Raw genomic sequence first — 72,089 nt, 5'->3', positions numbered from 1 at the left:
GTTATCAAATGCCATTGAAAATATTTTATTTTCTAGTTTATAAGTTTTTATAACATAATCTAAAATTTCAAACAAATTATCTCCCGTATGTGAATACTCAAAGAGTTCGAAAGCAATGGTGCGTTTCATCATTTCCCACGATGACGGGTCTACCCAATGAGCGGTGACACAAAGATAAGATTCGGGTAGACCATGTGGAGCCGACCAAACATCACCAGTTAAGTTTATTCCTGTATTTATATTTTCAAAATATGCAATTAGTACCTCTTTGGCCTTCTTCCACAATTTTAAACAATAACGTTTAAGAGTATGACGACTTACGTGAGTGTATTGTGGTTGAACCGTATCTCGAATCATGACAGTTAAGCGAGGGTTGTCGAAGTGGCTAAACGACAAAGCTTCTTGAATCACAAACTTCGCCATACGATCTTGAACTCGATCAATTTGGTATGTAAATATTCCGCCTTCACTATCCATTTGCGTTTATTGCGAATCGACGTTCTTTTTCAACGCCTCGCAATACGGTTTTTTGATGTGTTTCTTCAAATTTGAATTCGAAAGTGGGTTTAAATAAATCCCACAAAACTTGCACCGAGCCTTCAGTGAATGGTCACTCAATTCAACCAAATCCCAATTGCACCAAATCTCTTGATTACGATTATGAGGTACAATACGAACGAAACTTGGTTCGGCGTTGGAACCTTGACCAACCGATGATTGTGAGGCAGCCATAACAACAAATATGAATATAGAAGAAGAGAAAACAAGAGATTAGAGAACTCAAAACGTTGTAATAGCGTTTTTTTCTATTTTTTTGCGTTCGGGTTTACGTTTTGAGTGTTGTGATGAACCCATGACACCAAATACAGTGGGGTGCTTGGGGGAGCCAAAAAACGGCTATTTTTGACCCCAACGGTCAAAAAACGGCCAAAAAAACGATTTCCAACGGCTATATTCGATCCAACGGCTAGAGCCGGCTAGGAACCGGTTCCGGATGGTTCGGTTCCAGAACCGGTTCCGGTTCCTACCCGCCCCCACTCAGAAATGCAAGAACCGGTCACGGATCATCGGGTTGAATCAGATAGGGTCCGGTTCCTACAAAAAACGGGTAGGAACCGGTTCGGGTCCACCGGTTCGGTTCCAGGAACCGGTTTCGTTGAACATCTCTACCCCCAAGGAGTTTCACACTCAACTCCGACCTCCAAATCCCGCAATGAAATAAACCTACTTTTGTCTTTACCCCATTTCAAAACTGCCAAAAGAGTTTTAAGTTACATTATGAAGGAACATAATATATGGAAGTTACAACATATAATAAATTCAGTTTGTCTATAAAGCAAATTAATTTATGTGAGTTAGTTTGTGTGGCTCAATAAGTCATATTGTATTGGATTAGGAAAAAAACAGTTTTAACGTTGTTCAAAAAGACAATGTTGATCACTAGCATCTCCTTTACATGGTGTAACAATATTATATAATCCTCATTTAAGCTATTTGTCAAACACTTGGTTGCCTTATGTTTTCCTTTAATTTTATGCTTCTTTCATTATCTAATAAATCCAAAAACAATATATCGCACTCTTTTTTAAATACTAACTATCCAAACAAATAAAACTTCAAAAAGCGAAAGATTGAGATACATACCTATAGTAAATTATTGCAGAAAAAGCTTCTTCCATAATCAGCAAGTTTATGCTATCCGAATGAAGAAAATTGCCGAATGGATATGTAACTACGTAACTAAATCAAAGAAATCAAACAATCAACAAGCTCATCATAACGATGACCCTAGACAGATGCAATATTCCGATCGGTAAACATAGCACATAATAAACAAATCCTTACTAAAATTACATAAAGTAAACTAAGATCTATTGCTTTAACATAACAAAATCAAGCCTCATAAACCTACCTAATATTATAAACACAATCAACGAAGATAAAATTTAACAAAGCCATATTTAGAAGTTAAAAAGGGAAGATAAAACTTATGAAATGTTTCAAATGAGGAAAATGAAAGCACTATACATTGGTGGAATTGAACCACAAAATCTTAAACAACTCTGGTTTTCAATAAACAACGCTACTTACAATAAGTTCAATAAACAACATTGTTAATCTCTTATTTACAAAGGTATTCAATGGTGGGAGGGAACCTCAAAACTTTAAACAACGCTAGCTTTCAATAAACAACGCGACCTTACAATAAGTTTAATAAACAACACTAGTTTTCTTCTTATTTACAACTATGGCTTGTTGGAGGGAACCTAAAAACTTTAAACAACGCTACTTTTCTATAAGTTCACTAAAAACCAATGTTGCAAAAGTCGCTAGGCGGACCCTAGATGACCGACTGGGCGGACACGGTAAATATAAAGAAAATTAATATTTGGATATTATATACATGTTAAATATCATAAATTTACTAATATTTATAACAAAGTAGGTAAAGATCAATATAAATAAGAAAAATACATTTTTAAATAATAAATTATTCTAAAAATTGTTAGTCATTAAGTAAAAAAAATGATATTTATTCTTTAATATTAAAGAAATACGAGTTATGTTTTTATTTTTTTAAGACAAAATCGGCCCAACTTTACCGACTAGATGTGATTCTGACTGAGGTTGACCACCTTTAATCAATTCTTAGTAACTAGGCGGAATTAAAGAAATTCGCATCGGCGACATACCTTGTAGCGAGTACTCGGGGAGTACTCGGCTTTGGAAACCTACTTTTACGAGGAAACCTGAACCTTTTAAACAACGCTAGTTATCAATAAACAACGCCACTTTTCAATAAGTTCACTAAACAACGCTAGTTTCTTCTTATTTACAACATGTTTCGAAAATTGTTTTTTTTAAATCGGTGGATTACATCTTATTCAACTGTTGACCCTTATACCATTGTAAAACATTTTTACAACCGATGTTAATAGACGTTTTTGTAGTAGTGATTTTACATGCTTCTTCGCACTCCTTTATTGATATCTTTATTATATCAACATCTAAGCTTTTATTAGTACCACGATGACCCTATATATTTTAGGAATAAAAGTTAATAACTCAAAACAAATTTTCTAAAAATTAATAACCCAGAAATAAATTAATACAAATTCTACAGATTGGATGTAGATCGTTAAACCTACTCATCAAATTTTAAAATTTCCATATTACGTATATTGGGTAGACATTACGGTTGCTCTCACGCATTTTAAGATGTTCAAGAACTCGAGCTACAAAACGAGTCAATCTATTGTTTATTTCCGATTATAGGGTCTTTGGAAATATAAATCCAAGCCTTGGCGAAAGCTACTTCTTGATGGTTATTCCAAGCCTTGCGAGTCGCTCGTTTAGAAGACATTCCTTTAGTTTTAACGGGGGCTTCATTATCAACTTCTTTTTATTCTTCTTCCTAATATGCATCATCTTGTTATTTTTCTTCTTCATCATCTTGTTGTTTTTTCTCATTTATCACATTCTTCTTCCTAATATGCATCATCTTGTTATTCCTGATATGTAAAATGGTCAAAGAGTGGTGAATTGACCCGATGAATTTGAATATGCATGTTTTCTGTATGTGTATATTATGTGTAGTATTGTGGACGTCAAAAGACTTAAAAGTGGCTGAGGGTGAAAGTGGTTCACTTTGGCTTGAGCCGCCTTTTGATTAAGATGATTTTTAGGTGGGCTTTGATTACTTGAATCAATTTGAGTACGGTAAAAGTGTCACCGTTAAAGAGACGTTTTCTTGTAATGGTAAAAGATAAAAATTTCGGATGGAGATGGTTAAATTTAATCTTCGGGTTCACGGACCCAATTTTGTTACCATTTCAGTATCAAATGGGTTTGCAGCGATGTACCCGGGTTACCCGATTTGGTTTGTCGAAGATGCCCGTGCACCATAAAAAAGTAGGTTTAGAGAGCGTGTGATCTATGCATGGCCTGCCCTTAGGGGGGCTGGGTCGTCGATGGCCCCCGACCCGACACCTCGCTAGGCCCGAATTTAAAAAAAAATTTATATGTATTTTATGAAAAATACAATTTGTATATTCATTGTTTAAAGTCAATTACATGACAACTAGCTTGGCTTATTGAGGAATGGGTATGACTCTCAACCAAAAGGTTATGGGTTATAGTCTTATTTGAGGCATTTTAAGCGTATTTTTAGACAATTTTTTACATAACCAAAATCATAACCAAGTATGCTTATTTAAAAATATTTCTCATTTTACTTGAGGCCTAAAATAATTTTCGTCTTCAGCCCAAAACTATTTTTGTCTTCTCGGAGCCAGCCCTGAATGGCCGGGATCTATGCTCTAAAAAATTAAAAATAGAAATATCATGTAATAAACAGTTCATTATTTTGTATTAAATAACCTTGTTTTTTCAATGCACCATGATGCACTATGATAACTATTTGTTGATATTCGAACTAAAGGATGAACGACTGTGATGTACTTAAAGGGGAATAACTATGATGCATATTGATGATGCAAGATTAATATGATGAACAAGTATGACGAACAAAGATGTATCTAAACTATGGTACTTTGATGTACTATCTGTTTATATTCAAACTACAAAATAATTTTGATGCTATAATGATAATAATTTCAGTACGTGAACTCCAAAATATTGGACTTACCTTTCCCCAAAATCATAACTTTTATGATTTAATACTATTTTAAAACAATATAAATATACAAAAATGATTAGAACTTAAACATGGATGTTTTAAACACTACTCATTTTCTTTTTCATTTAACATATATACCTTATCGTTTTATATTTAAACCACTAAATTGCTTGAAAGTATTCAAACACATTCAATTAAGACAATCTGTTGCCCGCCTACCTGCTATATTGATGTAATATCTATGTTTCATCAGTAGAAATAAAATGCAATATTATTCCTTAAAAATAAATCTGTTAATATAGTAAGTAGTTAGTTTTTCTTGTAAACGATCCAATATAAAAAGTTCCTAACATATAAAGCGTACGAAGTTTTTAGCACCATAATTACAAACGAGATAAAATAATTACGTGTGAAGTAAAATATCACGTATGAAAAATATGATTACATATGAAGTAAAATTAATTACTCTTAATTAGCTAAATAATTACATATGAAGAAAATCAATTAAACATAGCGAAAATTACACAACATATAATTAATCATGCAACCTATATTCTTCATGTATCGATAGTTATGCTATCCCTTTGTTTTAAAGGAAATCAAGAGTCACGTTTCTTTCATACGCTTTGTATGATGAAAAGCCTTTGCAAAATAACTTTGTTCATAAAAATAATTTCTTTATTAGTAAGTTAAAACATGAATTATCAATTTTTTAATTGCCAAAATAACTTTTTGTTAAATAATTCAAGCCATTTTATTCAAACGTGTGTTTTGGGTTAGTATCAGAACCATCCGTAGTACGTGGATGGCATTATGTAGCTTTTTGGAGCCATAATGTATGGGAACACCGCCTCCAGGCACCATGAATGACATTATGGTGGTAAGCGTTATGTACATAACGCTAGTGTGGCACAAATTTTGAGGGTTTTTGTGAGTGAGAGATAGAGAGAGGAGGAGGAGGAGGAGGAGGAGAGAGACGTTTTGGGGTATTTTTCCCACTACGCTCATTTTTTTGCAAAATGCTCCAAAACTGACCAAGCGTTACATGACGTAAAATACCCGGATATGCTTAATTATGACTACGCATGATCTTAGTATAAATGTTACAGAATATTTTTCATCTCCATAGATATAATTTAGCTTAAACACATTTAATCCAAAATTTTAAACATCTTTAACATATCCTCCACGTGTCATTCACCATACTATCCATATTCAATTAAATAATAGTATAATAAATGTTTATTCTACTTTCTCTATCTTCCACTCAAAGCCACTTAGGTTGTAGAGGAGCTAAAAAATAAGGCGACTTGCGATATGTGGCACTCAATCAGCAAAGAGTGAGTTTTTGTTTTATGGGTGTAATGGTGTTGTAGCCTCATATATAAATATATATAGGGTAAGGATCCTAAGAGAACCCTTTGCAAATTGAGAACTTTGAGAACCATTTTGGACCACTAAAAACACCTTTAAAAAATATTTAAAAAATCATAAAATAAAAAATAATAAAAATTTTAAAAAAGTAAAAAAAACCAAAATTCTTATATTTCATTTCGGTTTCATTAAAAAAAATAAAAAAAAACGTCGTATTTTACACATATGTATAATTTTATACAATCTTTAGTTACGTAATATACACATATGTACATTATCAGTTATCTTAAATTATACATATGTGTACAAAAAAAACATGTAAATGTACATATATGTATATATTATACATATGTGTATATAATTTAGCTAAACCGAGTTTTTTTTCTTTTATGAAACCGGGATGATAAAATAAGAATTTTGGTTTTTTACTTTTTGATTTTGTGTTTTTTTTTATTTTATGATTTTTTTTTATTTTTGGGTTTTTTTTATTCAAAATGGTTCTCATAGTTATCAATTTCAAAAAAGTTATCTCATGATCATATATACATATATACATATATACATATATACATATATATATATATATATACATATATACATATATATATATATATACATATATACATATATATATATATCGTATATACATTACACACAAACAAACTGTTATAATAATAAAACAAAAGTCATGAAGGGCGACATATACACCTCCCCCGTCCCCATTTCGCCCATAGGTAGCCCGGGGCGGTGTTACAAACCAATTTTGCCCTTTATCGCCTAGTTTTGCCGCCCACTACGTATAGCCTTAGAGTATTTCCAACATATTCCCTACCATATTCATATAATTACAGTAAATATCAATACAATTTCTTTCGTCTTTCAATTATATAATATATGTTTATACATTTATTATTATCGTTTTCTTTTCTCCACTACGACCACTTTTAGAAAATCTAAAAATTATACGATGTGAATAGTAGAATCCCGAATTTAACTTTCTCACATAACATTTTCTCTTTTCTCTACTCACAAGTCAAAACCAATCATAACCGTATCATATAATTTACAAAACTCACTTACGTAATTAAAGAAAACGGGCTCATAATAAGCAGTTATATAAGGATGAATAGTGAAACCTCAAATTTGGAGGTTTAATGTTTGTTCTCATACAATCGGGGGGATAAGAAATAGAGATAGGTTTACGAATGTAGAATAGAAAATATAAGTTTATGATTTCCTCAAAATTTGGGTATAGAGATAACAATAGGCGAGGTTCCTGATGTGAATGCTTTTAAAAACCTAATATACTTTGTGATGGTATGTTACTATTCAGATTTAACTCATTTTATTGGACCAAACTATCCACATGGATTCTCGTCATCTGTGGGTGCGACGACGATCATGATTCTAATGTAGAGTTCAGATCTCGTGCACTTTTCCTCTATTGATTGATGAATGATTTAACCATATCAAAAGGCAGGCAATGAACCATCTAAAATACATGTCGTTTCTTATTGATCAGACATTCACCATCATTCAACAGGTCTAATAACTCATTGAGAAATTAATAATAGGCTTCAATGCGTGGCATGGAAACGAGTTTATGGTTGTTAATCTCATGTTCTATGTTCTATGGCAACAGTCCTAGCCCCAATTTTTTAGAAAGATGTTGCTTATTTTGTTTCAAGTAGGGCTGTAAACGAACCGAAGGAACACGAACAAGGTCTTATTCGTGTTCGTTAGTTAAAGAAATAATGTGTTCACGGACGGTTCATGAACACTTACCAAACAAGATTTTATGTTCGTGTTCGTTCATTAAGGAAATGAATGTGTTCATGAACGGTTCACGAACACTTGCGAACACAAATAAAATCAACAAAGCCTAGAGACTGAGACCAACATATTCATTAATGTGAATAATAAAAGCCTGTCAAAGAATCGAACAAACACAAACAAAGGCATATTCGTGTTCGCTCATTTAACTTTTAACGAATACGAACACTTAATCGAACAAATATTTAAGTTCCTTTTCGTTTATTTAAAAAATAACATTTGTGTTCGTTTATATTCCGTTGTTTATAATCTAAGGGAACATAACTGGACAAAAATAAACGAACATAAATGAACATACATGAACAAATGTAATGAACACGACAGACATAAATGAAAACACTTAAATGAACACAAATTAAACAATATAAAACATTTAATTAGATGTTCCATCCAGATAATCATTAATTATTTTCTATTAATACATAACGAACATAAATAAACGAACGTTCATGAACATAAATGAACGAACGGAACATGTGTTCATGTTCGTTCGTTTAGTTGAACGAACACCAATTATTTGTCCCTGTTCGTTCGTTTAGTAAATAAACGAACATAAACGAACTTCTGGCCGAACGATTCACGAACAGTTCACCGAATGTTCGGTTCGTATACAGGCCTAGTTCCAGCTTCAACAGTTGTGGTAACGATGTTCGATCATCCAAACAAGGAGATCGTCTGGCAGGTTTTTTAGATCCACTCTAACACAATGGCATCAATTTCCATCGAAGAATTATAATTCTGGTCATTCTTAGATGGTGGTCGAGTGCCATCAATGTCATTGCGAACTTCTTAGCCACGAGCATGAAGATGAAGGTGTTTTACCCAAGACACTTTCATTCCATTTATAACATTCACCTTTTCTGGATGTTGATGACCATGTAAACAGGTTGAGTGTGGCATTCGCCAAACTTTGAATTTGAATTTGTATTCGTTTACCTAACCAGACTTGTAATTCGGATATTTGATCATTAATAATACGTTCATTTATTAATATTGTCATGTGCTAGCCAACAAACCTCAAATTTGCTAATTTTTATATCAATGTCACATTTAATCATAGTTCAGGGCTAAAAGTGTCAAAAGACAAAACTATGGACTTCCCTTGATCCGTGCATCATGGCAGGTGTAAGCCTGCCCCTCACGACGCGCACGAGATCATCTACCCAAGGACAACTTAGCCCACCGAGCGTCCGATTACGGCTGAGTCCCCCGCGACGCGTGGTGGGACTCGGTGCAGACAGTTTGGTGCAGTGTTGGTTTTGCTTGTTTTGGCAACCCAATTTCATGTATCTTCATTTTAGAATGACTGGAATATACTGTGTCATAAATTCTAGCATATTATACCGAAATCTTAGAGTAGGGAATAAGATTTCTTTATTTTTGTTAACATTTCATGATTTTTGGGATTTCACAATTAATGCTATTGACCAACATTTTTCTTGTTCTTCAAGCTCACTTTTGGTTATATAAACTCTCTACCTCTGCCTTCAATCGTTGCTCTTTCCTTCTTTGTCATCTAATCACCCAAATTGGTGTTATTGGCCATTTTGACTTTCTAGAGTCAATCTCGAGCCTATTCTTTACCTCTATTTAATTTTTGAGTAAATTGTTGTTAGTTTTATGTTATATATCATCCATGGACCAAAAGCCCTCTCTTAATTCCATTCGATTAATGTGTTTCATTGTGCAATTGAAATCATGTAGTTCTAGGGTTTATGTTAAATCAAAACTTGGGGTTTTAACAAATTAACAAACTAAACTCGCTTAAATAATCTGACTTTTATAGTTTTTATTGTTTATAATATCTCATAGTCATGTCGGACCCGAATCTGATCACATATCGGTATTCGGACCGAACTCGAACCATATACTCGTTTAAATTCGTTTATATCATTTTTGTTTGTTAGAATTGCTTATTTTAGACCGAACCAATTTTGTAAGTAAAATTTATTATTTAGAATTATTAAACTTATTTTTGGGAGTTAAATTCAATTAGTTTAACGGCAACTCTTAAAAAATGGTTAAAAATGGTTAATTATAGAGTAAAAAATATATTTTTTTTTTCAAAATACAAGTTTAAAACCCTAAACTTAACCAAAACTCTCGACATGTTTGACCATTTTATTTTGTTATATTTAAATTTAGTTTATTTTATTATTAGGGTTGTTTGGTTGATACGGTCGTGTCGGCTCACTAGTTTCAAGTTATCGTTTTTTACTCACCTACTTTAAGGTGAATTTTACACTTCCCATTTTTACCTTTTTATTTTAGGGTAATTTGCGTACTCAAACCTCATGTTTATCTCAACGAGTCCTCAACCACAATTATGTTGCATGTGTTATGTGTAGTTGCTCATCGTTTGATTTATTTTAATTATTATTTGGTTGACCTCATAGTATGATCATATAGCTTGGCTTATGTCAAGATGAACGAATCTTAATTGTTTACATATTTTAATAATGTTGTAATTATCACATGCGCATTGTAATTTTGTTGTATTATTATATATCAAACTGTGTATTGTGTATTGCTTACTCAACATTCTATTGACAAAAAAATATTATGTTTACATATGTCACATGTGTTTATGTGAGATGATTGAAGTTTGAAGAAATAGTTGGACCTTAAGGTATTTTGATAACAAATGAGACAATAGTTTTCTTTTAGTTTTGGATGTTTGCTTGGTTTTCATTTTTTTTTTTGAACTTGTGTGTTTGGATTATTATTATGAATAAATCCCCCCCCCCCCCCCTTAATAATTATTGTCACTTTATATTTAGTGTTTTGAGCTTATGAGCAATCATATGTTGCGCCCTAACATGTTCCGACGTTGGCCGGGGTGTGACAGTGAGGAGTGTTTGACTTGGAGTTTCATTATTGTTTGTCACCCATTGGAAAAATGCATTACAAAAAAAAGCCATCTGATGTAGGTCAATGTTGTAAAACTCGCTAGGCGGTTCCTAGGCAGCCGACCCCTTGTAGGGAGTACTCGGCTTGTACCCGCAGATATCTGCCACATAAGTCTATAAACATGATCACAAAAAGTACAAAAGTACAAATGCAATACAGACTTAATCATCCACGCTTGATAACGGGGGTATGTCATGTTGTGGGGAACACTAGCTATAAAATAATTGTACCTTAAATAATATCTAATGGCTGCTTGGTAGACTTTGATGCTTAAGCTTAGGTGGATAAACAATACCCTTGATCGTCTTAACTATTCATGAAAAAAATAGAGCAACAAAAAGTTTTAAATCTGCTAATCTTGAGGTTTAAGTCAAGTTTGGGTGGTTTGGTCCGGTAAAAGCTGAAAATAAGTGGGTCTTAACTGTGTAAACCACTGAGTAAAAAATTGTCGGATCATATTTGTCCCGGTAAAGATTAAGACATGGGTTTAAGTGGACAACAATATCGGTGATCACGGTTTTTGCGTTTTTATGAGCTTTAAAATTAACATATATGTTTGTTAGACTTTATTTTCTGATTCTGATCCAACTACATCAAACTTTTTCAGTGACGAAAAAAGAATAAGTGTGGGGATATTTGATATAATGATAAATATATATGTTTCCCTTGTATACTTTATTTAATATTTTAATTGTTTTTGTTCGTTTTTAGTCAAGATTTGTATACTACTAATGTTTTTATGTTTTGTAGGTTCCGGGATTTGATCGTGATGAAAAAGGGCGAAAAACGAGCTAAAACAAGCCGAAACGGAGATCCGGAACGCATCAGGAAGGAACCGGACAGAGAACCGGTCAGACCGGCCCCCATGGAGGAGCACGCCGCGCCGCGCCTAGGCAGAAGGCTAAAAGCCCTTGGCGCGGCGCCTAGGCACATCTGGGCTAGATTATTTTCGTTTTTGCATCTTGTCGGGCCTTGTTTTGGGTATTTAAACACCTTTAACTTAATCCTGACATAACCTTAAGCCACCAGCCGATTTTGGGAGTTCTTGGAGGAGATTTTCGAGTTTCGTGGTGATTTTGAAGGCAAGAGGACAGCCGGTGAAGACTTATACGTTCACGTTTGGAGATTACGGGTTTTATCACCTTTAATCCTTCGTTCTTTAGATTTTCACCATGTTTTCGTTATTATTTGTTTTGTTTGATTTAGACTATATGATGCTAGGCTAAACTTCATAGACTGCCTAGGTCGTGTTGAACCTTAGTTCGGTTTGATTTTATTTGGATTTTCGTTTCGTTATGGATTTTATGTTCTAAGTAAACTGTTAAGTTTGATTTGATTGATGCGTATGATTGCTTGGTTTTGTTTACTTGAATTTATTGTTTCACATTGCCTTTGTTGATTGTTTCATAGGATAGGGTTTTGTTAGGTCATTTACTGTGTGTTCTTGGCTAGTTTGTGATTAATATGCATTAAATCATAGAAACAATAAAATCAAGTAAACAGATAAAAGTAAGCTGCTAGTCTAAAAAGCTGTAAAGTGATAGGCTATTAATAGATCTTTGCTTGTCGGGATTGCTAGATTTAGTTCTTCGTAAGGAGTCCGTCTAGATTTGATTGTCAGCTTAGTCTATTAAATTAATTGAGTTTTCTTTGCTATCTTTTGAATTTCGCGCTGTAAGGTAGGTTTTCGCCATAAAAGATACTTAGACATAAGCGATTAAGTAACCGTAAGGAAGTTTAATATAAAACTGGTGAGTCTTAAAACTTGTTAGAAATCCATAGGCGTCTTCTTGAAGTTCAAGGGTCCTGTTCGGGTTTTCTGTCAAGGGTCTATTTTATGATCTCAGTTCCATAACTTGCGTTTTTCCATTTAAATTAATAACCGTAACTTTGGGGATTCTGGCTTGGGTAGTTATTTTCATCATCTGAATTAATCCAAGTTTTCTAAATTGTTTATTAGTTAAATTAAATTAGGTTAAGTTTAATTAATTAATTAGTTTAAAGTAATGATTATGTTTTATTATTATTTTATTAATTAGGGTTTGTTTTAATTAGTTTTAATAATTAGTTTAAATTCTCCCCCCTCAAATATTATTAATAAATAGTCGTGTCTTGTAGTTGAGTCTGATTTGCTAGTTTCGTAATTTAAAGAGTCTCGTGGGTTCGATATCCGGACTTACTTAGTTGTACTAGAGTCGATCGGTTCACTTGCCGGTTAGTAGTTTAAGTTAAGTTTAAGGGTCTAGAGTATTACTTAGTGTCTATATTAGTATAATTTTAGTTAATAATTATTTGACTACTTTTAGCACATCACTTTTACAACACTGATGTAGGTGATAACAGAAGACGGCTGCTTTAGGGTTTGTTAGGTAAGCTCTGATACTAGAATGATCAATCTTTATTCACAAACTAATTAGCCATATATACATGATATAATGTGTCAAACTAAGGCAACAACATCTCCAGGAGAATATACAATGATAAATGCAGAATATTTATACAATAATATAATATATGAAGTTTTTTTTAAATACAAAGTAAGATACAAAAAGAATAAGAAAAACATAAACTATATGTAAAAGACACAAATACAAAAAACGACCTACCGATAAAAAACATGGTGATAAAGCTAGTAATTATAGTAAAAAAGAAAAGGTTTTAAAAAAATAAAATGAACCAACACGAAAATACCAAGATAGATAAACAAAAGGGTTGGAGAAACTAAGCTAAGCGCTAAAACACCAAGATAAAGTTAAAACAAATTAGCCTTCTTATATACGATGTGCAATCAATTTTACATGTTTCATAAACAAATTTACTATCATTGTTATTATTATTTTAGGGGAAAATACTACAAAATTCATTCCTAATTGATGGATACATGTTTTTGGCCATCAAGAATGAATAGAGTGAAAATATAGATAAATGGTGAAGATTTTAAGATTGTACCGAAGGAAAGCACATGTGTGCTTACCTAAGCATGACCCTGCTTGGTAGGGGATCCAATGTGTAAAGATTAATCTATCTGTTGAGTTGGAAAAACACACAATTTGTGATTAGTCATGTTTTACCAAACTGAACTTATAAAGGTCTGCACTCTCTATATAAGGCTTTACCGTGAACAAAGAGATGGTGAACTCATGTTAGTTAAGAGTATACAGTCTATATATAGTTTCTATTATTATACCAAACGTTAAATAAAGATCACCATTTTATAACTTTTAACGTATTTCAAATAAGAGTAGAATGACCTTGTAAGCGATGACTTTTTATTTGCAATGTGTTCTTAGCAAGTTAACCATAAAAGCAAACTAACTAAATTGATGTATATACTAACCTTTTGGGATTTCATAAGTTAAAACGCTCTCATATTTTTTAAAGTAGTAAACAATTTGATAAAAGAAAGAAGAATAGGAAATAAATTATGCTGAATGAAAAAGTGACGTACGTCATGACGACTCTACGGGGAACTAGAACTATTTATGTTTGTCGTAAGCTAAACATCCCACTAGATAGAATTTTACATTAATCTCATAAAATCTAATTGCTTTACAAGGTTCTTATAAGAGAAATTATGATTTGTGCCCCAGTGTTATATGGGTGGGGTACTATACACGTCACGTTTTAAAATTGAGTGATTTGTGCTATCGTATTTTTCCGACGGTTTTGTTTGCCATCCTGTCAATTTACTAAGCGTTAACTGTTCAAGAAAGTGTTGAAATGACCCATTTACCCCTCTACCTTCATCTTCATCATCACATTCAACGTTGACGAAGAACCCTAAAATCTAAACCAGAAATTCATCAATTTCAATCTTCATCCAAGTTCAACTTAATTCAATAATGGGTTTTCAAGTTAATTCAAGAATGTTCTTAAGACATTTATCTTAACCCATAAATTGAAACATACAAGTGCATAATCCAAATTCAATAATGCAAAATAATTATAACAAATCTAAACAAACTTTAAAATCCACCCAATGACCACCATCCCCTTCTTCAAGCACCACCACCACCACCACCATACAATAAATACAATCAGAATGATATAACAATTACCTCTAACGATAGTCGAATCGACGATGAGAGACCTCCCTGGAATTGACTATGAGAGGCCTCATCGTCATCTTCGGTTGACAAACTTGCAAATCTATATAAAGACTACTTGAAATCATAAACTCTGTGTGTTGAACGGTTGAACCTAAACAAATTGTTAATATTGTTTCTAGATCTGGTATGCACATTAGGTGTTTGATGAAATGCCAACCAATGGTTATCTTCATCGTCAACAAGATTTAGGTTTCAGCCACCCATCTCCATTTCTCCTTCCATCTACGGACCACTACCACCACACTACTAGACCACCGCCGCCTCCGACCCTACTTTCCATCGATGTTCCCAACCTCTTCCATCTCTAGTAACTCCGCCCATGCTAAAGGGAACATTGTGTTTAGTAGGGTAGGGTTTGCTATTCAGAATGGGGTAGCGGCGCAGCTTGTTGCCCGTTTATCTGCCGTTAGTCTGTAGTTGTCACGGTGTAAAAGTTACTTGTTTTATTCTCAAAAAAAAAAAAAATCAGTGACCGAATTTGCAGGTGGGTTTGATTAACAAAATTGAGGCTGAAATTAATGTTATCTTATTTGGAATTGAAAGTTGGAAAAGAATAGTGAAGAACTGAAGATGGTGGTGAATGTGGGTTGGGTGGCCCATATGTATTTATAATTATAATTATTATTCTAATTACTAGTATTAGTATTATCATTATTATTAATATTATTTATCTAATTACCAAAGTGCTCTTGATATTAATGAGTCAAATGATGGTCAGCTAACGGCAAGAGTCATAGTGTGCCTATCGGAAAAGTACGATGACATAGGTCACTAAATTTGAGAATGAGACTTGTATGATGTCCCCGCTCATATAACACAAGGACACAAATCATAATTTTCTCTTATAGAAATTTTAATTAGCATAGTCATAATAGTCGGAGTTATAAGCTGGTACGATGTTATGTTACAGATCGAGTTAAGTTAATTAATTACATATCTAAATATCTCTTAAATTTATGAACATCTATTTGTTCGAGTGGCTTCATCCTTTAAGTAGTTATAATATATATGTATGGAACTAGGGTATTAATATTATTAAAGCGATGCGGGAATATATTGATCTTACCTCACAAGCAATAAAAAAGGGTAAGGCTATGGAGGGCACTCGTGTGCGTCAGCTGCATGGCTTCAATTTCTAGGAACGTAACTTGTGATTTTCAGAAAAAAAAAATACATATTAAAGAAAAAGTCGAAACTTTAATACTTTTCCAATAATATTTTATACTATTCACTAATTTTAATCTAGTTACTTTTTATATCATCTAGTTACTATTCAGTAATTGTTTGTTGTATGTTCTTATGTTCTATTTTGACGACTAAGTATACATTAGCAGGGTTAAATTTAAATAAAATAACGTACGGGTTATGATTCTGACAATACTCTAGTACGTGAATGATCAGTTCGATACCCGGAAATTTAATGGGAAAATATCATCTGTAGCTAAGTTTTTATATATTTTGTATTAGAACAAAACTTTTAAATTTTAATTAAACTTAATTTTGAAAGTGTTTTTACTTTTAAAAGAAATTTTAGATTTTAATTTTATTTTCCATTTCCAAATTCAAAACTCTTGGTATCATAAGATTTTTACATGTATACATAAAAAAACATTAAAAATCTATCTATCTATAATATATATAAACGAAGACATTTAAATCCTATGTGTAATGATGTGGTCGCTCCCCCTTTTTTGGAGTCACCAGATTTGCTTGATTTTTAAATGGAGGCTTCTCATGCATTTGACCCGAATTCATGGGTATGAATTTTACCAAACCCATATATTCCTTAAACGGGTTATAACATCTCATTATATTAAAATTTATTCTCACTAAATTATTGATGTAAAAATCCTATAAAATAGGATATAATAAAAATTAATATCTTATTTATTTTAAAAAAAGATATATATATATTATTTAAATTAAAAAACAAATTTGATAGTAAAAAATAAACGGGTGTTGGGTCTCATCAAACCATAAGTATATTATTAACTTTCATACATATTATTTATAATTAAAAAACCAATTTTATAGTAAAAAAATAAACGGGTCTGGATCTCATCAAAATCATATAACTTTTAAACCGGGTTACAACATCTCATTTATTTGTGAAAAAATTATTATTAAATCATAAGTACATTATTAACTTTCATACAATATAAAAATATAAATTCAAAAAATAAATAAATATTAAAACAAACAATATAAAACAACCCCGTAATACAGAGGATAAAAACTAGTTGATATTGTATAGATAAATAAATCAAGAATGGTATCGCTACACCAATTTATTGGTTCTCACAAAGCTGATATGTTGGATTTTGTGTAAAAACCAGTATACTTGATAGATTTACACACAAAAAGAAAACACTCTTGATTTTTGTTTGAATATTGTAATTATGTTATGTGATATTCACTTTATTAAGGTTATCATCACAATAAACAATAAAGTAAACATAATGTTATTTACGTATCACAAAGGTCACTGTCATGCCTCCGGTCTATGCACAAAAGTTTGACCGATATACATCATTTTATTCTAATATTAGTTAACATCATATTGATGGGAAGGATACACTAGCATTTATGTTTAGCTTTTATTAGTCGATAAATAAATAATAAAAGTGATGGAAGGTTTTTGAAAATAAATCAAAGTGAAAGAAGGGAAATTGGTAAGAATATCGATAAAGAAAGTCGAGGCTTAATTTGACCAAACATTTTTACTCTCTTTCTTATATCACCCACCAATTCCTTAACTTCCTTTTCATTTTTTAATTACTTTTACAGAAAGCATCTACCTATTATAATAAAGTAAAATAATTATAGACACGTGTTAGTTTATGGATAATCCTTACAAAATTTTTTCCCTCCAAAACTATTATATGTCATAGATCAATAATTATTCACTTTACTTTAACATTCTATTTATATTATATCTATAACATGATTAAATTATTCAATTTTCTTTAAACTCTATTTATATTATATCTATACACTTTTATATAAATAAATATTTGCAAATTATACTACTATACATTGTTAGAATATATATTTCACAACATATTTGGTGAAATCCAAAAATCAACAACAAACCTTGTTTGGAAAATAATTAAAAGAATATAATTTTAAATGTTATCATTAACATATTATACTATGTATATTGTAAAAAAAAAAAAAACTCTAATATGCTTTCAATTTACGAAATAATTTTTTAATCATTAAATTATAAATATATATTTAATAGTTGATCGATTTTTTAAAAATTAATCAATTTATCTATTGGTTTTTTATACATTGTCATGTAAATTTATAAATTAAAAATATATGGTTTAAAATATCTATTTATTTTTGGGTTAATTTAGTAAACCATACATATAAGTGTTGAATTGTAAGAATAGTATAATCCCATTCACTCTCAAATATAATAAGTTTAGCATATTTAGTTTCTTGGAATATTTTTATTAAGGATTGCTTATGGTTTTTTGTGAAACTTAAATTTGATTGTTACGGATTAAAAGTTGGTAACTAGATTGTTTGATACAAATTAACTACAACTGGCTCAAATCTGTTAAGGGTAAAAAAAGGGGTAATATGAATATTTTCAAAATTAATTTGAGAATGCAGATTGATTTATTGTCAAACTTGTTACGGGTTCAAAGTTTTGACTTGAAAATGTAAAACAAATGAAAGTTAGAATTTTAAATGTGATTGAGTTTCAAGGACATTTTTTAAAATAATCAAAAGATTCGAGGTTTTGCACATGAAAATTAAAAGTTTTAAAAAAATGACAAACACTTCCGACATATCACCTCCAGACTTATCAATGCTTATAAACTTTTATCAAATTAGAAACATTTATGTCAGCATTGACTTTTCCTTGAATATTGATTAGAATGTTGTAAGTGAAGCATGCCAAACAAATTTATGCTCAAGTGAAGCAAAACATTCACAAAATTGAACGAGTTAACATGTTATTTTTTTTGTCTTGGCAAAGTTGGAATGCCCCTCAGACTTAATAAAATCTTTTTCATGGTGTAACTCAAAACTATTATTATATGAGAAGAATTCTTCGAAATTGGTTCATAACTAAATTTCTTCAAATTATACATATATGATACTGAGAATAAATTTTCGATAGATGGAGTGTTCTTGGTATGCTTTTGCACGTGCATTATTTTTTTATTAAGTTCATTTTTATTTTTTTTTTTGAAAAAAATCATTTTGTGATATAAATAAAATCAATTTAAGTATAATGATACATGTATAGATGTAATACATTTTTTTATATATATTATATATTGCGTTATTTGAAACTTAATTATTTATACCATCTCGTGTGTTACACGAGCAATAAAGCTAGTTAAATAAATATATATATATGTATATATATATATATATATATATATATATATATATATATATATGTATATTGGGAGAGATTAAATAAGTGGAAACGACCATTTTTGTCACATTTACGATAAAAAAAAATAGGAAATCTTTTCTAATATATATTTGCTACACATTTTGACCATAACTTTTTCTAAACAGTTCCGGCAAGAGCGTTTCCTTACACATTTCTTATACAACATTATCATACACATTTTCTACACAAAAATTTCTTATACGTATTTCACACCTATTTTTCTACACAATTTCAACTACTGTTCTTACACAATATCTTCCTATGTATTTACTATTTACTCCACAATTTTTTCCTACCTATTTTCTACATAATATATTTCCTACGTATGTATGTCTTCCTGCGTATGTATGTCTGACAAAATATATGTTATTTTTTTTCTACATATTTCCAAAAGAAACAATTAAAATAATAATAAAAAAACACGTCAAATCCTTTATACAAAATCCAATACAAATATCAAATCCTGTTTAAATTACCCAACATAATTAATATTATCAATCATAGTTACAAGTTCAATCGCAAAGGCATTAAGCATGCTGGTAAAAGAAACTGACCAGATCTGTGGAACATGTTACTGTTTATAGGACATGATATTGAACTTAAGCATATTGAATGAAACATATATAACTTTTTTTTGAAACGCTGAATTTCTTTTCATCTTTGTCATCTGTTGGACTTGACCTAATTAAGATCTCCTCCTTTGAAACTCAAGTGTTTAAAGACGTTGCATTTGTCAATGGACCACCACTACATTGGTACTAAAATATATGAATAGATTCACTTACAAAACTAGTCATTTTCGACAACGTTAACATTATCTAACAAAAGTTAATGACTTACTGTTAGATCTAAACTTGTTACAAAATGAAAACTAAATGACCAATGCATTGCTTACTAAAGCAAAATTAAGGTACCAGAGAAGTAACTGACTAATACAATTTTAAGAACCATCTTGGCACTTCCTAATATGAATGTTTAACAAGCAGTATTTTTTTACCAAACTCTTAATAGGCCTAATGAATGGATTACGTTGAGAAATGTATGACTAAATAAACATAAAATAACCAAATTTGTTATGTTACTGTTTTTCTAAGATGTCTTGATATTGCAAGTAATAATCATATTGAAGGAAGATATATAACTAAAACACGGTCCCTGAATAGACCTAATTGCATAAATGTTCAAATGATGGAACAATTAACATTTACAAAAGTTATATTATCTAATAGAAGTGAATGTTAGACCTAAACATGTTACAACAAAAGCCACATAACTATATTAGCCTGCATGTTTTTTAACCTAGACCTCAAAGGTGTGGCCAAATCCAAATGCTGAGAACTATTCCATTCCATTTATTCGTTCATTCCATTACCTCATACCAAACAGACGAGCCTTAGGGTCTGTTTGGTATGAGGCTGGTAATGAACATTACTAGAAAACAAGTCATTTCTCACAAAAACTTCCTACAAATTTTCTACAACAAGTAGTTTTAACAGATTTCCAATAAAAAAAAATAAACTCAAACTTTGCTACAATATTATCATATAAACATTATGAATAGTTTTTGTAGGGAAGTTGTAAGAAGTTTACAACCACATGTTTTTGTAGCAATTTTGTAAGAAAAGTTGTTGGAAAACAGTTGAAAACGATTTTCAAGCATGTGTTTTTCCAACAACTTTTCTTACAAAATTGTTAGAAACTTAATTTTTCCAACAAATTTCCTACAATTCGGTTGTAGAAAAACATCTCTTTTTCTAGTAGTGGAAATAGGTAAAGGAATGGAATGAGCGAATGAATGGAATGAATCATTAGTGTTTGATTACCATAATGTGGGAATGGAATGAATTATTTGGTATGCTAGAAAAGGTCGTAATAAAATAAAATTGGTAGTGAGTGCTGGTGGGTGGTGATGGTGGTGGTGGGAGACAAGTAGTAATGGTTGGCGGCGATGATGGCGGTTGTGGGCAGCGGCGGTGGTTGTGAAGGAGCGTTGGTGGGTGGTTATTGGTGGCGGTGCTGGGCGGCGGTGGTGGGTGGTTGTGATGGTGGTGGTCAGAGGGCAATGGGTGGTGGTGGTGATAATAATGTGAAAGATAGATGAAATGAAAAAAAAAACAAGGGGTGGATGGAACGTCTTTTGGGTGTTTTAAGCGGATGGAATGAACATGGTAATGAGTGATTCCGTTTCATTGACCAATCAAACACCTTTTTTTCATTCCATTGCAATGGTCATTTCCACTATTTTTCTCATTCCTGCATACTAAACGCTACCTTATATGTAGCAGGCTCTCACTTTATGGGCATCACTATTCTCAACAATATTGAAGATAAGCCGCGGGACAAACATCCGCAATGTCAAGATCAAATCTACATCAAATATGATATATAGTTTTCGTGGAATGATCAATACAACGACTATCACGATGCATGTCAGGGGGTTAAATATTAAGTTAAATCCCCATAAGGGGTTTAACCCGCTAACTATTATGGGCCTCTAATTAATTTGGGGTTATCTCCTCAAGAGTAATAGCAATGAATTAGACCACGACCTTGTTTTTTACACGCAAGGCAAGAATTGTCAAGCCCAAAATCCTGGACCATAACCTTTATCCCTCTTTCAAACAATATATATGTTATTTACCACATAGACATAAAAAACATGAATGTTTGAGCAACAAACACAAGATTAATGGTTTGTTTCTAAAAGTTTAATAAATTATTCACTTTTAATGTGGCGCTTAGTTAAAGTCATTTACACATGCCTTTTGGTTATCCATAATGACACCATGATATGTGAATATTTGGATGTATGATACACTAAGCTGAAATTCAATTGTCACAATATTTCATTTATGCATAGGTTTGTTGTGACTTTGTTTTTAGTTAATCAAGGATTACATTAAAATGGGGAGAGGAAATGTTAGATATTTTGGCATAATTGGATTGACTTGTCAATCAATGTGAATCATAATGTTCATTAAACAAGTCCGAAGTTATGAAGTACAAGCTAGTTTGAGTTTATTATGATCTTCGGTATTAGAACGTTATTACTTCTTCGGGGCGAGGCCCCTAAGCAACGGAGGGATCCAATTGGGCAAACCATCTTAGCGGGGTCCAAAGGGTAGAGACGTCATTAAAAATTAATTAGAATTTTGTTTTCAGGAATTTCACATGTGAACTTTGTTATCAAAATTGGGTATAATTAATTTTAATGAAATCTAGATCTCAAAATTTATAACTGCCAAAGGCACTTTCTTACAAATATCATTTCTTTATTATTTTGGTGGGTCTCTCTTACCGCTAGTTTATGATCCGCACAAACACACGTACTTTATTTTCGTCATAATGTCTTATTGGAAATTCGGATGAACCATCAAATTATTTAATATGAAAGTGTCTTTCACGACTCTCAGATTATCCAAACGTTAAATCTTACAAATCCCCTACATAAGAAGAAGAAAAGAGTAAGATAATAATAATAATAATAATAATAATAATAATAATAATAATAATAATAATAATAATAATAATAATAATAAGAAACTAGAAGGGCTGATTTGTAAGATGACAAACGAATTTGAGTTTCTTTATGTTACAAAAACCATTTACGTCATCTGATTAATAATGTCAAGTCTATCTTCATTATGATGCATATAAAAATATCATATGGTAACCAAAATCCGTAAAGAGATTCAGAAATCTTCATGCAACCAAACAGAAATCTGAGTATAAAGTTGTTCCAGTGGGAAGTTCGGCAGTACCTTTGAGGTACAGATTCAAACATAAACTTTAAATTGATGATATTTTACTTTTATAAAGTTTGTTTCGAGTTGATTGTTCGAAGTTGTGGTATAAAGTGGCAAAAAAGCCACCAAGGTCGATCACCACTAATGGTGGTTCAATGAATTATGAATGCTTTCGGTTATAATCTTAATTAAAATTATCGATAAAACACTGTTTTATATTGGTTTAAATAAGACTGTTTTTGGTTCCTTAAATTGTCAATATCAAGCCTAAACTAAAACCATGTCAAGAGCGTTAAGAAATTATATATGGTCACAAGTCACAACCTCCTGTGTAGACACCTTCCAAAAGGAATAACAAGCCATTGCCCGAAGTTTGTGAAACTGGTTGTTTGTAAAATACAATTTGGGCCAAACAAAAATATTGGAACAAGTCAACAAACTCGCCCATATCTTGCCTATAACATCGGCTTAAATTTTGCAAATATATTGTGGCCTTGTGGGTAGAAAGGGGTAGATTATTTTTTACTATAGTTTTTTATTCTAATTTTTCCAAATATATTGTGGGTGTTATATGTACGTAGTTAATACTTTGGACGTTTGATGAAGGTTTGTATTTAGAAAAGTAAATATGTACCCAACTTAAGGTTTATTTAATAACATAATATAAACATTAGCAATCATAATTCATAAAAGTTGTATTACCAAGTAATTAATTACAAAGGCCTTATTTATAAACTTTTGTTTGACACTCCTCACAAAATTTGTTTTCATATATTGGTTTACTATATTATAAAGAGATGCTTAGTAAATTATGGATTAAAAAACTGTAACTTGTGGTTTGTGGGAGGTGATGCTTATAAGCTCAAGAGATTATATATGCCAATAACTTTTTTAAAATATATAGCTGTTTTAAGATTGATATAATTTTGGTTCACTGCCTGTTTTCTTAGAAGTATTGAACTAATTAATATTATAGCAATCATAGTTCATAGAAGTTGTATTACTAAGTAATTAATTACAAAGGCCTTATTTACAAACTTTTGTTTCACACCCTTCAAAATTTGTTTTCATATGTTGGCTTACTATATTATAAAGAGATGCTTAGTAAATTATGGATTAGAAAACTGTAACTTGTGGTTTGTGGGAGGTGATGCTTATAAGCTCAAGAGATTATAGATGCCAATAACTTTTTTAAAATATATAGCTGTTTTAAGATTGATATAATTTTGGTTCACTGCCTGTTTTCTTAGAAGTATTGAACTAATTAATATTATAGCAATCATAATTCATAGAAGTTGTATTACTAAGTAATTAATTACAAAGGCCTTTGTGGAAACATGAAATGAATCTGACCTGATCCATGACGATGTTCCCCGGTCTTCGAGATGAACGAACCACGACTCGATCTTCTTCTCCGGTAGCTTGAGATCTGCAATGGCTTTTTGGGGGTGTGGAGGTGACTGCTAAGAAATCTCGAGGATCTCTTGTTTACAGACACAAAAATGGTTATGGTGCTGGCTCTTATTGAGAACAACAACCCTTAATAAGGAGGTGGAGACCTCCTTATATAGGGAGCCTCATGGCCACCATCATGGTACCCTAATGGGCCTAGCCCAGTTAGGGTTACCTCCACAAAACCCCCTCAGCCCAATAATATTGTATTAGTCCATAAAATAAAATAAGCCAAACATAATAAATTAAGGTCGTAAGCCGGGTTTAGTACCATACCCCTACAGCCTTATTTACAAACTTTTGTTTCACACCCTTCAAAATTTGTTTTCATATGTTGGCTTACTATATTATAAAGAGATGCTTAGTAAATTATGGATTAGAAAACTGTAACTTGTGGTTTGTGGGAGGTGATGCTTATAAGCTCAAGAGATTATATATGCCAATAACTTTTTTTAAAATATATAGCTGTTTTAAGATTGATATAAGTTTAGTTTCACTGCCTGTTTTCCTAGAAGTATTGAACTAATTAATATTATGCACATAGCTCTGAAGTCTGAACTTCGAATTTTAAGAACCTAATACGATTCTCATTACTCATTAATCTATATCAGTTTATCAGGGATACATGTTGATCTATCACCATATTGCTAAAGCGCACTTCTGTGATCGTGAGCAGAAAGAGCAAAACGTAGAGAATTTTCGCCAAAACAGTTGTGTGGCCGGTACTTACATTTGACAAGAGGTATGCTAAAAGCCAATGGTACAAGACTCTAAAGTGAAAAGTTATGATAAAAGTCTGCCTAATTGGGTGTTACTAATAAAAAAATTAATTTAAAATACAAGAATCATATATAGGTTCTTAAAATTTGAAGAACCATTGTTTGCATACTAAGAACCTAATATGTATTCCATAAAAAAATATTATTTTCATATATTATATAAGGAATGTTGTGTTAATGTTTTTCTCTAGTTGTCCCAGAATGATTTCAAACAGTGAAGGTCAGAAGCGGTGCAGCTGTAAGAAGTCAAAGTGCTTGAAACTGTAAGTTAGTTTATATGAATCTATCATAAGCTCATTTGATGGTAATCATAGTAGTTTCTTGCAGTTATTGTGATTGCTTTGCTGCTGGATTTTATTGTGATGAAACTTGTTCTTGTCAAGAATGCAACAATACACTTGATTACGAAGATACAGTCGAAGAGGCATGCCGACAAATTAAATTAAAGAATCCACATGCATTTTCTCCCAAGATTCATAGCCTTACACAACCTCTAACCAGCCAAATTGTGGTATATGATCCTTAAACTTAACAACATTGCATGCTAATTAATGTAGATTACTAGAGCATAATCGTACTTTGTTCACAGGAAGATAGAGATACAATTGCGGGAATACACATAAAAGGTTGCAATTGCAAGAAGTCAATGTGCACTAAAAGATATTGTGAGTGTTTTCAGGCTAAAGTAGCATGCAGTGGTGAGTGCAGATGTGAAGGATGCAAAAATGTTTTTGGCATAAGAGAAGGTAAACTATCAATCTATATTGTGTATATTGCAAACTTAATCAATACTTACGCGTAAATGATTCATATATTTAACAAAGAGTGACATTTAGGCTTGTAGTAAATTTTTTTGTGTGGTTATATATTAAATTTAACTCTAGCTTATACCTTATAATACAGGGTACAATGCGCATAACGAATGTACTCTTTGGACACCATTTCCACAAACAGGGTAAGATGTATATTACGAACTTTTACGAATTATAACTAATTATTTGTTTGTGGTAATGATTCTTACTTTTATTTTATTCTCATGTCTAGCCACTTAGATGATGCATCTACAACAACAACAAGCCTGTTTAATGGATGTTACATTCCATCACCAGGATCTGCTAACAGTAACACTGAAATGATATTAGGAACAAGTAGCGATAGCTTTGATACGACGGTGCCTTTGGATCGACAAGTACATCCGAATGTTGAATTTGTGCACCAGTTCACACCTCTAAATACTACACAGTTCAATGCCCAATATCCCACGTCAGTGACGGGTCTTCCTCCATTTATCGACGGGTCGAATAGTTCAAGAGCTAGTGGGGGCTCATCTTCTGTGAACTCCTTATAGTGGCCTGGTTCAATGAACCAGGCCAACCCGGTACCTCTCGGGTTTGGTGGATCAATAGTTAATGAACTTAATGGAACTTCTGAAGAAACCATTCATGATAATACAATCAATACATGGAGTGCAGAAAGAGTGAGGTCACCAGATGGTGACATGTGAAGTTCTTGCATGGACTTATTTAGGGTATGTAAATGAGACGTTTTGCATTGGACTAGTTGGGCCTAAGGCTAGATGCCACTTTCATTTTTCATGGAATCAAATGTAAATGTGTGTTTGAAAAGAGTCCAGACCATTCCTGGACATATTTGAAAGTTTATGTGGATATAAACGTATAATTACATTGGCTAAAGGGGGCATGACCCGGACAAATTTGTAAAATTTAGAAACACTAACTTACAAATAAATGGAAGAGTTTAGACCACACTGGACACTACTACCAATTTGTTAAACTACAATCCTTGTCGGTTTGGGTTTATTAATTTAATAGCTAGTTGGGTCATAAGACAATACTTATTTATGTTATTTGGCTTTGTTTAAACTGTGTAATATAGGCCAAAGGCCACATAGCACTTATCGGGTCGTCCTTAGGTTAGTCCACTTAGTGACTGATTAGATGCTTTGATCAAAATGGCATTGCAACAACGTCAATTTGGTTGTGAAACGGTGTCTTAACCGAATAAGCATTTTGTTTGGTATAAAGCATTAGACATTGTAGAAGTGTACTTTGTTTATCAAGCTTTTGTTGTTCATTCAATTTACTACAAAATGAGGGTTAACCGAATCACTATGAAGTCTCCAATCAAGAAAACGATCTTGGAAACCAGTTGTGTTTAATTATAGTGGTATCAGTGCAAAGGATAAAGCAAAGGGTGTGTTCATTGGGAATTCAAAGAGAACCAATTCCACAAGCTAGGTTTTCTATGTCTGATCTTGTGTATGCTGACTCTGGCGATGATCGAGGTTCAGGGTTTGAACAACGAACGATCATGAGGTATCTAGCAGACCTCCATTTTGAATATATGATGATGAAAAAGATAGTGGTGAAGTTGAGAATGAAAGTAATCATGAGGATGATCTTGAGGATATTTATATGTATAACTACTATAAAACTTTGGATGATCATACCATATCTAAGATAGAAAGGAATAATCTTGAATTTTGTCTTGAAGGGTACCATCATCACAAGTAAAGATTTTCCAGATGCACATGATGATGAAAACCGTGTGGATGTTCCGGTTGTAAACACTCAAACAAGTTTTCAGGTAACCTTGCTTGACACGTTGCATATTCTTAGTCATGTGATGATGTTCAAAGAACCATTGTGGGAACAATTTGTGATGTTTGAGAAATTGTTTTATAAAGATAGTTTCAAACAATTCAACATAGAATACCCTCTAAGGTTACAAAATGGTTGTCATTGATTTGCTGACTTGTACATGCTTGTTGAAAGATGTGTGTGGTTACAAGAAAGCATCAGAAGAAACCAGGTGGATTGAAATAGCCACTAACCATGGTGCAAGAAGCCTACGTTGCAAATTTAAGAATCAAATACCGCCAAGGCTACTTGGATTTGATGTCATGAAATTATAACAATGAGAAGGACAAGAAAAAAGAAAGTGGTGAGCCTAGTTTAAGTCTCAGGGCTGGAGCCATATATGTATACTATAACAAAGCCGAGAAAAAGGCTATTGTAGAAAACAAAGAAGAATGTGAAGTGGGTAAGGAGGTTGCAATTAAAGTGGTTGAATTGGAAAAAATTGAAGGCAAGCAAGAGGTGAAAGATGACAAGATTGTTGTTGATGAAGACTTAATGCAAGAGGTGGAGGATGCAAACTTTGAAGACGATTTCAATCTTGATATACTTGAAGATTTTGAAGAGGGGGTGACTTTGTTCTTCTCAAAAGCAAGGGACCAAGTAACTAGGAGATATGTGAAGATGAAAGTATTACCACCAACAAGGATTAGAGGTTAAACTTTAATCCTTGTCACTTTGGGTTTTTTAAGTTAATAGCTTATTGGGTCCTAAGACAATTACTTATATAAGTTATTTAGGTTTGTTTAAACTATGTAATATAGTCCAAAGACAATTACTTATATATGTTATTTAGGTTTGTTTAGACTATGTAATATAGTCTTTAGGTTAGTCCACTTAGTGATAGGTTGCATGTGTTGATCCAAAATGCATCGCAACAAGAGTTTGGTTGTAAACCGGTGTCTTAACCGAATCTAGTAGGGATGTGATGTTTTGTTTCGTTTAAAAGTTTTAAAACATTAGGCATTGTAAACAATTGTGTAGTTGTATTGTAAATGCAACTGGTTTGTTTTTCAAGTTCTTGTTCATTCAATTTAGTATCAAATGAGTCATGTATGACGGTTTTATCAAATCCTATGAAGTCTCCAATGAAGAAAATTATCTTTTGGAAACTTATTCTTACACAAATAAACATGCAAATTTGATATTGGGATTATGATCGGCTCAATGGGGAATACGATTTTAATACCCTTTATTACGCATCCAATATAGCGAAAGTAAAGAATTTAATGACTAATATTAATAACATGGGATTGGCTAGAAGAACATGGAGATAATAGTTGGGTGGATAATGGAGGATTCGTATCAATTAGCCCAACAAATATGAACAAAAGACAAAGGAGACACGTTTTATATAAAAACATAGATGTCCTATGTTGTTGGCTCAGTGACAGAAACAAGCCTCTTAAATATTCAAACATTCTGAGTTCAAGTCTCGAAAGATAAAAATAAAAAATATGCCTTATAAATAAACATGGATGGATCTTTTATTATGTTCTTTCTTTTCCTTTTATATGTACATAAATATAATATCCTAGAGTTGGAATCCTCGGTTTCGTCTAACCATTATTCACTTAAATGTTATTTTTGTACCATTAAGTTATTTAAGTGTTTTCCCTTCTTTAAACCCAATTGAATTGTTTTTATTGTGAAACTTAATTGAATTCAAATCCAATTTAAATTTAGCTTTTGAAAATCAATTTTCATAATATTTTAATAAATAGAGAGAAATTGTCATTCACAAAACTCTAATCAAGTGTACCATTTAAAAACTATCTTTTGAATACATTGGGCTCTATTTTTTTTCCCAGTCAAAGCTGATATCAATTTAAAAGTACTGAATAACCCACTGTTATATGCGCCTCATACTCGCACATATCATCCTCATTGCTAATCAATTAGCAGACCTTGGATAATTTGCATTCATCCAGTGATTCAATTCATCTTCACATGTCAATTCCCTAACCCATCTCAAAATCCACTGTCTAGACCCGTTAAATTCCATGGAACAATCCTCAACATAGCACGATCGATTTAACAATTTCATAATGATAGTAAAGCTGAGAACCAAGTGGCCCTCCCTCACTCCCACAATCTTACCAAATTTTTTTTATTTTTTTTTTTTGGGGGGGGGGGGGGGGGCGGTGGTGGTTCCATTTTCATCACTCACCACACCCAATGGTGGTTACCATTGTATCACATCACCAACTCCAAATCCATCACATGTGATGGATTTTAGTAGGGGTGGTGGTGTGGTGTGATGGATTTTTGTTTTTTTTAATAAATACTAAAATAAATAAAAATAAAACAAGATTACATTAAATAAAGACAACTAAATTAAAAAAAACCTACGGCCCTTCCCAACCCTACTTGTCGCATATCTCGCGTTTGCGTTGAAGTAGAATCGATTTAAAGGGTTCCTCAAGATGTTCGTGCGGTTGTAGGAGGAAAGTTAGATCGGCGTTTTTTGGTTTTCATTCAAATGGTTGATATACGTCTCCTCACGTTTCATTTTTAAAATATGAGCATGTTTCTTTCGCTCCTTCGTCTCGGCCATGTCCGCCAACTTAGCCGCTTTGTATTCGGCGAAGTTTTCGGCCACCACTTCCTTTCCAAGTCTTGACGATTCCCCACATTTCTTGCGATTCGACCGTGTGGGTGTGGGTGTGTCTTCGTCGGGATCGTCTCCGGGCTCCTCGTTCAAGTTCATGCTCGGCATGTTGCATGACAAGCCACCGGTAGACGTTGTGTAGTCCCCGGACTCGGAAGTTTTTGATCTTTTTGAAGAAGATCCTTTCTTCCTTGGAGCCGTCGGTTCGTTCAAATCGACCAAGGGAATCGGTTCCCACTTCGCGTGACGTCTCGCAATCTCCTACGCTTCCAAGTGGGGAAAAGCTCTACATTTGAAAACGTCGACATAATCGGCCAAAGCGTCCTTTATGATATTCGCATCGCTCGCTCCGCTTTGTGGAGTTCGAGACTACAAAACATTTAGAAAAAAAATATATATATATATATATATATATATATATATCAAATTGTAAAAATAAAGTAATAGATTATAAAATAAATAAACTAAAATAGTTACCAATTGGACGTAATAAGCATTAAATTTTGACATTTTTCGATTCAAATCTCCCCACTTGGCAATCATTTGATCCTTGTTTCGTACGATTGTGCCAGGAAGTTTCGAGAAATGTTCATTAATACGTCTCTATAACGTTTCTTTTTTTGTTGGTTTGAGTGTTTTTTTTATTCGGAGCAATGTAAATAAGCCTTGGTCAAGGCGACCTCCTCATCGGGCAAACAACGCCTAACATTTTTTTGATGTGTCTCCTCCTCCGCGGGTTCATCTTCATCCAAAGTTTCCAATTCGTGACGAAAAGCACTTGAAAATTGATGTATAACATCGTTATCGTCTAGGGGATCGACGGACATTTGAGACGATTGAGATTGAAACATTTGAAAAGCATTATTTGAATAATTTTGGGTAGAAAAAACTGGAATAAAAGGTTGGTTTTGATACGATTGAAAAGATTGGTTTTGGGACGGTTGATAATAACGTTGTTGTTGGGAAGATTGTTGTTGGTTTTGGGACGGTTGAAAATGTTTTGGATAAGGTTGTTGTTGGGAAGGTTGTTGTTGGAATGGTTGGGTTGTGTCCGGTTCATCTTGTAACCGAAATCTCGTCGGTTCGCGTAGATTTTGTCGAACCTTTGGTCAGGTTTGGGTTTTCTTTGAACCCGAGCCACGTTTTTTAGAACCCTCCATTGATATAATGTTAAAATGGTATGTGTAGTAGAAGATTTTGAGTTGGATTTGAGTTGACTTTGAGTTGGATTTGATTTTGTTGTGAAGATATGTTTGAGTTATTTATATAGGTAATTTTTTTTATTTAAAACACCCTCCCCCTCCAACGGCTACATTCCAACGTTCCAATTTTCTCGGTCCCCCCCCCTCACAGCGTGATAGCCATCACGCACCAAACTCCCATCACGCTAGATAGGGCACCGGCGACGGTGTGTGTGATGGCGGCTCACCACGCTCCACCCCGGGTGGCCTTATCGCATTACCCTTTTCGCCATTCCCAACAATTAATCTATACATAAATTTTTGTGTACTTGGTCAAGATCAAACCTGACTTTTGAAATAATATCCGAAACTCCATAGGTTGTTAGCCTAACTAGAATTGAGAGAGTCGATCTAGTGTTTTGGTCAATCGCAAACCAACTTAGCTCATAACAAATGATCTCTCGTTTTCAACGGCCACCACGACTTGGAAAGAAGACCTATACTAGCATCTTTCAAGGACCTAACAACAAGCATGCCTTCTGCTAATCTATCCCATGCCACCCATTGGATTTTAGTCTTATCCTCGTAGCCATCCTAAAGAAGTTTCCTTCTTAATATTTCCAAGTTTCAATAACTTGAGTAAATATTTCAGCTACCTAGACACTTTTGAGGAAAAAAAATTCAAAACTATTCGTGTGATTGATCATAAATGCATCTTATAGAACCCATAATCATATGCATGCATGTAATTAATTCTCATTTAATGTATATCTCTAATATAGTTGAGATTCTATTCATATATAGTTACTTTGCATTATATATAAACCGACTTTGACTAATCAAATAGATGAGTTTTCAACAATAATTTTTATGGTATAGGAGCATTTTCTATTTTACTAAAGTCCCTTCCGTTTTTCTTCTAACCCTAGCCATAGATGCTTTCTTCCCTCTCTTCTTCGACTTTTCGGCCATGGAATGGAATATCAATCCATTCTGCTGTTACCATCTCGAACGTCCAGAACTTTATCCTCATTATGCTAGAGACTGAGAATAGTCAATACTCCTCATGGGGTGAGTTGTTCAAATTGCTTTTCAAGTTCTTTGTCATCTCATTTCCAAACCTCTAACCTCTTCTTCAGATAAAGAATCGGGAAACACAAAGAAAATCGACGACTCTTAGGAAAGGATCGATGATATAAATGTTGGAAAATTTGTTACGTGTGCATTAGTAGGTTGTTATGACACAACAAATGCACACTAATAGACATTGATGAATGAGATATCGATGTGTGATTGTGTGTATTTGAAAGAAAATACTATAGTGGTGTATCCCACATCGGTGGGATGGAGAACTTGTGCCTTGTTTTTCCTCTATAAATAGAGAGGTAAACTAAGTTGCAACACACACCAAACCTTACACACAACAGAAGCATTGTTGCAAGGTTTTTCCAACTTCTTCTTCTTCTACATTTCTGGTTTTTTTTATTCTAACCTTTTTCAGGTTTACGGTTAACTCCGGCAGTACTACTGCTCCGGCTATTGTACCCTGGGAAACAACGAGTTCTCTTGCGAGACTCGAAATATTGTTTTAAGGGCTCCGTGTTCAACACGATCCTCAGCCAAACCGTTTACATTTTTTTATATCGTATTTGGTTTATTTCTTTGATTCTGTATTGTATTTCAGATTCTTGTATTGTATTGTATGAGTAATAAAACTGTTTGTTAATTTTCTGTTTATTTACTCAATTCACGAATTCGGTTCTACAATCTTAAAACAATATTTTTAAAACCGTTATCGTGAAAACTTTGTTTAAATTTTCAGAAACTATTTTATTTTGATCCAAACAAGTTTTGTTCAAAATAGTATATGTTTTAAAAACAGTTTTTTCTTTTCTGTTTTGGTCTCAGAATCAAGAATTGGATCTTCAAAGTTGGACTTAGACAGATCGTTCTTGGTTTAGCATTCTGAAATCAGAAAAGACTCCTTTTTTGGGCTGTTTTTGGCTATATAGCACGAGATAGCTTATCGTGAAAACTTTGTTTAAATTTTCAGAAACTATTCTATTTTGATCCAAACCAGTTTTGTTCCAAAATAGTATATGTTTTAAAAACAGTTTTTTCTTTTCTGTTTTGGTCTCAGAATCAAGAATTGGATCTTCAAAGTTGGACTTAGACAGATTCGTTCTTGGTTTAGCATTCTGAAATCAGAAAAGGCTCCTTTTTTGGGTTGTTTTTGGCTATCTCGCACGAGATAAAGCTATCTCGCACGGGATAAATTTATCTCGCAAATTTCAGAATTTTCTGAATTTTTTTCTAAGTTACTAACTTGGTCTGTTTTCTGTGTTTAAGAATGACAGGACCAACCCCAAACACTTCTAATGCTACCCCTGCTGTCCATTTGACCCCAGCCAATGTGGGAGCGACCACAATGGCTAACCATGCTGAAAAACCCGAAAAGTTCACGGGTGTCCACTTTAAGAGGTGGCAGCAGAAAATGTTTTTCTACTTGACAACCTTGAACTTAGCACAGTTCTTGGAGAAAACAGCCCCCATACCCACTGCCCAAGATGATGCCCAAAGTGTGAGTGCTTTGGACGCTTGGAAACATTCTTAATTTCTATGTCGCAATTACGTGCTCAATGGTTTGGCGGATCCATTGTATAACGTCTATTGTGGGATAAAGACTGCCAAAGAACTATGGGAGTCTTTCGACAAGAAGTATAAAACCGAAGATGCGGGAACAAAGAAATTTGTTGTGGCCCGTTTTTTGGACTTTAAAATGGTTGACTCTAAGACTGTGATCACCCAAGTCCAAGAACTACAAGTTATACTTCATGAAATTCATGCCGAGGATATGACACTTAGTGAAACATTCCAAGTTGCAACCATAATTGAAAAGTTGCCTCCTAGTTGGGTTGAGTTTAAGAATTATCTTAAGCACAAACGAAAGGAGATGACTATTGATGAATTAATTGTTCGTCTTCGAATTAAGGAAGACAATAAAACGGCTAAAAAACCAGCTCGTGTGGAGCCAATGGCTAAGGCCAACATGGTTGAACTTGGACAATCTTCTAAGGGGGGGCATAAGGGTAAGGGTAAAATGGATAAGGGAAAAGGAAAGGTGAACCTTGTACCGAAGAAGAAGGTTGTGAAAAAGAAACCTCAATCTTCAAACTTCCAAGGTGTTTGTTACAATTGTAATGAGAATGACCATCGTGCGAACCAATGTAAGAAGCCTAAGCGTGAGCGTGCGCATATGGTGGATGAAAATGGTGAACCGTTGGTAGCAATAATCACCGAGCTCTCGGCAATGATTGAAGAAATCAATCTTGTGGGGGACAAACCGCAAGTATGGTTCATTGATACGGGTGCGACCCGTCATGTGTGTGGTGACAAGTCCCTCTTTAGCACCTTTAAGGAGGCTGCTAATGATGCTAAGTTGTTTATGGGGAATCAAGCAACGGCCGACATCAAGGGTGAAGGGAATGTGATCTTGAAGATGACTTCGGGAAAAGAGCTTACTTTGAGCAACACTTTGTATGTGCCCGAAATTCGTAAGAATTTGGTTTCGGGTTGGTTTCTTAATAAGTTTGGTTTTCGTTTAGTGTTTGAGTCGGACAAGTTTGTCTTAACTAAGCGTGGAATGTATGTTGGTAAGGGCTATGCCCTCAATGGTATGTTTAAACTTGATGTAACCGTGATTGGAAATGAAATGAATAAGGAATCTACTTCTGCTTATATTATTGAGTCTTTAAATTCAAATGTTTGGCATGGTAGATTAGGACATGCAAATTTCAATTCACTTCGTCGTTTAATTAAATTAAAAAGCATACCAACATTCCACATTGATACAAACTCGAAATGCGAAACATGTGTTGAATCCAAACTTACAAGATCATCCTTCAAATCGGTTGAAAGAATAACCGAAACACTTGATTTAATTCACACCGATGTGTGCGATTTAAAAATGTGCCCAACAAGAGGGGGAAACAAATATTTCATCACGTTTATTGATGATTGCTCAAAATATTGCTATGTATATTTACTTAAAAGTAAAGATGAAGCAATAGAAAAATTTATCTTGTTTAAAAATGAAGTTGAGTTACAACTTAATAAGAAAATTAAACGTGAGAGAAGCGATCGAGGAGGTGAATACGTTTCACCATTTGCGGATTTATGCGCACAAAGTGGCATAATACATGAATTAACCGCTCCTTATTCTCCACAATCAAATGGCATGGCGGAACGAAAGAACCGTACATTGAAAAAGATGATGAATGCCATGTTGGTTAGTTTTGGGGTGAGCCATGACATGTGGGGGGATGCCATTTTAACGGCAAATTATCTTTTAAATAAGATACCTCTCAAGAATAGGGACGAGACTCCTTATAAGTTATGGAAGGGAAGAGAACCTTCGTACAAATACATGAAAGTGTGGGGGTGCCTAGCTAAAGTCACCGTACCACCTCCTAAGGCTCTTAGGATTGGTCCCAAAACTGTTGATTGCATTTTCATTGGATATGCTCACAATAGTAGTGCACATCGGTTTTTGGTACATGAATCCAAAAATCCAAATGTACACGTAAACACTTTCATGGAGGCGAGCCCCAATACTGTCTCGTATTTTGAGCACGTGTTTCCTAAGTTAGGACACACACATGAGGCCTCATCATCACGAGCGAATGATGTAGGTGCAAGCTCGTCAACACAAAATGACGACTTGGTTCATGAAGGAACACATGAACGGCCCGAGACTGAGGTTGGTGATTTAAGACGAAGCAAAAGACAAAAGGTTGCAAAATCCTTTGGTCCTGACTTCGTAAGCTTTATGGTTGAAGGTGAACCTAATACCTACCATGAAGCGGTGACCTCACCTGAAGGACCTCAATGGAAAGAAGCAATCAAGAATGAAATTGATTCGATCTTACAAAATCATACTTGGGAATTGGTAGATCTTCCAATTAGTTGCAAACCACTTGGATATCGTTGGATATTCAAAAAGAAGATGAAAGCCGATGGAAGTATTGATAAATACAAGGCGAGGCTAGTGATCAAAGGTTTTAGACAAAAGGAAGGTCTAGACTATTTTGATACTTACTCACCTGTAACACGTATAACCTCTATAAGGTTGGTGCTTGCAATCGCGTCTTTACGAAGTTTGGAAGTGCACCAAATGGATGTAAAAAGGGCTTTTCTAAATGGTGATTTGGAAGAAGAGATATACATGGAGCAACCTGAGGGTTTCTCTACCCCTGGTCAAAAGGGTAAAGTATGCAAACTCATCAAGTCTTTGTATGGCTTGAAGGAAGCTCCAAAACAATGGCACCAAAAGTTTGGCCAAGTCATGATTGGCAATGGTTTCAAAATTAATGAGTGTGATAAATGTGTTTATGTTAAAAACACAAATGGAGGTTATGTTATTTTATGCTTTTATGTGGATGACATGCTTATCATTGGGAGTAATGATAAAATGGTTCAATCTACAAAAGACATGTTAAAGGCACGATTTGACATGAAAAACATAGGCTTAGTTGATACTATTCTTGGAATAAAAATCATTAAAACCAAAGAAGGTCTTACTTTGAGTCAAGCACACTATGTCGACAAGATTCTTGAAAAATTCAACAAGGAAGACAAGCGAGTGGCTCGTTCTCCTGTTGACACTACTCTACATCTATGTAAAAATAGAGCTGAGCCGGTTGCTCAATTAGAGTATTCAAGCATCATTGGAAGTCTAATGTATCTCATGACATGTACGAGACCCGATTTAGCATACGCGGTGAGTAGGCTAAGTAGATATACTAGCAATCCAAGTGTTCAACATTGGAAAGCTATTATAAGGGTGCTTAGGTACATAAGATACACAAGAGACTATGGTTTGCATTATACCAACCATCCAGCTGTGATCGAAGGGTATACTGATGCGAACTGGATTTCGGATATGAAAGATTCCAAATCAAAAAGTGGGTACGTGTTCCTACTTGGTGGGGCAGCAATATCTTGGAAATCATCTAAACAAACTGTAATTGCTAGATCCAAAATGGAGTCTGAATTCATTGCCTTTGACAAATCTGGGGAAGAGTCAGAATGGTTACGTCAATTCGTGGAAGACATTCCACAATGGCCAAAGCCGTTGTCGGCAATTTGCATACATTGTGACAGTGAGTCTGCAATTGGTAGATCTCAACGTTCAATGTATAATGGCAAATCAAGGCATATGAGACGTAGACATAACACGATACGACAACTACTGTCAACGGGTGTTATCACGATTGACCATGTGAGGTCAGAAGATAACATTGCAGACCCATTAACAAAAGGCTTAAGCACAGATAAATTTTATAAGTTGTCGAGAGGAATGAGACTAAAGCCCGTGATAAAGGAAGTATGAGGGAAACCTAACTTAGCAGACTGGAGATCCCAATAGCTAAGTTCAATAGGCAAACTTAATCATATGACCAGAGGCAGTCACTGTGGGGGGAGTACCCCAAAACCAAAGGGAGTCTTGAACTTCCTAGTTCTTTCTCCTAGGGGAGTACCCTAAAACCAGTGACATTTTGGAGATGTTAAGCATATTAAGGTTAAGTGAAATAACCATGATGCTTTTAATGATTCATGGGAATCACCTATGTTAGAGAGAAGTGTGGTCGCTTCGAATGGAATTGTGGGGAGGCGCAATTTCCTAAAGCTCTCGCAGAATCAGGACCGTGATTCATGACCATAACGGACACAAGAATGAGGGGTTGACCAAACCAGGGAGAGTATTGTGTGAAGGCATATTGTCGTCTACACAAATGGGGGTCTGTTCAAAGTCATCGCGACTACAAGCCGCTAGGAGGCTAAGTATGCTTCACAACGGAAGGTTCAAAGGGTAACACCTACCTATCCGGCAATACTCAACTGCTGAAACTTACTTCGAAGAATCGATTTCCATTCATGTGGGGGATTGTTGGAAAATTTGTTACGTGTGCATTAGTAGGTTGTTATGACACAACAAATGCACACTAATAGACATTGATGAATGAGATATTGATGTGTGATTGTGTGTATTTGAAAGAAAATACTATAGTGGTGTATCTCACATCGGTGGGATGAAGAACTTGTGCCTTGTTTTTCCTCTATAAATAGAGAGGTAAACTAAGTTGCAACACACACCAAACCTTACACACAACAGAAGCATTGTTGCAAGGTTTTTCCAACTTCTTCTTCTTCTACATTTCTGGTTTCTTTTATTCGAACCTTTTTCAGGTTTATGGTTAACTCCGGCAGTACTACTGCTCCGGCTGTTGTACCCTGGGAAACAACGAGTTCTCTTGGGAGACTCGAAATATTGTTGTAAGGGCCCCGTGTTCAACACGATCCTCAGCCAAACCGTTTACATTTTTTTTTGTATCGTATTTGGTTTATTTCTTTGATTCTGTATTGTATTTCAGATTCTTGTATTGTATTTTATGAGTAATAAAACTGTTTGTTAATTTTCTGTTTATTTACTCAATTCACGAATTCGGTTCCTACAATAAATTATCCTCCATTGGATATATAGCACCTCATCCAACGACTTACTTCACACCATCATTCAACCAAACTCAAATATGGCCTAAAGCTTGGAACGCTTTGCGACTCTAGCTTACATCTTTCAAGATAGCTGCAACTCTTGAGTGAGTCCTCGAACACAACTTTTCAGACACAATGCTTGACAACATCACCAGTATCTTGGCCTATTGTCAAGCCCTCAAGATGATCTCGGATCATCTTACACATGTTGGAGCACCCGTCTCCAATCAACACCTGGTACTACAACTATATGCAGGTTTGAAAGCCATAAAACAGTGTTGCCATGTTACTTCTCAAGTCAAGTCACAAAATGCAGCATTGTAATTTGAATAAGTGATACTACCATTGCGTTATGAAAATATTTAGAGGCTATCACTATATTTGTACGATGAGTGATTAGTGAGACAGGTGATCACTACCTCTATAGATTAGAGATTAGGACAAAGAAGATGACCACTTCCTTGAAAAAGTGAAATGCTTGTATAAGGTGATCACCACCTTTAACTAGAAGCAACATAAACTTTAAGAAAGCCTAACCCCCCCCCCCCCCCCCACTCTCCCTCTTTCTCCTTCTCATGTTTTCAAAACTCTTCATATGTAACTGATAAAATATGGTTAAGCTCCACATCAGCAACTGCATGCACGTGTGATTTTATTTGTTTTTATTTATTTGAAAAATAAACGGTCCATTCCAATCTGTTAGGGTTTGGCTGAGTCACTTATTTAGCCGTTTGGTTTTTTTCCTATTTAAGAGAGGTTCTCTCTTTGATTATGTATGCAGTTCAAATTCTATCAATAACAATTAGTATTTGAATCTATTGCTTTCGCTGTTATTCTACTCAATCAATTCCATCAGATTGGTATCAGAGCCAATCTGATTCTATCCCTCAACTATCCAAACCCTAACAAACAATTACCTACGATCCATGGCTGAACATGCTAGCAATCTCTCAACAGCTCTAACTCCTATTCCCATATTCAAAGGGGAAGGTTATGAATATTGGAGTGTGAGAATGAAGACCATATTGAGATCAAGAGATCTCTGAGATTTTGTTGCTGATGGTTATCTCTGTGATTATGTATGCAGTTCAAATTCTATCAATAACAATTAGTATTTGAATCTATTGCTTCCGCTGTTATTCTACTCAATCAATTCCATCAGTACAGCCTATTGTTCACGACTTGAACTCGTGACCTCTAGAATACAACAAACTTATTGTCGCCCCAAGGTGATCTGTAAGGCCCCGTTACCGGTAGCCCTACTTTCGTGTTGGATTTACTCATAAACGCAGTTCTAAATATCAGAGTTAATTAAAACATTCGCGGAACATTAAAAACATTCAAACTATTACATTCCATTACCATAATTCTTGTCTTATCGAGCATTCATAGTCATTTAAAAACAAAACATAGTCTTTTAAAATAAAACATCATAGCAAAATCTTCAGATGCCAGCTTCGTCCAACTCTGTCATGTGTCCTCCTCAAGCTACCTGCCTCATTCTACTCACCTGCGTGCATACTAAAAGTCAGCTATGCTGAGTGAGTTCTAGTTAATCACATAATCATACAATACCTTCTTACATTTCATACTTAACCTCTTAACTTTCTTTCGTACACACATAAGTGCATATACTTTCATTCTTACCTTCATACTTTCTTTACATACATAATCATACGTTTTAAAGAGCCTTTCGCCCTATAACCTCACAGATATTATAAGGGTCTGGTCCCTAACATCACAGATATTATAAGGGTTTGGTCCCTAACATCACATATATTATTAGGGTCTGGTCCCTAACATCACAGATATTATTAGGGTCTGGTCCCTCTTCGTTACCATACAACCATGCCTTTCCTTCGTTTGTTAACTTTATCGCATTCATATATATAAGCAAATACATTATACTTACCTTATACGTAACACTACAACCTAACAGTACGTGAAATATCCGAAGATCGTTCACGTACTAACAAGCAATCATTCATACATTTCACATCATTCATATAAGACATACACTTATCACTTAGGATAAGTGTATTAACAAAGATATCGAGTATGCACACAGCCCCGAAAACATAACACAGAAGTGGGGCTAGAAACTCACCTCAATCCTGTTACGCTCTCCGTCAATCGTTATTCCCTTCTTGAGCTGTGCACGGCTAACTGTATAATATTTACATGTATCAATTAACTACTACTCATGTTGTATTTCTATCTTTATATAACCCACAACGAACGGGGGTCCAGGGGCAGCGCCCCTGGCAGCGGGGTCTAGGGGCGGCAGCCCCTAGCAGGATCCAAGAGGCAGAGCCCCTGGCTGGGGTCGAGCTGCCAGGTCAACTTGGAAAATTTTTATTTCCATTAACTGTCTTAACGTATCTTTCATTAGGTTTTTAATTTATTTCTCAGCGAACTTGACTTTTGGCGAACTTAATATTAAGAGAATTTAACATGGGCGAAGTTAACCCTAAGCGAACATATGCCAGGCGAAGTTGTCACTGGGCGAAGTTATATATTAGCGAACTTAACCAGCGAAGTTCACACAACAGCGAACTTATAACCTCAGCGAAGTTGGTTTGGCGAACTTGGCCCGGCGAACTTGGCTTGGCGAACTTGGCTTGGCGAACTTACCTGCAGGCGAAGTTGCCCAGCTGCCGCCTCTATTCAATCTTAATCCCCCACAATCATATCTGTTTTAACGTGAAGTTCTTGGATACGATATTTAACCAACTCGCAATCAATCCTATGGTCGTTTTGGATAAGATTTGGCCCGAAAACGCATAAAGTTGGGACATTTAAGCTCAAAATGTTCGATACTAGTTTTAAGGGTTCATTTAATTGATCCGCACATGTTTATGGGTTCATTAGTTTCGTTTTAGCATCAAGTTTAGAACTTTACGTTTCATTTACACCCAATCTATTCTCGTTCTAAGTTTTAAGGCCAAACGTTTATAAAAACGTAAACTTTAAGGTAAAAGACATACCTTTACGTGCTCGTTTGATCTTGGTTAGCTTGTTTAGGAACTCTAGATCTTGTATAAGACTCGAATAACAAAGATCTAATCACAACTAACGTTTACTCGTTCTCGGATCTCGCTCGTCTCTCTCTCTCTCTCTCGGCCGTGTATGGTGTGGTGTAGAATGTGTGTGTGTTTTTGAATGTGTAGAGAAATATGGAAGATGGAATGAGGATTAGGGTTTTAGGATGGTTTAAGGGGTATTTATATCCCCTTAAAGCCCATGGACCTAAGGCCCATTACCCTTTTAATCCATCTTAATTAATCCAAGTCCATGACCTTTCTTTATTTAATATTAATTAATAGTTTAACGCTCGACTACTTAACGAAATCTTCCTTTATTTAATATTATAATATTTTAGGATGTTACATGATCTCATTAAACTTCTTTGTTTGATGTACACGACACTAAAGTCGTAATGTAAACACTTGTCAGATCCATCTCTTATTGAACATGATTCGGGGTTATTACATTTAAGAATTAGATTTTAAAACATAAATATAACTATTTCAATCTATGAGTTACAAACTCTTATCAATATTACATACTTTCTAAGATTCAAATACATCAAACTTGCTCATAGTAGCATATGAAATATAGTATATCATTCCCCACCCGCTTTCACATATCCAAAATGGATTTGACTTGAGGAAATTAAGTTGCATGTGGAATGTAATCATCAAGCTCCTAAACAAGCAATGAGCCAACTGCAAACATCATTAATCTCTTCTAGCATTGTGTAATGACCAAGCCTGAACAAAATGTAAAATCAATAAACATTAATGTAAAATAACTCCTTACCTAAAATATAAACAAATTAATAAAAAGAATTACCCGTTATATGTTCGAAATGTTAGGTTATGAAATCCAGCAGAATACATGGTTTGTGCAGATTTCTCACCAAGTTTGTACTCTACCACATCATCAACTACAACAAAAACAATACATGAACATATTTAATAGTACGTGTGTATTGATGAATAATGTCTTATGCGAATTGAATAACTGAAAACCAATTGTATAGAGAGATTACGATGTGAAAATGATAATGATAAAGCTAACAAACCAATGATAATTAAACGATCATAATATTCAAATTAGAGATCGATAGAATAATGACTAACAAACAAACTTAAATATTAACGATAAATCAAATGATAATAGCTATGATATATAATAAACTCGGCTAACAAACAAGGTGTGTGATTCTGTGCAAATGGTGTGCTATAAGCAAATACCTCGACCATGACAAACCAAAACAGGTAGTGATGCTGCGCGCCTGGCAGCTTCTTGTGATACTCCCACTCGATTCCTTAAGAACTTAGAAAAAGTTGTTTGATCAGCAAAATTATTATGGAATATGAGACCCATAAAATGGAAGTGAAAACAATAAGTGATTATCATATGTAAATAGTTTGTCAGTTTAAATGGTTAAAGCTAGATAGTAATTCAGGTTAAAAACAACATAAGTAAAACCTTGAACATGGGAGCCAACCACTGAGAGCAACGGATGCGCTAAGGTTGATGGGGTATCGATTTCCATTTCCATATTGCCCAAGAGCTCGGCACGTGGCAGAGTAAAGAGCGACAGACGCGCCCATGCTGAAGCCTGCAACTCCTAGTTTAACTGTAATGGGAAAATGTGTAAGAAAGAGTATTAACTTTTATTTTGTCGAAATGATGCTTTTTAGCAATACATGATAATGTCAAAAACAATTACCATCATCAGGCTCATTGGTCAAGAGATTTGCAACATGTGCTGCTGAAGCTTCCAAGCCCTCTAAATTGTCACAGTCGTCGTCAGACATGCTTGTGGTATTAAACCCTGATAATATTGGCATATGATGTGCTAAAGTCATCAGGTATTCAAAAGAATGTCTAAAAATACAAAAGGACGTGGAACATACATGCAGTGCAAGGATATCCACCAAATAGTGTTACTTGGCAAGATGGCGCGCTTGGGCAGATCCATTTAATCTAAAACATACATAAAATTTTCTCAAAATACTAATTATGAAACTAATGTAACTAAACTTATGATTGATTGTGCATACATGTGGAAGAGGCAAACTTTCCAAGATCTGAGTCCAACTGTAAAACACAACAAAAATGACTTCATTAGGGAGAAATGAGTTGATTAACTCTTCTTATACATGCTACATGTTATTTGAGGTAGGCATGGTGCAGTAGTCATTAATTCAAGATAAACATATATGGCTGTGTTTGCATGTCGGATTCGATAAGAAAATTTTGGCATAAATTGCCTTTTTAAGGACCACCTAATTAAATGATCAAAAGATATTCAAGATTCGACTATATAAACATTTTTCATATTCAAAAGAGACACAAAACTTTCTAGATGTATTATCTTTAAAGCGCTTGTGTTCTTATGCATTTTTTACATATGGCTGATAAATATATTTTTCCTTCATAATTACGTGCAATAAGTTTCATCAATAAATTAATTTTGACACACAAAAGTCCAACATGATCATCCATAGTCAAATGGATTTTATTAGGTGGTTTTAAAAAAATGTTTTTAGGTAGTTGACTAAATTTTAAGCTAGGTTGCACGGAAACACGACCCACCTGGCGTAGCCCGTCCAGGAACTCGCCGGAGACGGAATCGCGACCCACCTGGCGTACCCCGTCCCGGAACTCGCCGGAGACGGAAACGCCGACGGGGACGGTAGGAAACGTTTCTTGACCGTTTCCTAATATTTGGGGATGGTCGTTGACCGTTTCGAAAAGCCAGGGACGGTCAACAAACGATTCCTGGACGTATCCGATGAATTCCGGCGCCACATACGGTATTCCGGCGCTGGAAACCGATGGAAGAAGAAGAAGAAGAAGAATGAAGAAGAAGGGGCGGCGATTATTTTAAAGTATTTTAGGTTAAGTAATAGGTTTAGGTTTTAACATTAAACCCCTTGATCTTTCAATTATTTGCATTCAGTCCCTAAACTTTGTTAGCATCTACATAAATAGTATTAAATTAGGTTGTACATTTTAACATTTAACCCTCACTATCTAGACTAGTTTATATTTGGTTCTCAACTTGTAATTTTATACATAAAATGTTTAAATGATATTATATATAAATAAAAATAATATATTTATTTATTTGTTATTAATAATTAATTACCTATGTAATATATATTTTTATTTTTTTATAATTTTTTTGTCGTACCCGTGCCGTATCCGTTTCTTGATTTTTTGAGTTTTGCCGTTTCCCGTACCCATTCCCGTGCAACATAGATTTTAAGTAATTTTAGGTCATTTGTTATCTCAGATAGAAGATTATGAAGACACATCAGCTAACTTTCCAAGTGGCAATCCATGTCATCCAATTGTGACATGTGGAAGTCGCTATCTCAAATAGCGGATTACGCAACCACTCATTTTTTACGTCGACTTGGACTTGAACGATGACATGAACTGCCACTTGAAAAGTTAGCTTATATGTTCTCATAATCTGAGATAACAAATTACCTATAAACACTTAAAATTTAGCCAGCTATCTAAAATCACTTTTTTTAAGTCACACAAAAAAAATCTACTCATATGACAATAAGTGAAAATGTAAAATCAAATCATAATAGTCAATGTCAAAAAGTTAATAATCACCTTGAGCCCTTCTCACCAATGCCATGTAACCAAACAATAGTTGCTTTGTGAGTTGATTTGGGCATCACCACAAAAGTCCTTCCAAACTCCAACACATTCCTTCTAACATTTCTACTTCCTGGAAAATTAAGAAAAATGCTATCATAACACTTAAATCTTAAAAACCATCTAAAGGTAATTTCTTACATAGATATATTAAAGACCGGTGGGAACTTAAAAAACAACAGGTAGCCGAGTTACTCTACAAGCCAAGTTATATGAATAGCTTACAATTTGAAACAAAAAAAAAATGTACGTAAAAAGAAAAGACTGCAAACAAAGATACATCTAAAACCTAAACCCTAAACCCTCAGTTGGACCATCTTGGTAGTTAATAAAGTTAATAAAACAAGAATTTGAAGAAAAAAAAGACTTTGTAAAAGACTTCCTTGAAGACTTTTAGACCACCTTTCTACATGATGTCACACATGATTTTGAGACTGATGTGGGCCCAAGTATTGAAGACCGGGCTATTATGTTTCTGTAGGCCCAAGATCGTGCAACAAAGGGTGGCCCACGAAAACGGGCATAACTTGGCCCACGAAGCTCCGTTTCAGGCCCATTACCAGTCAAATCGAAGCTTGAGACGAGGAGCACATTGTGGCAAACGCCTACGGCGGTTTGGCCCCTGTCTGAAGCCCAAAAACGATTCCTAAATAAAGTTATGGGCCTTTTTATTGTTTATAAAGTTATGAGCCTTTTATTGTTTTTTCAGCACTTTTTATGTTTTTGTTTTTGGGTTTATGTTTGACCCATGGCCCATTTTAGGCTCATTTCGTATTTGAAACTCTATTTATATTATGTTGATGTAATCTGAAGAGATAGACTTGTTATTAATAAATTTGATTTTTTCTCTTCATTTTCCCTAGACCTTTGGGTGGGATTTGGGGGTTACTTGAAGTTCATCACGGGAATTCGTAGAATCAACTTGATTTGATCTTCGTTATCATTTTACCGCTACGTCAGAGACAATGCACCAACAGTCAACCGCTTAAAGATGTGAAAAAGGACTAACCTGAATCGCGGTTAGAGCTATTGTAACTCATTGTATTCAACCCTTAGCTATAGCACTCAATGGTAATTGAACCAAATCAACAAAGCACCCTGCAATGGAATAGAAGGGATGTTTGTCTATTTATACAAAAACCAGTTACCAACACGTATCCGAATCAGCTATTTCTACGAAAAGGCACTAGAATCTGATAACAAAATAATAAAGTTGGAATATTTAGTGTTCAAGATAGAATTCCAACCGATCTAAAACAAGAATATGAAAATCAGAAACCTAAAGTATCATTCATGACTGCTATGGATAAGTTGAGAATATATGCTTGTAAGCCACTTGGCACAATATATAAAAGTTGATTGAAATTTATGATATTATGTGAACATCATTTCCACATGACAAACAATAAATTACCTCATATATTCTCATCTAATGACCTATAGCGACAATCAGGGCGTATACGTGCCGACAAATGGGCATACACAGGAAGGCATCTTGATTCAGTAAAGCATAATGATGTGAAGTATTAAGTAGAATGAACATATAATATTGATATGATGTAGAAATTTGTATCAATGAAAAATTTAGGAATAAATAAAAGTAAACTTAGGGGTGGAAGTTCTTTAATATATGTTTTATATACAAAATATATTACTATAAAAACTGATGGGAGTGATGATAATTGCTACTAGCATCTTCTTAAGGTAACTCAGGATATCAAGCAAGTAAGGGTCCTTCATAAGAGGACTCCTGGAGTCTAATAAGAGACACCACAAAATATATTTAAGGCTTTCAGCGAAGATAAATCGTCTGTAATCCGCCGGTGATGCTCCGCCAGAACACATAAAGAAAGTAATATATTTACTAGACCGCAGCTCCAATGGAAAGTAGTGACGGTTACCATGGTGGCCTCACCGAAGGATTGGCTATAGACGCTTCACTGACAGATTACGGACGACAATTTTTTCGTTGGTATTTACTTTTATTTACCAAAGTAAACAATAATATAATGTCCTTATGATCACGTTAATAAACCGTAGAGATAATAAAAGGCAAATTGGACTTAATGCAGTTGGCCGATAATAATCTCAACTTAGAAATAGCTGTCACCGGTCCCAACTTTCACACTGTTCATTTTCATTGGGCCCCCGTTAAAAAAACTTAACGGCGTTAAGTTTTTTTCAATTTTCAAACTCATGTTTTAGGGTTTTCATTCGGAATGAGGCTACGGGTCATCAGCGTGTACGTTAAGTTTTTTTCAATTTTCAAACTCATGTTTTAGGGTTTTCATTCGGAATGAGGCTACGGGTCATCAACGTGTATATCACATTATCACGGGATCTGTTGTATAACTGATTATATCTCTCCTACATACATTTACCAAAACAAAAGTTACATCTGCTAGTTTAGGAAAAATTTGATAGTATCAATGTTATAAGTATAGCACCTCCCTGTTATTGCCATAATAATAGCATTTTATGTGAAACAACTATCCTAACACATGTCCAAAAGTTGTAGCACTGACACTGAACAACGTGTATTTATTTATAGAATATTTTTGTTTTCGATTAAATTAATTGTACCATCATTTGGCACGCCTTCGAATGATTATATGCGTACAGAGGTATAATAGGTTTCTGAAATGTACGAGATTTGTGATCTTCTATCAATTGATATTCTAATAATCATTCTATCAGTCGCACATCATATGTCCAAGTCATGTTATTCTAAGCATCATTTTATTTATTGCATATCATGTCCAAATGGAATTTAGTGTGCCCAGTACAAGTCCAGATACACACATACATGTCCGGATAACTTGCTTATACAAGCATTCCTATGTTAAATGGAATATTTTGTTCAATCCAAGGTTTACAAGTTAGTTTGTATGTGTGCAGCGTCTGCGTTTGCATGGTTTTATGTGTTGGTGCATGTGTTTATGTGTGGGTGTGTATATGTTTGTTCGTGCTGACGTGTGTCGTGTGCGTGTGAGTAAATGCTTCATTCAACAAACACCTCTTGTTCCCTACGGAATGTTGGGAATGTTTTTTAAAGAATAAAGAATCTAAGGAACCAAAGTTATTCTATATGCCTTTGTCCACAAGAAAAGTACAACTTTTTTAGAGCAATGTTTTACACCTAAATACTACATAATCTTATACTTCTTAGGATTTAAAACCACAACATTTTTGTGAGGAATCAAACATCATACCACTAAAAACTAAGTCATGGTACATATATAACTAATGTGTTATATATATGATGATAGTTATAGTTAAATATTTTACTTTTATAAAATGTTGTTATAAAATATATATTATTATTATGGTTATCAACACCTAAAATAGATTAGCTTCTTCTACAAGTTTTCCTCTCCTATATATAATTCATTGTATCTCTTTGTAACACCACACCTTATTAATGAAATCTCTCCCTTTCACCCTACATCTCCTTCTCCTATGCTTTAGCTAATAGGTTTTGTTTAAAACACGTTATCAGCACGAGTCTCTCAAGTCTCCACACTCAAGACATCGACCTTATGTGGTAAATCTACGAATCAGGTTAGCAAATAAAATCTCTGATTTCATCACAAACAAATATTTGTTTATTGATAACTTTGCATACCTCATATAAGTTATAGTTATCAATGATTAAATAATTATTTTAATATTATTAATGCTATATTGAGAATTCGTTCGGTGCTTTCCGTATGTAAATTGTAGACTTAATATTGATTTTATCTGATATATTTTTTACGTAAGTCTTATATAATGATCATCTAAAAGATATATTTTATTGAATTTGAAGTTAATACGTGTAAACATCTCTAAATCTTCAAAAAAAAATGATTTATGCTATTCCCGTTTCACATATTTTACATGTTATATAGATACATCCATAAATCAACTAATTGTCTACTTTTATATCCTATTTTTAGTATTTATATTTAATTTGATATGTGAAGATTTGTCATATAATACTATAAAAGTATTATTCTATAAGATCGTTTCATGTTTTAATATTTTATATATACGCTAATTCTGAATATAAATAAGCTCGCATGAATTATTATTTGAATATAAAATAAATTAATATCATCCGCCATCTAAATAGGTGAATTGTATATGGGTGTTTGGTTTGTACGAAACATCATGATTTATTGTGATATGCGTATATCATAATTACATAAGCTTGTTCAAATTCTATAGTTATTTTGGTTGAGTTTTGTGTTACTCAAAGTAGTAACAAGAGAAAGTGATTTATGTACAAACTAAAAGTTCGTTACACATTATTATCTTTTAATTGCATATAATATGTATTGTTGATACTTTCATCTTATGATTTGTATATATCTTTTATGCAATATCCCGATAGATGTCTTTTTATATATCTCCAGTCTAACTATTTATGTGGGGGCATTCAATGTGTACTATTATTTACGAAATACTTGATTTTGGAATTAGTTTGTTTCACTAAACCATAGACGAGATCATTGTATATGTTAAGATTACTTTTGACTATATTATGAATTTAATTTGAATTGTTCATTGGTTAGTTACATGAAAGTTTTTAATGTATTAAAAGCATATGCTAATTGAATAGTTAGTTAACTTTTATATATATTTGCTTATTATTTGAAAACGATATTTAATCAAACGATGTATTCTATGAAAGTGAATATATTTCCATTATAATATTAACAAAAATAAAGATATTATTACCGGTTTTAAGATGTATGAATTCATCAATTTGGAAATTATATAAAATTAAAAGTTTTGGTTTGATAAAGTAAACTTCTTGTCGGAGAAGTTCAAATAATTGTTCAATATTGCTTTTATGATTATTATATGATTATCATAAATACTTATGATAATAACGTGTTTATATATTGTGAAATAACATTTGATATATTGTATTACTTGATTGATATCTTTAACTTAGTCTCAATTTTATAAAAGTTAAAACAATGTAGTTTTCTCGTAAATAATATAGTTGATCATTGTATCATGTGTTTTATACTTGGTGATTTTCTTAATGTGATGTCTAATAAATTAGTATTTTTTTTCAATACTACCATCCTTGTTTTAAATAGTTGTTGCACGCATCGAGAGTTTGAAAAAATTTAAAAAATATTAAAATAAAAATTCAAATTGTAAGTTATTGTGTAGACTACTATATGATTAGTTAAATATAAAGAAAAAAATTGAACATCAAGAAGATGAACTTGAACGGAAATCTGGCAACAATAATAGTTGCTTATCTATTCTTCTGTTACACGCATGTATGTATATCTAAAGTTTGTATACATGGTTAATAAATCAAAAGTTGTTTATATGTGGTTTATACGCTAGTTGTATAAATATTCACTTAGAAGTGATGAAAATTTAATACCTCATAGTGTTTTATTGCAACTAGTTGTTAAATGGTGACATGTACATAATATATCTTAATGATATATTATGGTTTATTTATATAAATAGAATTGGAAGGAAAGTTTAAACCAAAAGTAATACCATATTAGCCATTCTCAATTAAAAGTATATATATGCTTTGATATGAAATTGTGTGGTTTTATCCATTTCCTAAAATGAATGTGACTATATATTGATCGTTGTGATCATTGGTATAATTGAAAAGATTGTAAGGATGATCATATTAATAATGAGATCGAGCATGATGAATTTTACATGACTTATTTATGTAATTACTTCTCAATATTTGTTATATGAAGAAAAGATTAATTATGAGAAAAAGACGGATAAGACAAGTTTTCATTTGTCAAACTTCAAATATGCCCCTGAAGTGGCGTATCATTAAAACGTATGAAACATTTGAGGTGATTTAGTATCCGTATTTGAGAAAATTATGAATAAATACCATTCCCTAAAGTGAATTTGATAATGTATTGATCATTGCAATCATGAACAAAATTGATAAACTTGTAACGATGATTATATTAGTAATAAGATTGATCATCAAAATTATAATGACGATCATACTAATAATGAGATCAATCACCACAAGTCACAAAAAGATTGATCATATATGAGAACAAAATGTGGAAATACAAAAGTGAAATCACATGATCGTTTGAAACGATAATGCAATGTTCTTTCATATTATTTACAGTCTTCCATTAAAGAAGCATACTAATACTACATATACGATCATAAACCTAAAGTTTATGGATCATGAGTATCTAATGGCACGACCGGTTAGACCACACCGAGTCAATGATGTGAAATATATTGAGGAACCAAATTATTCTTCATAATAATTATACATGTATATTGCTCTAAAGGGAAATCATTTATTTACCGACTGAAGGTGGGCGTGAACCCCTAGATGTTATGGAATTGAGAAAAGGATACGCATATCCTAACATGATACCATTTAGTGTTTTGAAAATCGATGCATCGTCTAATTGGTTATCAAGATCGTAACTTCATGTTTGCATGATCTATGGCTTAGCTAATAAGATAGCAAGCATATTATTCCATATTGGTATATTTATATTCGGTTATAATAATGAATTTGATTCCCAAGTTAATAATGATCATTGGAAAAGTGTTGAACTTCATAACAGATTATGTTCTTACATAAAATTGTTTATTTAAAGACGTTTACTCAACCTCTATAATTGATTGCAAAGGAAATTATCATAAGAACAAATGTTCATGTTTGTATTTGAGTACATATGATTTTACATGTCTTGAAAACTAATTCACATCAAGCCAAGAAGTTATGATACTTCCTCCCCATTGTAATTGGTTTTGGTCAGTAACCAAGTATTTCTCATCTAATATTTCGTGTGTGTTATATACTAAAACTAATCCACCACAAGACACAAAGATGAGACCACAAAGGAAGTTGGGAATTCATATCGATATCTATGATTATATTAGAGCAATTAATGAGACATTTATTTTCGGCTCATTATAGTGAATCAACATTCCCAACATCAGGGGGAGATATAAAGCAGTTGGAAAACAAATTTAGTTGGAATGAATTATCATTGATCCTCAAACTAAATTATATGAACTAAAAGTTCAAAGGATAATTCATGTATAAAGATTAACGAATCATCTACCAGACGATTCACTGACCAAAAGAGAGTGTCTAACTAAGACACCTATACGAACTGCTAATGCTCCAATTAATAAATGTCCCAAAAGGACAAACATGTATTGATAATAAGTCTAACGCACGCGTGAAGCGTGGTAGACTGATCGGTTCCAAAGGTAAAATTTCCTCGAAAATTGGAGCAAGTAATGAAGATGGTCAAGTCGAGGTGCAGTAAAAGGTCTCTTGAAAGAGATTAGACATGATGGTTCTTGAAGAACCTTAGGTACCTGAAAACAAAGAGCTCTTAATAAATTATATTGTATCATGTCTACAAAGATATATGGAATCGAAATAAAGTCGACGTCGCTATACTTATTTATATATATAATTAGCGCTTGAAATGATTATGAGGATCAAGATTCTAAATCTGCCTATAAAAATGATTGGCCAAAGTGGAAAGACGCAAACAGGGTAGAGCTAAATTCTCTAAATAACGGAAAGTTTGTTGGACCAGCAGTACGTACAACTAAAGTTGTAAAATCGGGTCTTGTATATGAGTTATGAAAATTCATCAAGTGATATAAGACAAAACTGATGGCACAAGGATTTTGCAAAGACCCATGATTAAATACGAGGAGACACATTCTCCAATGGTGGAAGCAATGATTTTCCGATAACTAAACAGTCTGGTAATATAAAGAGAGAATTGATATGCGTCCAATAAATATTGTTATTCAGTTGATTCCGAAAGTTTACAAGAAAATCTATGAAGGATTTGAGTTATCAAATCATGTAAAGTAAGTTCTCGAAAACACAATGATTGTTGTGTATAGAGTCGTAGTTAAATACGTTACGATTATTGAATATGTTGAACATAAATGGAACTCCTGAGGAGTTTCCTAAGGTAACTGAATACTTGAAAGATTAATTGCTAAATCTTAATGATGTAATTCTTTGCATCAATAAGCATACACATAGAAGAGAATGTACATGATGAGTACAATATCTCAATAAACAAAGAAATTGTACAATATGGATTTTTGATATGTGATACAAAATTGATGTGTTAAATGAGCAAGTTTATGCAACAAAAATCCTAGAAAAGTGAACACACATGCATAATTTGTCAAGTTGGAAAGAAGTTCATAATAGATTGAAAAATGCATAGAGTTATGCTTATTGCGTATGGACTAATATAGTCGGATTGAGCATTGTACAATCAATAATTATTTTGATAAGGAGGGAGATAAGTTGGATGTCATTAGTCATACTTTTATCAAAATTCTACTCTTAAAGGTTCATATCACAGTTTACAGTGATGATGTACACATCATCGAGAGAAACTGCAGAACTTTTAGAATGAGAATTTTTGAAATACATTGACACGATGTGATTATTGCTTGACCTGCAGTTTGAGTATATGTGTAATTATATGTGTATCAATCTATCAAATTCCATCTAAAATGTTGAGACAATTTATCAAAGACAAGATTCATTCTTTGAGTACGTTAAAGGATATCCAACAATGCACTCTATATCATTTCCTATCATAATATGAAACATTATTGGTTCAAAAGTATCATAACTAAATGCATATGCGCATTAATATGCGATGCTAACTATACATGATTTTTATATCTTTTATTTATATTTATCAGCATGTGTCCGGCTAGGAGACATCAGAATGGGTTAATACATATATTACAGGTATGAAATATATGAGCTTTTATTTTACTAACCCATCAAAACAAGTTTGGCTAGTATTGTCGATGCATAGAAGCACTACAGGATCATAGTGTTTACCAGATGAAGCAATAGAAGTTTTCACGTGAAGATAATACAACATTATTCAACTTGAGGATTCAAATGTCAAGGGACGGAGAAGCAAATGATTGACTACAAAAATTTTGGGTAACTTTCACAGAAGATCGATATTTACCATTTTAACGGATATATAAATCAGGGGGAGACAATACGCGCTGCACTCTGTTTCCCTTAGCTATGGTTTTGTCCCACTGGGTTTTCCTAGCAAGGTTTTTAATGAGGCAGCATCTCCAAGCGTATTAAGTTGATAACCAAGGGGGAGTGTTATAAATACATATTATTATTATGGTTATCAACACCTAAAATAGATTAGCTTCTTCTACAAGTTTTCATCTCCTATATATAATTCATTGTACCTCTTTGTAACACCACACTTTATTAATGAAATCTCTCCCTTTCACCCTACATCTCCTTCTCCTATGCTTTAGCTAATAGGTTGTTGTTTAAAACAAATGTATATTATTGTAAAAATGTGTAATAACCGCATTCTAGGAATTAACTGTAATTACATTTTCCAGTATTCGGTTTCAAACCCGAACTCAATTAAATAGATCCGAAACCGTTTAGATATGAACTCAATAAACTATTTGGTTTGGGTTCAGCTAAACCGATTAGTTCACTTATTGGTTTTAAAACATTCAATCCGGTTAAACGAGAAAACAGAATTCATATTTATTGGGCAATGGATTTTCCTAGTTTATAACCCATTTCAAAACCAAGGAGTTAGGATTAAGACAATGTCCACAATGGGGGCGGTCGAACAGTGGTGAGAGGAGAAAAGTGCAAAGATAAGAGGGAGAGAGAGAGTAGTTGGCGAGAGAGGAGAGTGGCGACCGTAGTTTGGTTTGGGAAGAAAGGGGATCCAATTTACAGAGCGTGAAATGGGCACATTTAGATTTACTTAACCACCTGCATAGTCGGTTTCCTGTACTCACCTTGTAACAATTGTGCACTACTAGTTTTCTCATAGGCTCATAGCCACCACAACGCGATGTAGGACATGTAAAGCGCATGGCATATGGGATATTTCCCAACTATGGTTCCCTGAGGGGACTTATGACCAAAGTATCATATGCTCATCGAGTGTTGAAAGTCGCATTGTAGTCGGAAAAAATATTGCTTGTCAAACCATCAATATATATCAATCTTTGAACAAATAAAAAATGCATATAAATAAAGCATGCATGAAACCAAACTCAAATATGTTGTCCCACTTTTTCCATCACATACTTGTCACACATGCATTATTGCAGAATTATACTATACAACATAATGCAATATTATGTTATGCAATACAAGCTCAACAATAGGTGAACGTTTTTAACAAAACACATGAAGTACAATGTACCATTATTAACTTCATACTCGTCTAAAATCAGTACTAGGACCTCAACAATAAAGATCAGAAACATAAATCTTTAACAAACCCAAAACTGAAAGACGAAAAAAATCTATTTTGATTTCTTTCCCTGTTTTTTCTTAATAACCTCGTCAGCATACATGATACCTTTGCCTTTGTAAACCTCTGGGGGCTTGCAGCCACGAACCGCAGCAGCAAACTGGTGCACCCGTTGCTTATCAATTCCCGTGCAACAAACAATATTCGGTTTGAAACAAAAAACTCTAACAGCAGGAGGAACGCTTAATTCGACCTCATGACTGTATCCCAGCTTTAAGAATAATAAACGCCCTTCTGATTCGGCTCGAGCTTTGAAACCGACACCAACGATCTTCAGAAACCGAAAGAACTGAGCTTCCATAATTAACTAAACCAAAATTATATCAGTATAAATTGGACAAGAAAAATGTAATCGTATTCAAAAATCATTTTTTTTTTCTCACACTCGAAAAAACTTATTGCCTAACTTTCCCAATTTCAAACGCCTGCTTTACATCTAAACACCACCTGTTGCGGTCCAATTCTGATTATTTCATCTCACATAATCACATAACACATTCAAAAGTCGAAGCACAACGGCGATTACTCTATGTGTATTTAGTTACTTTAGAGAAATCTGATGATTACTCTAATAACGCCCTGCTTGCGGTGCGCACATATAATGTATATATGTGTGAACCCTCGGGTGGGCAAAAGTAAAAGTGCACTAATTTTGACGTTATTTTACTAATCTCGTGAAAATAACGTTAAAAGTGGCGGAAGGTTAATCAGGCATCATGCGGTGGCGTTGATAGCTGAAAGACAAGGGCACATGCACCAATCAGCCGGTGTCCCTGATGATTGAGTGCTATGTGCCTTATGTCCAAGGCTTGATGCAAAACTACTATCGAGCCGGGGGTCTCACCGGAAGCAGCCTCTCTATCCCTATGGGATAGAGGTAAGACTGTCTACATCTTACCCTCCTCAGACCCTACCATAGCATTGCTATTGGTGGGATATACTGAGTACGATGATGATGATTACTCTAATAGTTCAACATCTTCATAAATCTATCTTTTGTGAGTAGGTGTGCAGACGAGACGAGCCGAGCCGCTATCGGATTAATAAAAGCTCGAAACGAGCCAAGCCTCATCGAGCTCGAGCCTCAAATAAATATCATTTAGTTATCGAGCCCAAGCTCGAGTCTTGTATGGGAAGACGGTCTTAACGAACCTAGTGTATTTTTCAAGTTCAAACTCATTTGCACTTCTATGTATCAGTTTTACACTGCATAGCCGAACTCGAGCCGAGCTTAGGCTTGTTAAGATTTTCCTCAAAATATAAAAAAAAAATTAAACAAAAACGTCTATAAATTTATCAATATATAATAAACGAGCCGGCCTCGAGCTTAAAAACATGGCTCAGGCTCGGCTCGTTAATACCCCTAAATTTGTAGCAATACGGGCCAAAATGTAGGATTCAATTTGAGTGTTTAGGTTAACCCAAATATTATAGAATTTGAACGCTAATTAACCTATGAACATACAAAGGCACCTGAGAGTATGTATATGTACGTGGAAAGAGGATAAGTACCTGCAAGTTGCGCCGCCGAAGACGAGCAGTTGCTTCAAGAAATGACGGAACGGAAACCCTTTAATCGTGTTTTGACCAAATGCAATTTGCCCCTTGTAGTTTTTAGTTTTACACGGATCTGCTTGTATTCTGTTTGTTTATAATTGTTGTACAATTCAAACAAGGCTTCTTTTAGAAAAAATTACAAATTTTTGAAATTATAGAATAGGTCCTTAATTGAAAATAGTTTCACTCGTTGTCCTTTATTTGGATGTTTGCCACGGTTTTAGTAGCATGCAAAATTAGTTATTATTAATCAAGTATGATTTAATTTGATTTGTACTTGATATACAATATGCTCATATTTTGTTGTAAAGTGTGGTCTCTTTCTATTATTTTCTCTATATCATGGCCGGTTTGTATATTGTAATACTGTTTGAGTGGATTTGTGTTATATGGTTCTGTAAAATTAAAATTAACTCAACATTGGTGTTGTTTTGGAAAAGATTCGTGGGAAACGAGTTGTGTTTGTTGGTGATTCATGGAGTAGGATTCAATGGGAGTCATTGATATGTTTTCTTACGAATGGAGTGGATAAGACGACTGTATATGAAAATAACGAGAATAAGATAAGTAAAAAAGATTAGGTATATAGGTGTTTGGTTTAGTTCGCATAGTTTTATGGTTGGAGTTTTATCTCCTGTTTTTTTAGTGCAAATTGGGTAGGTTCCTGGACACGCAACAAAGAGGCTTTGGTCAATGATTAAGCTTTGGCTATGTGTCGGGGTATGGAAGTGGTCTTTTTGTATCATGATTTGTCGTGTTCTTTTATGTTCGTTCATTTAAAATCTAAACGAACCGTTCAAGAACATAAAAAAACGTAAATATGTTAGTTCATTTTCGTTTATATTCGTTCATTTAAAATATAAACGAAAAGTTCATGAACATATTTGAACAAATGCAAACGAACATAAATGAGCATATGTGTACAAATGTAAATAAACACAAAGATAAACGAATATAAGTGAACACAAACGAACAAATATAAAACATTAAGTAGATGATTAATTTAATGTTTCATTAAAAATAATCATAAATAAACATAGCTGGATCAAAAAATATATAAATTCTACACGAATATAACAAACTTTCTTATAATAAATTAAATTAAATTAAATTAAAAGCTTGGCCAAACACCCTCTTAATTCATTCAACAGAAAGCCCTAAAATACAAATTACAGAGCAAGTGGCTGCAGGTACCCTCATGGAAGAAGAAGAAGCATGGCGAGTGCTGGAATTTTACAGTGGCATCGGTGGCATGGTAACCTCCCTCCATCTCTATATAATGAGTTTTTTTTTTTTATAAATTCTCTTTTATTGAAAGAATGGTGAATTGAACAACAGAGATATTCGGTGATGAAGGCTGGATTGAATGCTAAGATGGTGGAAGCTTTCGACATAAACGACTTGGCTAATGATGTCTATGCTCATAATTTCGGTCATCGTCCGTTTCAGGTGACTCCTCTACAATTAAGTGGTACAAAATTTGACAAATTGAGATAATAATGTCACTTGTTATTAACTTAAATTTGATATACTTCTTTATTATAATAATAATTGTTACAAAGTGGAAGTTACTTAGATGTTATAAGTTACTATATGTGTAAATGGTGTTGTCCGTATGGCTTAGATTACGCATGTAGACAAACCGAACATACACGAATAGGAAATGGTTCATTTTCATCTTTGTTTATTTTAATTTAACCGGAAACGAACGATTATACTACAGGGTTTTCTTGTTTCGTGTTCGTTCGTTAGGCAAATGAGCATGTTTGTGTTGGCTTATGTTCATGCGTTAACTGTATAAAAGAATACTTCACCACTTCACGGGCGTAATCGAATGAACATTACTGAACGAACATAACTGAGCGAAAACTAATTATCAGGTAACGGGGTGAACAGCAATCTGTTAGGCCAAAAAAGTTAATAAATTTAGACTCAGTTGTAATGGACCTAATATTAATATATATATATTAAAAAGAAGATTCAACCATACTCACAAAATTACTATTCATTATTTTAATATTTTATTAATTATAACCACTAAATTATTAGCCATAACTTCATAAATACACATTATGGCTTTTATTTATTTTAATTTTACTTTTTTTTAAACTAATTTAAATATTTAACAAACTATATTTATAAACACTAAATTTGGCAAGTGTCGGCTTTACATGTTTTATTTGTCGGTTGATTAAACGATTTTCTTAAACTTTGTTTTCTTATTTTTTTATAGTTCGTCTTTACAATGACCGAAATTTTTTTCATAATTTAAAAATATCCAATCGTTGCATGGTTTTATATCCGCGTTTCAACATTTGATACCTTAACTTAAAATATTTTTGTTGGCTTACTAATTTGTGTTTACGAATTTGTGTTGGTACTACTGATACTAACCGAGTTTGTGTTAGTTCACAACTGTAACGTGCAGGTTTTTTTGGTTTCACATATGATATAATTTTTTGTATTTTGGTATTGACGGGTTTATTTCTTTTGTTTAGTTTCGCTGTCGTAACTTGATACAAACTAGCTTCGCGTCGACTTGCAACAAGTTTATAATTTTACTTATGTTTTTTGTTCGACTTGACAGTCCCGTCGCAAAGCGCGGGTTCCTAAATCCTAGTTTTTATTTTAAACAGATGTATTAAATAGAGAACATAAACGAATTCAAATGAACGTACATTCACGAACATAAATGAATAAACAATGTTGTTTATTCAAACATAAACAAACTTCTTGGCTCCTGCTGACCATTCTTGAACAGTTCATTGAACGGTCGGTTTGTTTCACATGCCTACTTCAGATTCTTATTTAAGTTTCATTTTGGAGGTGAAAATAGGGTAACATACAGACCTTGACTGCTGCTGATCTTGATCGATACCGAGCAAACGTGTGGTTTCTTTCTCCACCTTGTCAACCGTATACCCGACAAGGTAAACATACCGGTTAACATTTACTTTAGTTAAATTATAGTTTATCCCCGAACTAAGCCTGTGTTTAGGTCTACAGAAACAATCTGCTGATGCACGGGCTTCGTCTTTCATTAATATCCTTGAAATCATACCACAAATGATGCAGCCTCCACTTATGATCTTCGTTGAGAATGTTGTTGGATTTGAGGTTTGAAAGAACTCACTTTGTAATATTTATGTTTGATTGATCATCGATAAGTTATTGAACTTATAATCCGTTGTTTTGTTTCAGACATCTGATACAAATGAAAAGATGATTCAGGTACTTGAAGAAAACCAATTTGTGACACAAGAATTTATATTAAGCCCACTGCAGTTTGGAGTTCCATACTCCCGCCCCCGTTACTTTTGTCTGGTATGCAACACTAACGAACAATAACAAATGGATGCAATGAAAGAAGAATTTAAATGTATTTTTTTATGTTTACAGGCAAAAAGAAAGCCGTTATCTTTCCGCAACCCGGAATTCAACGGGCAGCTTATATTTGTGCCAAAACTGTTAATTGACCACAAAGAGACCACGTTAATAAGTGAAAATGATCAATTAACATGCCTTCCTATAGAAAGATTTTTGGAATTTGGAAGCCCGATTAACCAGAATAGTTTTTCAGTTGAAGATTCTTTGAAACAGTATTATGTTCCATCAAGCTTGATAGAAAGATGGGGAAGTGCGATGGGTATCCTTGAAATTAGAGGGGCCTAAATGGTAATTGGGTGAATCGGACGGGTTGGGTAACGGGTCAAAGTCAAAACATGTTTTTTTAAACGGGTTGGGTTGGATTGAACTTTACCACTTTCGTGTCCTAAAAGTTCACATTTTCTTGAAATATTTAGTTTGTCTGTTACGGTTAGAAAGTTTATATTATTGCGATATCTAGTTTTTTGAATAAAGTGATTTAAAGGGTTATACACATAAAAATGACACATTTATCCCTCTGACCCATTAGAGATAATGTATAACCTAAAATGGCCCATGCAAAGCTGTTCCTTAAATTGGTTTAGATATCGTGTATCCTGATTCGACGCGCTGTTGTTGTTTTACAAAGAGTTATTATCGATACGTTAAAGGCACTGGCTCCCTTTTGGCTACCGTTATGGTAAGTTTTAGCAAATATCGTATTTTGTTACTATTTTATATAAAAATATAAAATTGGTCATTTTTTTCCGGTTTTTATAGAATTATTTTGGTTAATGTTTGCAGCCAGAGACAAGAGACAAATCATTATTGGATGAACTTTGTCTTAGATACTTTACCCCTAGAGAGGTATGTCGGTTTTATAATCCAAGTTATTATTTATATATATATTTTTTTATTATTGTTCTTTATAAAAGAAAATGGTTTTGTAGGTTTCTAATTTGCACTCTTTCCCCAAGGAATTTGAGTTCCCGGAGCATGTAACACTTCGCCAACGGTATGTTAACTAAGACACTAATTAGCCGATTTAATGATTAATGATTGTTATTAAAAGCTAAGCTGCTTGTTTTGTTTCTGTAGATATGCATTGTTGGGGAATAGTTTAAGTGTAGCAGTTGTTGCTCCATTGCTTAATTATATGTTTAGTGACCCATAGTCATCAATTCATCATCATTTACAGTTGACCAGAGATACTCGCATGGAAGTTGTTATATATTCATCTTCGAGACTTGATGATACAAACGACTATACATATTGTTACGATTTTATATGTGAGTGGTTTATGGTGGTGTTTGAACTGTTGTTTTAGTATCTTATTCGATCTTGATTGATTAAAGAACATCTTTTTATTATTTTTACGTTATCAATGTTGATAATCCATCGTGTTTTGAAAACGCTACTCGCCTAAAATCAGGTAATCGAAATATTCATGTCACATGATCCAATTTGATTCAAAAACACTAGTTACAAAGGCTTTACTCTCTATGTATATATATAAATGGATTCTGCTTTTTTTTTATTTTTTTTATTTTTTTTAGACCAGCTAACTCACATCGTCTTAAAATCTACTTTCTATTCTACACTTATGTTTACACCTTTATCTGCACCATGGTATTGTTAGACTACAAACCCTTTAGTAAAAGTTTATATAATGAACCAATCATATAATAGAAGAAGCAGTCGATGTTTTAGCGCTACATTTTCATTCAACACAAGACACTTAGAAAATAAAATCAGAAAGAAAAACACTTTTTATGTAAAGCTTATATCAGAAATAAAAACTTAAAAATAAAACTTAAATATAGTGACCATCTTTATGATGACTCATGAGAGTCATGTACTGAATCCAAGCACTAAACATAGTGGGTAAGTCTGTACTAAATCTAATAACCCAATATTAAAATTCAACTTTGAGAATAAAGTGTAAAGTTTCAAAGTTGTACATATATATTAATATTAATCTCTGACTATAAGTTAAATAGTTGGTTAAGCAATCAGATCTGCATAAAAGCTGCAAGCAACATTAAGCTGATTTGATTAAAACAAACACAAGTTCAAATGATGTTATTCTCAATATTTAAAGCTTAGGACCTTAATTAGACGAGTAAGTATTTAGACATCACTCCAGCTTCGACAACTACACGTTGGATATGTTAAAACTTTCAACAATAACATATAAAATTGAACCGGAATATGTAATGTTAGAAATGGTTATTAGTAATCATTGAGCTATCAAACATAGAAGCGGGTTGGATATAAAAGCTTAAATTCTACACTGACATCAATGATTGTACTCTACACAAAAATTGTAAAATCTTGAATACCGAGAGATTAAGCGTTCAGTAAGCTGTAATCTTTTAAGTATCCACTGATGTGAGAAAAACTTTTATTATTAAGTGAGTCCCAGTTGATGTTTGGATGCTCATCTCCGGGTTTTGCAATTCGAGTTTTTCGATTGTTAAGAAGTTTGAGTTAATATTTCATGTGTTTATTTCTTGTTTGAATTTTCAATACTTAAATATATTCATCTAAATCTGGCACCAACTGTAAGTCTTAGATGATCTCAAAGTCTTTTTGTCTCATATATCAAGTATTTTGGAATGGGATTATACTTCAATAGCTTGATGATGGATATTGGTAGCATTGTAATTCTATGTATTTTATAATTTTGAGGCTATATGAGGTGTTCAACAAAGATTGCCAATGTAGAGAGACATTTAATATCATTAGATTGAATTGTGTATCTTCTGTAATAGTTATTGTGTGATTTTCTCTACGGAGTTTTATTAGTTATGATCAATCAAAATCAGATTTCACATAATTTGGGTCTTCAAAAACAAGACAAACCAAATGAGGATTGACTTGAAAGATAGATAACGTGACCAAAGCTCAAATGATTAAACATCTTTCGTTACACAAACACAAGAGAAAGTGTTTTCGTTTCTTTCTAAGTTTAATGATCGCTTCTTCATTAATCCAAGCTAATCTTTTTAACTTATTATCTAATTTGAAAATCTTATCTTTGGTTTAATTTTTATAAAATATGATTTTATAAACAAGAGAATTTTTATAAAACTTGGAATATGAGTTTTTTCTCATAATCACTAGTTCGCGTGATACGAATCGACATGTTACATTTGAAATGACATGATCTTGCCTAGAAAGTAGAAGTTTTCTCTCATAAATCACTAGTTTTGTAGTAAAATTTAAATAATTGTTAAATGTTTTGTCGCAAGCAATCACACAAGCTTTATATTGCCACTCGATAATGTGTTACTATTTAAACAATACATCTATTGTAAAAATTAAAGTTAAATAAAAATATTTGTAAATGATCCGCAAGGAATATCTGCTTAGCTTGCAGAAAACTGAATGGCTGTATAAATTCTTTTAGCATTGTATTCTTAATGTTCCTAACAAATTAAAATTACATTAAAAATGAAAACCCACAATAATATATTGAATTTAGGGATAATCATTTAAAACATGCCAAAATGACATTGAAAAAGATAGCATGTATAATTCTTAAACAAACGTTTACCCTTAAAATATAACAAGATATTAAGGCAAATCAGGTAAATGATATATTCTCATGAAAGTTTTATCTAACAATGTATATATTTTTTTAAAGGCTTTATATATAAATAAACTAGCAAACGGGTAAGAATATAAATTTTATTCACACTATCATTCTGTTAGACCGATGGATCATTTGGATAGCTCGTAACAAGGTAGTTTTTTCATGTGAAGATACGAGAAACGATTTCTTGTTTGATTATGTTCTTAATTATTTGTTTTCATGGATAACAAATAGAGATAGAAAAAGTAGTCTTTCTTATCTAAAATTATTGATAATCGCTTGAATGGCTTTTAAATAGTGGTCACTATTTAAATAATCATAGTTGTTTAAATACTATTTTTTTTATAAAGGAAACAAATGTGCATGTAAAGGAAATCCTTTTATATTTAAATACTTGTTTGATATTAAATAACTAATTTTTCTATTAAGGGTGCAAATTATTCGAATTAGATTCGATCAACATTAAACTCTATATAAACCGAACTCAAATTCGGTTTTTAAAATTTTAAACTGGGTTCTCTCTTTAGAATTGAATCTGGATTTGTGATTTTCAAACTGATCCAAGAGGATCATTCGAATTTGACTTATACATATGTTCATTATTACTTTTAAATTGATAAATACATTTATGGTGATTTATGGTATAATACTGTTTATTTATTTATTTTGTATTGTTTAGCCTTTTTAAAGTTATCTGTATATCATTTTTGTTATTTATTAAATAACAGTTATGGAAAATGACTTTATATAAAATTTCTTTAGTTAACAAAATAAAACAAAACAAATTCATTAACTGATTTATCTAAATATTGTTATTTACTAGAAGTGGGAACAAATGAAATTCTTGTGGCGATCAGTCTATCATATCTAGAATTAGAATCGAATGAGGACAATTTTTATAGTAAAGAAAATATATATATATTTCATATAAGGAATCATATTTACTATTTATGAAAAAAAATAATTCTTTAGTTACAAATATAGTAGCTTTAACATTAAAATTCAAAAATTAAAGGCAAAGCACCACCACAAATATGTGGGTCACTTTCCACAGTGACAACAAGATATTCATGAGGTGCTTAATTTTGTTTTCCTAGCAACGCCTAAAATGTAATATAAGGTGCGCTTTAAATATACAATAACTTTTTAATGAAGTGTTGTTGAAATATGATGCGATGCCAATAGATACAAAATGTATATGCTACTTAAACTCTTAAAGTCATGTAGGTGGGTTTTTTTACTCGCCGTTGTCGCGTTCGAACTACAGGTATGACCATCGTTATTTTTTTAATATAGTCGTAAACTCCACCCTTCATGATCAAGCAAGTATGTTGTTATTATTGTTTCTTCAATTTTTCTTCTCATTTTTTATTAGTGTTGTTAATAAATGGTATAAAATTTAATTTTTCTGTTTTGTAAAATTAATTTTATATAAGAAAAAATCATATTAAACAATATTTCAAATTTATAACAGTCGCCCATTGCATTGCAGCTACAATTATTGCAGCTACAACTTAGAAATTAGAAGAATATTAGGTATTACAGTTGCTTCTAGAAGTAAAACCACCAATAGTTTTCTGTCTAAACCATCTAACAGTCTATATTATATTTACCAATGTTTTCAAATGTTGCTGCCTCAACCCCAGCTTAACGACTACAATTTAACAACCCATACAAACAGGTATAATCACCATCGAACCTCAACTTATAAGATGAAGGTGAAGAATCTCTTGCTAGCGAATACACATAAAGCTAACCACATTTTGGCCAACTTAGCAGCCTGCAAGAATCACCTTATACATGTGATACAAGCTCTTACTATGTAAATGCAAAACACATGTAGTTCATAAATAAATGGTGTGAATAAACTATCCGCATCAAAATTTTATTGGTACTGTGCTTATATCAACTCTACTACATGGTTGCAAACACACACACACACACACAAACCGACACCCCCACGCAAAGCGCGGGTTAAAAACCTAGTTTAGTACTAAATATACGTATAAATATAAAACTGTTTGAATATATATAAAAATGTCACAATCAATGTTTTCGTAACCAACAGTTCATTAGTCGAATGAATGAAGAAAGATTTCTTAAAAGTTCAAATTATAAATATGTAACGTGTTTGATTATTGGTGCAACTAATCCAAATGTAAATTCTAGTCATGCAAACAAATTAACGAACTACTTTACGCGAAAACCAGCTCGAAACAAGCCAAGTCTTATCGAGCTTGAGCCTTGTATGAGGATATCATTTAGGCTCGTCGATCCTTATGTTTTTTTTTTAAGCTTTAGCTCTTCTAGACTTCTACGCATTGGCTCGAAGATACTACACATGAACTCGTGCCGAGCTTAACCTCGTTTTTTTCTCAAAATATATAAAATATTCCCTCCATCCCATTAGAAGTGTTATGGTTTGAAAAACACAAAGTTTAAGATAGATTGAATGATTATTTTTTTTTTGTTTACCAAATGACAATATCATTGGAAATTGAGTCCATCAATATTGTTTATTAATATTAGTTGTATGTGTTTAAAGACAAACTTGAAAATTGACTAATAAATTTTGAAAGTGGACCTTTGTAATGTGGCAAATAAAAAAGGAAATATAAACACTTTTAATGAGACGAAGAAAGTAATTTTTAAGTAATAAATCAGCCTAACTTGAGTTTTAAAAAATAATTCACAAGCCGAGCTCAAGCTCTCGTAAGTCAAACAAGTCGAATATACCGAAAAGAGTAGACAACTGAGTACCTGTTTAACACATGATAAGACACGCTAATAAAAAAAATACGGTACGTGATTTTTTTATTTTCTTGAATAACTGCAATTAGTAGGTTAAACTCCATACATGAAATTTAAAACTGTCTTATAGTTATAACATATAAAATAGTTAAACGAGTTGTATTCATGTTTCATATTTGTATTAAACACGTTGTTTCTAACCAGTTTAACTTATTAAGACACAAATTACGACCCTAATACCGTATTAAAGTGTAAAACACACACGCGCTAATTAAACACGTGAAGATAGCAAACCTATAGAGATAAAACTTCTCTCCCACACGAATTAGGCCCTCTCTCTCTCTTGCGTACGCCTGCGCGCATTACGCACCCCTCTTTCTCCCTTTACCTTTTTTAGGCCTAACCATCACCCAATATTACAACACTACCCTCCAACCTCATATATATTAATTTACTAATAATAATTTATATATCTTATTTAAAATCACAATTTCTTTCTTTCAAAAAAAAAAAGAAAAAACACAATTAAAATCAACCAAACCAAACCCTAGAAACACAAATCACATAATCGGTGATCAATTACTTAATCAAACATCAATTCCTCTTTAATTCACCTTCAACATACAATTCCAATCCCACTTTCAACATAATTGGTTAGTGATTTCTTCATTTTTCTTGAATTTATTGTTTTCCCCAATTTAGTTGTTTTGATCAAATTGTTGTCATAATTTATTTTGTTTTTTTATTAATATTTTTTTAAATTTCTGGGTTTGTTTTGAATTGTTATTGGAGTAATTGCTGTATGTTTTGTGTATTTATTTATTTTTTTATTTGCTTAATGAGTTTAGGTTTTGTGGATTAAAGTCTAGTTTTTTTTACAAGATCATACTTTTTAATTTTTGTATTATGATGTTATTTATTTTTTGCTTGTAATTACTTAATACCTTCATTGCCTGTAAAGTTATGATTTTTTTTTTCTATTTTTGTCATGATTTGATGTGCTATTGTTTTTAAATACAAGATTTATTTGATTTATTATTTTTTAGTGTTTTTTTTTTCTGTCTTTGTTTTGAATTGTTATTGGAGTAATAGCTGTATTTTTGGTTTATTTATTTATTGCTTAATGAGTTTAGGTTTTGGGGATTAAAGTCTAATTTTTGCATAAGATCATACTTTTTAGTTTTTGCATTATTATGTTATTTTTTGCTTGTAATTTCTTGTTGATGGCTTCTATGCCTGCAAAGTTTTGATTTTTTATTTTCTGTATTATTTTTGGTTTGATTTGATACATAATGGTTGTTCAATACAAGATCTGTTATGTTCTGACAGTTGTGTTTATATATAATGTTTGATAATCTGGATTGATGAAATGACTGATATTTATAAAAAAATTGGATTTTGAGTTATTAAATTATCTTATAAGAAACTAGTGATTGGTGTTTTCTAATATGTTGATTGCTTTTGTTAAACATATATTTAGATTTAATTTGTTTTATTTAATATGTGCAGACTTGGACTGATTATATATTTATACCATGAGATTTAAAACGGGTCGCAGAGTGGAGATTACGAACAAGGAGGTGCCTGCATCTTTGCGGAAGGTAACTCTTTTTTCTTCGTGTATTATTTTGGCATATTATACTTTTTCTGAAATTCTGATATATGGTTTTTATTGGTTGTTAATATAGATTTCGAGAAACAATAAGGTCGAACCAAGTAATTGTTTGAAGGTTCATGAAAATGATGCTAGATTAAGGAAGCCGAAGAGGGCCTCTCCTTTCGGCTCGTTACATCCTAAATCCAAGAAAGTCAAACTTGCAGAGAACGATTGTGGTCAAAGTCAAAGGCATTCTTTCAAAAAGGTAGATGCTTTTGAGGGTAAGACATACACACAAGCATCCTTTAACTATACTTTAAATGGTTATTATGAAATGGAGAAAAATGAGTCTGATAATGATCAATGCTCTGTTGGTAGTTGCAGTGTTGTTAGTGATGGTTATAATAAGTTGACTAGTCAATATGATGTAGACGTTATGTCTAGTGATGGGGAGTCTTACAATAATAATTATAATAATAATAATACTTCACGGGTTGAACATGAAGTTGCAGAGAGTGTTCATAGGTTAGAGTTACATGCGTATCGGTCTACTTTGGAGGCATTATATGCTTCCGGCCCATTAAGTTGGGAAAAAGAAGCCGTTTTGACTAACCTTCGTATTAATCTCCATATTTCAAATGATGAACATTTGACAGAGCTAAAGCATTTAATTTCATCCGGAGCCCGTTTTCTTGATTAAAAGTTAATTGACGGTTTTATTTATTTTAAGATTAGGATGTTCTTGTATAATTCGAATAATGTATGTAAGTGATAGACTTTTTTTAAATTTGTAATTAATTATGCAATGTATCCAATCTTTTATGAGCTGAAATTCAAGTTTGTTCAATTGTTTCTTGTTAAGATTTTTATTTTAAGAATGTTATTGATGATGTGTACGTTTTCCAGAGTGACAATTGGAGGCATGCTTCTTTGCTTCCAAAGGGTCCAAACGAGATTCTGGTTCGGTTGACTTTCAGCTTGTCCATTCGCTACAGATAAGACAGGTTGTTGCCATTTGGTAACAATTATAATATAGCGGTGGTGGTGGCGGATCATTGACCCGCCGCCACCACTGACAGTATTTAAAGTTGTTACCTCTTCTTTGTTTATAAACAAAAAAGTCATTTGACCAAATGCATTATTATTATATGACTTTTGTTTATTATGGTTATGTATCATTTGGACACACAAAAACAGAGTAACGGTGCTTGCATACAAAGGCATATGCTGAAGAATTGGCTCACTTCTAGGTGAAGTATGTTGTAGCCTGTAATTAGCGTAAATGAGCTGAATTGTTTAGTTAGTTATTGATTCATTGTACCCATAACTCGTGTGTTTGACCATAAGCGTACAAGACCATTGACTTCCTTGAAACGGAACGAAGCGGGATGAAAATTTGTACTTGCAGATCATGTTAGATTGTATGCAGCCATGTTTTGTAGCTCATGCTTCTTGCATGATGTTTCAGTTGCACATACTTTTAAACAGCTGTATAAAAACATTGAAATATGAGTTGACATTAAGGAAATAGATGAATATTTTATATTTCTATAATCTTTAATGAGATATATGACATGTATACTTTGCTTGATGGTCGGGTTAATGTTGCATGGTTTTTTATTTGTCAAAGACGGGCAGTTTTAAAACAAGTTATTCACATTGTTTAATCAGATGGATTCTGAGTTGCATTTTGTTTCGGTTCACCATGCATTGAGCAGACAATTTTCTAAAATCGAGAAGCATGACGGATATGCAGTTGCATAAAGTTTAAGTATTTTATACTTGGTAATACAGTTACAGTGTATCCGATTTTCCAAAAGGCCAAAAACAAGATTTTGGTTCGGCTGCCTTTCTCTTGGAATAAGTAGTAAGCTTATCTCCAATTGTTGCAAACAAGACAATTTGCATTTGTTGCCTTTGGCAGTTATGTGACAATTAAAACATTGAGGTGATGGCTTATATACCAAACAAACTGTCATTATCTAATGTTAAAATCAAACCAAGACCAAGAATTTAAGTTAACATCACCAACCATATGAAAAGGTTATACACACCTTGACAAGTTGGAGTGGACCATATAAACATATTCATATAAATTCATTTAAGTTTTTGTAATGAATAAAGAAGTTTTCAAATTTAAAATATGCTTTGATTTAATAGGAATGTCAAAACAAAAAACTTTGTTCTTAAAATATAAAATGCTTTGATGTTGAAACAACTGTAATTATAGGGTGTGTTTGGGATTGCTTATATAAGTGGAAATTGACTCTTTGTTAAAACTTCAATAAACAACTTATGATCATCTTAAAGTAACTGTAATAACATTGTAATATATTGCCATCTTCTATCTCAACATAAAACAATTAAAACAACTATATTTAAACATTTTAATTCGCCTCTTCTCTAAATGCAACACTAAAGTGTTTGATTATAAAGTAGAGATGCTAATGCAAGTATTCAACCCTTTAATAAAGTTTACACATTTCTTTTCTTTAAGTGCTTACATAGTTACATATTAGGACATTTCCATATTACCTACATTATGTTTTTCGAGTGAGTGTCATGAACATAACGATCTCTATTGAATTATTTTTTATGGATATGTTATTCCCTGAAGCCTTCTGTTTTGAGTTATAAACTTATAACTTATTAGAGAGGATGAGCGAAAAAAAAGCACGTCTCAATAGTATATTCGGATTCTATAATGCTTTATATTTTATAAGTTATTAAAAAAAACTAATTATAAGTAAAATTAATTATAATAATATAATATTCATAAAAGTAAAAGAGGTTACACAAAAAACTAATCCCAACAAAATATTTCCTAAAAGAGTCGCCCCTTACATTTTGTCCTACAAAATACTCGCCCCGACAATATTCTTGACCCAAAATACTCGTCCCTTTCAATAT

At 33.1% G+C, this 72,089-nt stretch overlaps 3 protein-coding genes and 1 pseudogene across 6 annotated transcripts; 2 read left to right on the top strand and 2 right to left on the bottom strand.

The window, feature by feature from the left end:
- Positions 1-42,732: 42,732 nt before the first annotated feature.
- On the bottom strand, positions 42,733-47,004 carry LOC143529480 (uncharacterized). Its single transcript, XM_077025263.1, has 9 exons — positions 46,971-47,004; positions 45,917-46,034; positions 44,344-44,380; positions 44,197-44,266; positions 44,010-44,114; positions 43,775-43,916; positions 43,528-43,619; positions 43,124-43,217; positions 42,733-43,041 (listed from the first exon to the last, which is right to left on the bottom strand). The coding sequence occupies exons 1-9, from the start codon at positions 46,999-47,001 to the stop codon at positions 42,969-42,971; spliced, it is 762 nt and encodes a 253-aa protein (XP_076881378.1). The 5' UTR covers positions 47,002-47,004; the 3' UTR covers positions 42,733-42,968.
- A 9,020-nt stretch (positions 47,005-56,024) lies between these two features.
- LOC143529479 (large ribosomal subunit protein uL6m pseudogene) lies at positions 56,025-56,645 on the bottom strand (annotated as a pseudogene).
- Positions 56,646-59,015: 2,370 nt separating this feature from the next.
- Positions 59,016-62,494, top strand: LOC143529478 (tRNA (cytosine(38)-C(5))-methyltransferase 2). 2 transcript variants are annotated; one of them, XM_077025262.1, is made up of 10 exons: positions 59,016-59,122; positions 59,206-59,316; positions 60,704-60,797; positions 60,866-60,984; positions 61,069-61,191; positions 61,267-61,513; positions 61,839-61,933; positions 62,042-62,100; positions 62,184-62,248; positions 62,332-62,494. In XM_077025262.1, exons 1-9 carry the CDS (start codon positions 59,066-59,068, stop codon positions 62,233-62,235), a joined length of 957 nt encoding a protein of 318 aa, XP_076881377.1. In that variant the 5' UTR covers positions 59,016-59,065; the 3' UTR covers positions 62,236-62,248; positions 62,332-62,494. The 2 variants fall into 2 exon arrangements, with proteins under 2 accessions (XP_076881377.1, XP_076881376.1); XM_077025261.1 differs by having other exon boundaries at positions 62,038-62,100.
- A 5,338-nt stretch (positions 62,495-67,832) lies between these two features.
- On the top strand, positions 67,833-70,691 carry LOC143529476 (uncharacterized). Of its 3 annotated transcripts, XR_013134665.1 has the most exons (5): positions 67,833-68,235; positions 69,092-69,183; positions 69,271-69,460; positions 70,086-70,183; positions 70,377-70,691. XR_013134665.1 is itself a non-coding variant. In XM_077025260.1 (4 exons), exons 2-4 carry the CDS (start codon positions 69,118-69,120, stop codon positions 70,088-70,090), a joined length of 261 nt encoding a protein of 86 aa, XP_076881375.1. In that variant the 5' UTR covers positions 67,833-68,235; positions 69,092-69,117; the 3' UTR covers positions 70,091-70,347. The 3 variants fall into 3 exon arrangements, 2 of the variants coding, with proteins under 2 accessions (XP_076881375.1, XP_076881374.1); XM_077025260.1 differs by lacking the exon at positions 70,377-70,691 and having other exon boundaries at positions 70,086-70,347; XM_077025259.1 differs by lacking the exons at positions 70,086-70,183; positions 70,377-70,691 and having other exon boundaries at positions 69,271-70,067.
- The last annotated feature ends 1,398 nt before the right edge of the window (positions 70,692-72,089 follow it).

The sequence above is a fragment of the Bidens hawaiensis genome, unplaced genomic scaffold (genome assembly GCF_021521415.1).
Source record: "Bidens hawaiensis isolate Kalapana, Puna unplaced genomic scaffold, B.hawaiensis_p1.1 tig00008556_1, whole genome shotgun sequence".
NCBI lineage: Eukaryota > Viridiplantae > Streptophyta > Magnoliopsida > Asterales > Asteraceae > Bidens > Bidens hawaiensis.
This window is presented reverse-complemented; position numbering and strand designations above follow the sequence as displayed.

What these genes read in the sequence shown, in the direction of transcription:
- LOC143529480 (XM_077025263.1), bottom strand. Translation starts at nt 47,001, where the DNA reads ATGAGTTACAATAGCTCTAACCGCGATTCAG. An exon ending in TAGCTCTAACCGCGATTCAG is followed by an intron (nt 46,035 to 46,970) that starts GTTAGTCCTTTT and finishes TTAATTTTCCAG; the next exon opens with GAAGTAGAAATGTTAGAAGG. An exon ending in TGGATATCCTTGCACTGCAT is followed by an intron (nt 44,115 to 44,196) that starts GTATGTTCCACG and finishes CAATATTATCAG; the next exon opens with GGTTTAATACCACAAGCATG.
- LOC143529478 (XM_077025261.1), top strand. Translation starts at nt 59,066, where the DNA reads ATGGAAGAAGAAGAAGCATGGCGAGTGCTGGAATTTTACAGTGGCATC. An exon ending in TCAACCGTATACCCGACAAG is followed by an intron (nt 60,798 to 60,865) that starts GTAAACATACCG and finishes GCCTGTGTTTAG; the next exon opens with GTCTACAGAAACAATCTGCT. An exon ending in GATACTTTACCCCTAGAGAG is followed by an intron (nt 62,101 to 62,183) that starts GTATGTCGGTTT and finishes ATGGTTTTGTAG; the next exon opens with GTTTCTAATTTGCACTCTTT.
- LOC143529476 (XM_077025259.1), top strand. Translation starts at nt 69,118, where the DNA reads ATGAGATTTAAAACGGGTCGCAGAGTGGAGATTACGAACAAGGAGGTG. An exon ending in TGCCTGCATCTTTGCGGAAG is followed by an intron (nt 69,184 to 69,270) that starts GTAACTCTTTTT and finishes TTGTTAATATAG; the next exon opens with ATTTCGAGAAACAATAAGGT.